Genomic DNA, 72,089 nt, shown 5'->3' with positions numbered 1-72,089 from the left:
AGGAAGGAGGGGCGGTGGCTGGCTGGCAAGGGGAGGACGAAGGAGAGAGAAAAATAGAAGGGAAGTGAGGGTGTCGGGAGCGCACAGGGAAGAAAAGAAGAAGGGAAAGTGGTTCGGTCCAATTAGATCGGTCTGACCCAGTCCGGTTTGATTGGGTCAGTTCGATTTAGGGTACCCGAAATTGAATTTTTACTCTGTCTTAGGACCGAAAACGAGGCCCAAAAATTCTGAAAAAATTTCAGAAAACTCAGAAAAATTCATAGAGTCTTTAAATATATTTTTATTTTTGTCACGTGATTTTTAAATAAATTTTTAAAAATCATCAAAGTTTTATATATTCAGAAAATCGAACTTGATTTCAAAATTTTGAAAAATTTCAAATAATTCCCCAAATTTTAAATAAAATAAAATATTAATATCCATCCATAAAATAATTAATTTAAAAATTAAGAGTGTTACATTCTTCCCTCCTTACAGAAAATTCGTCTTCAAATTTTTATACAAGGCAGAATAAAAGAATAGAATTACACATTGAACAAATAAGGGTACTTGCTATGCATGTCCTGCTCCGACTCCCAGGTGCATTCTTCTACTGATTGGCTCCTCCACGACACCTTAACCATAGGGATCTATTTCGACCTTAGTTGCCTCACTTGGTAGTCCACTATGGCCACTGGCTGCTCCTCAGATGTCAAGTCTTCTTTCAACTCTACTGTATATGATTGTAGCACATGAGAGGGATCTGGTATGTATTTCCTGAGCATGGAGATGTGAAATACAGGATGAACATGAGAAAGGCTGGATGGTAATTCCAACCGATAGGCAACTGCTCCAACTCTATCAGTAACCTCATAAGGTCCAATATACCGAAGTGTCAACTTACCCTTCTTTCCAAATCTCATGACTCTCTTCATTGGAGAAACCTTCAGGAATACGTAATTGCTTACTGCAAACTCTACATCCCTTCGTCTGGGATCTGCATAACTCTTTTGCCTACTGAAGGTTGTTTCAATCATTCCCTGATTAAAGGAACTATCTTTGAATTTACTGCACTAGGTCTACATCATGCACCTTCGCTTCTCCCATTTCCGTCCAACACAGAGGAGACCTACACTTTCTGCCATATAGTGCCTCATAGGGTGCCATCCCGATGCAGGAATGATAACTGTTATTGTAGGCAAACTCCACCAAGGGTAGCTGATCATCCCATTGACCTCCAAAATCCAAAATACACATACGAAGCATGTCTTCTAGTGTTTGAATTGTCCTTTCGGACTGCCCATCTGTCTAAGGGTGGAAGGCGGTACTAAAGTTTAATTGCGTGCCAAGTGCCTCTTGCAGCTTTCTCCAAAACCTAGAAGTGAACTGGGGTCCTCTGTCATATATTATGGAAGCAGAAACTCTATGCAATCTAACTATTTCTCAAACATAAAGCCGGGCATACTGTGCAACAGAATAGGTGATTTTCACAGGCAAGAAATGAGCTAATTTAGTCAGACGATCTATAATTACCCATATCGAATCATATCCTCGCGTGGTACGAGGCAACCCAATTACAAAATCCATAGTGATCATTTCCCACTTCTATTTTGGGATAGGGAGCTCTTACAGCTTCCCTAACGGCCTTTGGTGTTGAAACTTCAGCTTTTGAGAAGTTAAGCACTTGGATACAAAGTCTGCTATGTCTCCCTTCATGCCATTCCACCAGTAGTTATCTTTCACATCATGGTACATCTTGGTGGGGCCTAGGTGGACATTGTACAATATATAGTGTGCCTCTCGTATGATTTCATTCCTGAGATTGTCCACGTCAGGTACACATATCCTGGAACCTTGCATAAGAATGTCATCATTGACAAATCCAAACTCACCACCTTCACCCTTCTGTACTCTTTCTATAATCTTCATCAATTGCGAGTCTCTGTGCTAGAAAACTCTGATTTTGCCTCACAGGTCTAGTCTGACTGAAAAATGAGCTAATAATACCCCCTCATCTGAAAATATATAAGATCAGACCTTGATCCATCAACTCATGTACTTCCTGAATCAATGGTCTCTTCTTCGCTGATATGTGCGCCAAGCTGCCAAAAGATTTTCTGCTCAAAGCATCTCTGCATTACATTGCCCTTCCTGTGGTGGTACCGATGGTACAATCATAGTCCTTCAGAAGCTCCATCCACCTCCTCTGTCTCAAATTTAAATCCCTCTGTTGGAAGATGTGCTTCAAACTCTTATGGTCGGTGTATATCTCACACACTTCACCATACAGGTAGTGTTTCCAGATCATTTAATGCAAATACTACAGCCGCCATTTCCAAATCATGGGTGGGGTGGTTCTGCTTATGTCTCTTTAGCTGCCTTAAAGCATAAGCTACTATTTTTCCATGCTGCATCAAAACACACCCTAAGCCAACTCTGGAGGCATCACAGTACACGGCATATCCTTCACCACTCATCGGTAATGTCAACACAGGGGCTGTAATTAGACATTCCTTAGCTTTTGGAAGCTCTCCTCACAATCATCTATCCAAATGAACGAAACATTCTTTTGAGTTAACTTAGTTAGGGGAGCTGCTATCCTGGAGAAATTCTGCACAAAATGCCTATAGTAGCCAGCTAGGCCCAAAAAACTTCACACCTCAGTGACTGTTGTAGGCCTAAGCCAATCAGTTACTGCCTCAATTTTCTTGGGATCCACTTAAATGCCTTCACTTTCTAGTTAAAATTCACATTTTGAAAATTTGGCATATAGCTGGTGCTCCCTCAAAGTCTGCAACACCATCCTCAAATGCCACACATGTTCTTCCTCAGTCTAAGAGTATACCAAAATGTCATCTATGAATACGATGACAAAACAGTCTAGGAATGGCCTGAACACCCTGTTCATCAAGTCCATGAAGGCCGCTGGTACATTGGTGAGTCCAAAAGACATCACCAAGAACTCATAATGACCATATCTTGTCCTGAATGCTGTCTTGGGTACATCCTCATTCTTGATTCTTAATTGATGGCAGCTGGTTCGTAGGTCTATTTTGGAAAAGAATCTAGCCCCTTGGAGCTTGTCGCAATGTTTTTTGCGATTGCCAGGCAATTCACACCGAAGTGGAAAGGTGAGGAGTCGCCACTCTAATTTTTGCGAGAAAAATAGAGAAAACCTTTTATTATATTTTGGAAACTTTTGTTTCAAAGAAAATGATCCACTTCTATTCCAGAGATTCTAAGCTCGGGGTCCTTATACGTGTGGGGAAGGTGTTAGGCACCCCACATCGTCCCAAAAGGGTAGATAGATTTAAGAATGTGCTCAAATAAATTAATGTTAATAATTTGAAATGGAGCTTAATTTATAATATTGGTTCCTTGCATTTGATCGAAAATATAAATGTAGAAACGCTTAAATATCTCACTATTAGGGTAAGTCAAATACACAAGTAAGTGAAGCGACCCTAAAAGTGAATTTTGACTCCATTTGATTTTTGTTTTATTTTTATTTTTTGAAAACTTTTATTTTAAAAGAGGCTCCTAAATTCGACAATTAATTTGATTTTAATATGAAATTTTATTTGAAAATTAAATTTGGTTTGAAAAGTAAATTCTGCTTGAAAATTAAATTTGTTGAAATATAATTCCGCCTAAAATGAAATTATCTTAAAAAAATGACTTATAAATTAAAATTTTTTGGAAATTGGATTAACTTGAAAATTAAAATATGTTTGAAATTGAAAATGGATTTTAAAATAGATTTTTTGGTTTTAAGATTTTTTAATTTTTATTTTTATTTTTTTAAACCATATTATTAAAAAATAGAAGCCAATTATTTTTAAGAATTTTTATTTTAAAAAAGTTTCAGTTATTTTCATTAAATATAAATATTGTTAAAAGGAGTCAAACACATATGTGATACAAGTGATGCCTACTTAACATTTTACTAATTTCCTCCCTTTCCTTGATTAAAACTTTAATACCGGGAAATGTGTCATTTAGTTCCTAGGGATTTCGATAAACCGTGAAAACTTTCAACTCCCCATTGTAAATCCCATCATCGGTGTCCGAATGACTGAGGGTGTTATGTGTGTGGTGCGCCTAATTATATACAAATGCAAATTATGAGTTGAACATGTATATTACTTACAAGTTGACCGAGAGATTTAGCGAGATGCCCCCAAAAGCTGGATTTTCCAAAATTTATAGCTCTTGACAGGTAAAATAATTATCATACAAGAATAATATTCTGTTTGAATTTATTATTATCTTTAGAATAGTTTAAGAGAAATTAATCTAATTATTTTTTTTATGGGGTATAAGATGAAATTATCATTACGCCCAATAAACCATTAATTGTTATTTCTTTAGGTCAGATATGCAATTATCATCGAACCCATGATTTTTATTTTATTTTATTTTATTTTATTTTATGGAATTTAAGATGAAATTATCATTAAACTGTAACACCCTTGATTTTTTATATATTATTATTGGGCTTCGTGTAGGTATCCTCAATTCGCAGAAATTCGACAGTTGTCCGGATCTGTGAATTTCCGGCCAGACAGACCAACTATCGGAAAAGTCTCCGAATTGGATCGAGGTTTTGGCTACCCCACCATTGTCAGGCATCCCGAGGGCGTTCCCGAAGTCAGAATCGGCAAAGGTAAACCCGAACCTTGCTTTTTCGTAATTTTCTAGTGCTTAAATAGGATTAAAAATCCATAAAATATTCGTGGTAGCTTAGAAAATTACGATTCTTTTTGCAATAGCTTAGTAATATTTCTAAGGACCAAGGCGAGTTTTATAATTTTTAGAGCTTATTTGAGCGCTTTTTGCAAAAATGATCAATTATAAGGACTAAATTGAAATTTTACATATTGTGATGAATGATTGATTTGATGGGCCGGAGGGACTGTGTGATGTGATTGAGTTGTGGATATATGGATTGTGGATATAGAAGTGTGTTTTGAGCCCTTTGCGAGTTGGGTAGGTCCTAGGTATAGGGAGAGTCCGCGATTTTCGCACGACTTAGGACGTATTGGGTCTTTTCTTGATTTGTATTGGGTCATTTGTATTAAATAATTGTAAAATAATTGTCGTGTGAGCGACGCCTTCTTCTTCCTCGCCACCGCCACAAAGTGATTGCCACAACTGTGAGTAGAATATTAATTTTAATTGTAATTTCGATATTATTATATGTTCAGCATGCCCATGCATCACTTATATGCATATATTTATGTAGTTAAACTCTAGGCACGATTTTTGATGCATTGATAAATGTTAAAGTGCCATGTATGTTGTTGTGGTAATTTGGAGCAGTGTGCGTGCGTGTGATGTGGTGTGGACTATGGATAGGACGGGTAGACACGCTTGAGTTCTTCATGGGACCGGTCCTTCTGGGTAGACACGGCTTGAGTTCTTCGGGACCCCGATTTGGTATTTAAGTGGAAGTCCGAAATGAGTTCTTCACTGCACCAAAGTTGGATTTAAGAGAGTCAGATAGGATCACTCCATATAGTATGATTGATGTTACAGGGTGCGTGAGTGCTCCAAATTATCTTTTTGATGTTATGATGTGAAAATGATGTGGATGTTGCATTTCACTCTACAGGGTGCATTAGTTTTAGATAGTTATAGAGATTATGGTTAAAATTGATATTTTACTCTCTGAGTCGAACGCTCACTCCTGTTCAAAATTTTTTACAGGCCACAGGAGGATATTTTTTGAGGTTAACCTGCTTTCTCCCTCGCAGGTCAATTATTACTGTTTGTATAAACTTGTTAAATCTTAGAATTTTCGCATGTGTTAGAAATGTTTATTTGATTTGGGCCTGTAAACTAAATTATTATTTTGGGACCTGTAAACTTAATATGCTATGCATGTTTGATGGATTGGATGAGGGAGCTGAGCTCCCATTTATTATTATGTTGATGAGTATGTGGAGGGTGAGCTGAGCTCCCCAATTGACTATATATTGCGTTTACAGGTCGGGTGAGTCGAAAACTCCCCGTTGGTAAGTCCATTTTATGGCGGACTGTCCGTTTGTTTTCTTGATATTGGGCCCAAATGGGCCTTAGAGTTGGGTAAATGAATAGTTAAGGCTTACTACGGGCCTCGGGGGCTTTAGGCTGGCCCAGGTCCTAGTGCCGGTCCGGCCCATAGGTTGGGTCGTGACATAAACCTCCAATTATTTTAGTTTTATTTGATTCATAGAGCTTAAGATGGAATTATCATTAAACTCTAAAATCTTGATTATTATTTGACTTATAAGATTTAAGATAAAATTATCATTAAACCCTGAATGATTTTTATATGCTTTATTTCAAGTTAGTAAGATTTAAGATGAAATTATTATTAAATCCTAATAATACTTTATATTTTTAAATCCTAAGGTCTAGGATGCAATTATCATTAGACGTGAAGTAATTAATTTCAAATTTTGTATTTAAAAAGATCTAAGATGATATTATCATTAAACCTAAAATTATTTTAATTTTGTATTTTAGTGCATTTTATGAGTTTAAGGCTATACTTATATTTAGGTGATGAAACTATCAACCAACCCAATAAATTTTAATTAGTGATTGATTTTTTAAGTATGTTTAAAGTGAAATTATCATCAAATACTAAGTAGGGTCCATGATGAAATTACTAATAAACCCAAAGGTTTAATTAATTTATTTCCATTAGACTTTAATAGGGCTTAAGAAAACTTTTCATTAAAACCCAAGATTTAGATTAATTATTTTATTTTAATAGTTATAAGTTAACATTATCATTAAACCTAAAACATTAATTATAAAATTTTATTTTCAATAGGATTTAAAGTGAAATTATCATTAACCCCAAAGTTTTAATTTAGATTTTTATCTTTAGAATTTATGATAAAATTATTAATAAGTCTAATAAATTAATATGATTTTGTGAGATCTAAGATACAATTATCATTAGACTGAAGATCTTGTTCCTTTAATCCAATTTGCTCATTTTCAATTTACTTATTTATTTATTTATTTTTTGTTTTTAGGATTCATGATCAAATTATCAATAAATCCCAACCAATTTTTTAATTACAATGTCTAAGATGCAATTATCAATAGACTTAGAATAATTAATCTCAAATTCATGACAAACAGGGTCTATGATGAAATTATCATTAGACCTCCGATATTTAAATTTTACATTAATTTAATTTGTTTATTTACTTAGTTTTTCAAGATTTATGATGAAAATATTAGTAAATTCAAAATTTTAATTAATTTTAATTTTATTTATTTAATATTTATTTTCAGTATTTACAATGGAATTGTCACTATTTTTTTTTTAAATATCTATCCAAATCACAATCCGATGTAAAAAAACCCATTATTAAAAAAAAAACTGTCAAACTACTCCCTAGTGACATAATACCACTTGAAGGCCTTATATTTGGACTCAACAAAAAAAATAAAATGAAATAAAATAAAATAAATAAAAGATTAATTGTTGAGATCTAAAATGAACTAATAATTTTTCCACACCTACATTTCATTTCAATATGATAGATAATTTTTAAACCTATAAAAAACTAAACAATCAATTCATATATCAATAGATCATCTAGAAGAGTACGTTTTCAATTTACCCAGCATTATAATTGGTTACCAACAAATAACAATTAAGGTTTTCTTTTCTCAATCACTATCAAAGCAAAAAGAAATCAACTCAACAACTTAAAACAACCTGAATTTTAAAGCTACAAATTTCAAACATCATCTTATCAAAGCCATAAATTTATTTATTTTAACAAAACCCATTAAAATTGAATGAAACTTAATCTAAAAGAGTTGTTTGGGATCCAGAAAGATACCTTAATCCTTAGAGCAAAACTGAGAATTGAACAGAAGACAGCTAATGCGAGAATCAAATCTTGGAGGGGATAACGTTTTTCCTTTTGAGAGGAAAGAAGATGAGTCCCCTTCTAGGAAAGCTAATGACGTTGCTATCAAGAGTCCCCAGGAGAGGATTTGTTCTCCCCTTTTAAAGAGAGGCTTGTGTCTTTTCGAGAGAGTCAAAGGGAGTGGAAAGGTTCCTCTTTTCACGTGAAACTGGGTTGTTTTCAAGAGAGCAATCAAAGGGAAAGGGAAGAGTTTCCTTGTACAGGTAGATAAAAAGTTTAGGAAATTTAATAAAATTAATTCCTCATTAATTGATTTTATTTTCTTTTATTTCTTCCAAAAATATATATATGCATATATATAACTAAAATTTAATGGCAACAAATTAAAACCTAATAGAATATTTCTTTTTCTTCTTTACTTTCCTATTTTATTTTATTTTTTATTTAAAAAAAATTATTTCCGATCCGGACAAAATATAGTATTTACAGAGCTGATCAAACAGATCATCGATCCAAGGAAGTGGATACTTGTTCTTTACAGTCACCTTATTCAGCTGTCTATAATTAATACACAACCTCAAGGACCTATCTTTCTTTCTCACAAATAGAACAGCAGTGCCCCAAGGTGAAGTGCTCAGACGTATAAAACCCTTGTCCAAAAGCTTCTGTAGCTACTTCTTTAACTCTTTCAATTCTGCTGGTGCCATCCTATAAGGCGGCATTGATATGGGGTTTGTACCCGGCACAACATCAATGCAGAACTCTATTTGCCTTCCTGGTGGTAACCCTGGAAGCTCCTCAGGGAAGACATCCATAAATTCTCTGACAACAGGAACATTTTCAATGTTAACACCTTCTATAGATGTATCTCTCACCAATGCCAAATACCCTTGACACCCATGCCTCAACATTTTTCTAGCACTAATTACTGACACCAAGTTGTATGGAGTCATGCTCTTATCACCATCAAAGCTAAACTCTTCCACACTAGGTATATGAAAGTACACCCTTTTGTTTCTACAGTCTAAAGTGGCATAATGAGTTGCCAACCAATCCATTCCCAAAATTACATCGAAATTCATTACTAGTAGAGGAACCAAGTTTGCTGGGAGGATCCTTACATCCACTACCACTGGGCTACCAGGAAAAACTATATCTACATCTATGTTGTCACTAAGAGGAGTAGCTACAGACAAGGGGCATTCTAAAGTTATGGGGTTTCTACCCAATCTCATGGCAAAAATAAAGGAGATAAATGAGTGCGTAGCACCCGAATCTATCAAAACACGAGCCTCATAGGAACAGATAGAAGAATACCTGCCACAACTGCATTAGAAGCCTAAGCATCCTAGGGGGTCAAGGTGAAAACTCGAGCTTGACCCTTACCCTGCATTGCAGAACCCTGAAATTGACTTCTACCTCCTGACTTGCCTCCAAATCCATGTCCTCCTTGTCCTCGGCCCTGTTGGCCACTAAACTGACTGTCCACCATGCTGGAAGCACCAGGATACAATTGACGAGGAGCATTTGCAACAGAACCCTGTGACCCCATCTGTGGCTCACTGAACACTGGACATTCTCTAGCAAAGTGACCTGGCTGGCCACACCGAAAACATACTCCTAAACCCATCATACAAGGTCCTGAATGTCCTCTTCCACACTGCGTGCAAGGTGCCAAGGAGGATCCTAAACCAGACCCAGAATTGTTGTAACCTGAACTGTGACCACTGCTGAATTCATACCCTAGTCTGAATCCTCGAGATTTGTGTTTAAAACCACCCTTCTTGTTGTTTCTACCTCGTCCTCTGTAGTGACTTTGGCCTCCACTATCCGTGGTACCCATGTAGGGAACACCTAAAAAACCCTCTGCTCTATTCTTCTTTGCCCTTCCACTGTCATTTCCTGTATAACTAATTGCAGTCTGTCAGGCTCGATCAACTACCACATCAAAAGACTAATCAGACATCATGGCCAGGTTTGCATACCTCCTGTCCAGCCCCCTTAGGAACCTCTTTACCTTCATACTTTCTGTAGCCACTACTGTGGGGGCATATCTACTCAGTTCCAAAAATTATGTAGCATATTCATCTACGGATCTGCCATTCTACCTTAAGGCCTCAAAGGCCCACTGCTTTTGATCTCTGAAGCTTTCTGGCACAAATCTATTGATGAATAGTTCCACAAACTGGGTCCAAGATAATCTCTCAATGCGAGATAGTACGTAGTCTGTCATCCATTGCCTTGGCACTAGCCCTAATACATGCTGCACACACTCTATAAGTCTCCTATCAGTCAACTGCAATTCCATCCCTGCTTGTTTGCAAGAGTCTAAAAATCGATAAGCATCATCTGACACATCATAAGTACCAGGTACCAACTTCTTGTGTCGACACCATATTTTGGCCGATCCCCCGAAATTAATAAACTTTGAAGCCGATCCCCAACACAGTCCCCTTTACCAACCGACCACACTTCCGATCTCCCCACAAAAAGAATTTAATTAATACCAAGTCTCCAGGTCATTTAAAGCCTCACCGATCCCTCAAACCAATTCTCGAGTCCCCCGATCATTTAATTGTATTTTTGATCTTTCTTGTCAAATAAAATTGAACCAACATAAGGCCTTCGTAACACCAGTCTTGTTGCCGATCTCTCATTTAAAATTTGAGAATGATAAGGGTTTCGACTCGGTTTAAAGATGATCCCAATCTTAAGTGTTCAAAGCCAAATTTCTAATTTTAATTAAGTCCCGTTTCGTAACTGATCTCATGCATATTGTGTTTTCCGATCTCCTATACTTAGATTAATGATCACTTTCAGTTGTCATTCTAATATGTTCAAACAATTGAGTGCTTACGCAATTTAGAAATTTTCCGATCACAATCAATCATTGAACAAAAGGGGAACTTTCATTGCATTTCATTTCAAAATTTATACAAGTCATTCGGCTGGGGGGATCGCCCCCAGCCTGAACTATATGTTCATTTTCTCTCTCACCTTCAGCCTCCCCTTCGCTATCCTCACCTTCGTCCTCAGGAGCCAGGTTGGCCATCCAGGAGAAGTCCTCCTCAGGATAACGTTTCTTAAGCTTAGCCAGGAGATCTCTATGAGCATTTACATAAGCGCCAGCCACTCCAGTCACCATTTCTTCTTCTTTCGCCTTGAGCTCCTCAGCAAGATGAGCGAGTTGAGCAGCTTCATTAGCTCGGAGCGCCTGAACTTCCCCGAGAACATGATTTCGCTCGGCCAGAACATGAGCTTGCTCGGCCAGCTTGTCCTCATAGAACTTCATCCATCCCTCAATTTGACATATGTAGTCCTGAGCAGACGAAAGTTGGGATCGGAGAGAAGACACTTCATGACCCATCTTCTCGACCTCTATACCCAGGCGATGAGCCTTCTCCCGGACAATGTGCTGGTTCACCAAGCACTCCACGTTCAAGCTCATAGATTGGGTCAGGATGTCATCAAGGTTGTCTAAGGACAGCCTGTCCCGATCTTCCCGAAGACAGATGGAAGCCCCTAAGACCTTCGCCAAGCCCGGATTTTCCGAACACCGATTCTTCTCCGTGGAATGGATTAGAACTTGAGCGCCATGAAAGAGGCCTCACAGTAGTTTGGGAAGGGCCCCCTTCCGCACTTGGAGCGGCCGGCGGAGGTGGAGGTGGCTCTTCTTGGTGAGGAGGAGTTCGGACCACTTCTATGATCGGCGGTCCGGAAGGTTGAGATGAGCCTTCTTGTATGTCCCCGGGCTCATGACCAGGTGTCTGAAGCAGCTCGGAGCACTTCATCTCCCGTACCTTCAGAGAGATCTCTCTCTTCCGCTTCCGGCTCTCCTTAGAAGCTTCGCCGCTTGCCATACCTGCACAAAGAAGAGGTCAGTGAGATCGCTAAGGTCCAAAGATCTGAGTTATAGAAAATACCGATGCCGAAATCAGAGAGCTAAAGCCCGCGATCTTGACCGGTGACCAGCTGCATAGTCCAATGGTGTAGCTCGGCCGTCACGGCATCCAAACAAGAGAACTTCTCTCTGGACGCCTGTTCCTTCAACTCCATCACCATTGCACCCTCTTCCCTATTTAGGGCGATGTGCTTCGTAAGCAAAGGACTCGATGCAAACAACACGGGAAGGCCTCAAAGCTGTTCAAAATTTTGCTCCTCATGATAAAGAAGCAGTTCTTCCAATTCTTCAGGGAGGAAGGTAGATCGATAAAAAGCCCACAATGGGGTTTCGCCTGGAAAAACCAATACTCGTCGTCCTTGCGACGAGTTAACCGGTGCAGTTCAGCGAACACCTTAGCCGTGGGTCGGAGCCCCTTAGCTCGGCATAGGCCTCGGAAGGCTACTAAGATTCGCCACGAGTTCGGGTGAACTTGGGCGATGCACACTTGGTGATATTTTAAAATCTCTTTAAAGAAGTCGTCAAGAGGGAACCGCAGCCCAGCTTTTAACTGTTCTTCATACACCATGATCATGTCGTCCCTCTCAAAGAAGTGATCTGCTCGAAGGTCGCCATGACACCGGATAAGTTTGTACGAATCAGGCCGAATGTTGTACTCCTAGTTGAACGACTGCAGGTCGGTTTCTTGCAAGATTGATGGCAGCTCATCCATGGGAAGATTTACCCTCCCCGAAGAAGGCACATGCCTCGAGGGTGCTGGTTGTCCCCGAGCTGGAACGAAGACCCTAGGAAGTTCAGGCTGCGCGCTTGGTCCGACCACCTCTACATCATCGGATGACCACGAGAACTGAATGGAAGGGGGGCTTGCTGCTCTCTGACCCTCGGCACCGCTCATTTTCAAAACAGAAAATTTAAACTAAAAGAAAGATCAAAACCCTTATCGGAGCTTGATCGGTGTCGGAGGAACTTGAGAAAACGAGAGAATTTGGAGGTTGTTTACGAGAGACTGAAAATGACATGAAGGAGCAACTGGCTAACCCCACCCCTATTTATACTCGTCCGAGCATTTAATGCTCACGATGTTCCAGGTAGTGCATCGGATAGTGGGACTCGCCAGCTGTTCTGACACGTCTCACGAATATTCCGGAGATTCCATAATAAGATCGGTTAACTATAGAGCGGCAGATTAAGGTGTTTTGAATTACGGATCAGATAAGTGTCATTCAAACTAAGAGTCGGATCGAATAAATACTTCAGGGATCGGAAAATAATCAATACAATAACAATAAAACAACAGTTGTCAAAATAAATTTTATTTCCAAAAAGATCTGATTACATCGTTTGGGCTATCTCGGGAGATCGGATTACATTAAAAGTCTAATCACATCATTTGGGCGATCTCTAGAGATCGGACTACATTAAAGGTCTGATTACATCATAAGAGCGATCTTTAAAGATCGGTAGAAGGGAGACCGGCATGAAAGATCGGAAGAGAGCGTGTCAGGAAAGATCGGAAGAGAGCGTGTCAGGAGAGATCGGAAGAGAGGAACTCGGTATGAGAGATCGAAAAAGGATCACGTTGAAAAGACCGGAAAAGAGGGGAGGTCGGAAGACAAAGAGAATAAGACAGCTCCTGTCAATTATCGTCATAATCAGAGTCGAGGTAGTTAAAGCGTTGCAGGAGAAATCTCAATCGCACGCTCCAGAATCGCCCGCATTACTGACATGCGCCAGAGTACGTCAGGACAGCGCTGTACATCCTAATCTCCACCGTTGATCTTACTTGTAAGGACGAGCTCGGAGCCCTCGGATCGAAGAAGAAAATGACAAGATCAGCGCCTTTCACTCCCAGCCCTCGGATCACCCCGGACAAGAGAATTTGGGACCGTCAGATTAGAAGAAGAAAATGACAAATATTCTGAAGGGGATCTCGGTCGTCCGTTCTGATCCTCTTTAATTCCTGAGCCTCAGATCATGTCCTTTGAAATTCTGACCCTCAATCTCCCTCAAAATAGATTCTGACCCTTCAAAGGAAGCACCCGGTTCCTATAAATACCTGCATGAAAACTGTTCAAGGGACGGGCAAAAAAAGGAGAAATAGTTACTATAGTGGAGGAACTCTGAAATTTAATTCAGTTACTCATTTTTTAAGTTTTTGATAAGGAAAACTTTTGAAACGATTTCAAGTGTTTTCTTGCAAAAGGGATTTTTGAAATACTGGAACTCTCCATTTTCAGTTCTTTCATTATCCTGTGACGCCCTTACTTTCAGTTCTTTGTCATCTTTATTTCCATTCTTATTTTCCAAGCTCAACTCCATTCAACTTGCTTGTTTAAACCTGACTATCGTTTAGCTAAGCATCCTTCGTTTCTAGGCGAGCTTCAGCCTTTAAGCTAAACAGCTTGCGCCCCTATTACGTTTTGCGATTAGTTTAGTAGGTTCGGCTCCTCACAGGTGAGTGTTTATATCTCTGTTTCACTAAAAGCTCTTTTTATCTTACGCATTCCCTTTACTTTTATGTTTGTAATCCTCGCCAAGTTTATATGGTGTAATGAAGGTTATTCCCAAAGTTTACTTTCTTTGTCAACTGGTCCATTCTTTTTGTTAAGCTTTGCTACTTCTAAATGCAAAAGTCCTCATCTGAAGTAGCGTATAAGTAGTTCGGTAAAATGTAGGTAGCCGTGTCTTAAGTGCTTCTTTAAAATAGAAGGCCTGAATAATACGTCAAGAAAATAATAGAGTTGCATCACTAGGCTAACATAGAAGGTGATTCAGTATGACGTCATAAAGCAGAATGAAACTAAATCTCAGATAAATAAACAGAACGGATTATGTATAAAAAGGTACTGGTAAGGTAATTATATAGGAGATCGGTAAAATTTAGTCTGGCATCCTTTGTCTGGTCACAGGGTACCAACCAGTTAAAAGAAGCCTTATTCCGACCATTGGCATCTTTGAATGCCAAAACTCTTAGTCTCAGGTTCTTATGATGCATAGCTGTAATTAAACCTTGAGAGATCGGAAAAGTCCTTATCCGGTCCCCATTTAAATGTTTAATAGAGGTCGGAGGAGAGTTCTTACCCGATCCTCGCCCAAAACTTCCATAAATATTTAACAGAGGTCGGAGAAGAGTTCTTACCCGATCCTCGCCCAAAACTTCCATAAATATTTAACAGAGGTCGGAGAAGAGTTCTTACCCATCCTCACCCAGAATTTTAATAAATATTTAATAGAGGTCGGAGGAGAGTTCTTATCCGATTCTCAAGCTTAAAAATTTTAACAAATATTTATAAGGAGGTCGGAGGAGAGTTCTTATCCGATTCTCAAGCTTAAAAATTTTAACAAATATTTAAAGGAGATAGGAGGAGAGTTCTTATCCGATTCTCAAGCTTAAAAATTTTAATAAATATTTAAAAAAAGGAGATCGGACGAGAGTTCTTATCCGACCCTCAAACTTAAAAATTTTAATAAATATTTAAAGGAGATTGGAGGAGAGTTCTTATCCGATTCCCAAATTAAATTTTAACAAATATGTAAAATGATTCTCCCTGAAATAAAGTTAATACACAACCGCAATTCACTAAGGTCGTCTCATTTACTTATGTATCTGGGTAATCCGGAGTAGTGAAAAATCAAACATTCCTTTCGGTCAAAAGGATTAACATTTCCATTCAAGCCCTCCTAACTATGAAGAACGTGAAATTAAATCTGCTTACCCTCGTTGAGGGACGAGGTGGGGTGCCTAACACCTTCCCCACCCGTTCATGGACCCCGAACCTAGAATCTCTGTTTTTAAAGTGGTTTTAGTATAACTTACTTTCACAAATGGTTTTCTTTAATTTCCCTTAAAATTAAAGTGGCGACTCCTCACTTTTCCCACTTCAGTGAGTGTTCGTCCAGGCGACCGCAAAATACCTTGCGACATCTTGAAATTAATTATTTGTTTGTAAAGTTTCCCTCTTGGTGCAGTGGGCTATTGGTGTTGTGGAGGGTAGACCATATATTGTGCCATCATATCGATGGTTCTCTGTAATCTGGCTAGGGTAGCTGCCATTGGGTCCATGGGGCCCTGGGCCACAAAAGATTGTTCTTGAACTGGTGGCGGCTGCTCTTCTACTTGAGCAGCTCTAGGTCTCCTGCCCCGCCTCCTCGGGGCAGGCGCCTCATCCTGTGCCGACATCTCATTTGGCACATCCCGTTCTGGTGCAGTGGCAGCTCTTTTGCTTCTATGCATTTTCCTGAAATTCAGCAGCATTAGCCCACAAAAATTCAAAATGGCATGTTACACAACTCTATAGACTCATATTTACACACAATTATATAAAGTAGAAACTAGAAGCAAAGATGACAATGCAAGGATGAATGTGGACCTTATTCTCCCCATGTGACTCCCATTAGACTCTTCCCAAAACTTTAGACATATACTCCCTATGAATTTGGAGGCTAAACTCTGATACCACATTTGTCACGACCCATCCTATGGGCCGGACCGACACTAGAACCTGGGCCAGCTTAAAGCCCCCGAGGCCCGTAGTAAGCCTAACTATTCCTCAACCCAATCCTAAGGCCCATTTGGGCCCAATTTCAAGAATTCAATCGGACAGAGTCCAGCCATAAAATAGACCATTCAAATGGGAGTTTTTGACTCGCTTGACTTATAAACACAATATATAATAATTTGGGGAGCTCAGCTCACCCTCTACATACTCGTAATATCCTAAAATCCAATGGGAGCTCAACTCCCTCATCCAATCCAGTCATGCATGCATTTAATATTCTTACAAATTCAACATAATATTATATTATAGACCCAAATTAATTAAAATACTCATAACACATGCGGAGTCTAAAATTTAACTCAATTATACAAAATACATCAGATATTACTAATCGACCTGCGAAGGAGAAAAGCAGGTTAGTCACAATAAGAAATCCTCCTATAGCCTGGAAAAAAAATAGATGAACAGGAGTGAGCGTTCGACTCAGAGAGTAAAATACTAATTTTAACCACAATTTCTATAGCTATCTAAAGTTAATGCATCCTAAGGAATGGAATGCAACATCATCATAAATTTCATACAAATCACATCATAATAGTGAAAAGGCAATTTGGAGCACTCACACACCCAATACTATTCAAATAGTACATATATGGAAGCTGATCCCCTATACAGCTCTCTTAATCCAACCTCTATCAGCGAGTGTCTCTCAAGCCAGACTTTCGCTTAATAAACCAAATGCGGGGGCCAGCGAGTGTCTCTAAAGCCGTACCTACCCTGACTTATCCATAAAGGACTGGGTCCCAGCGAATGTCTCTCAAGCCGTGTCTACTCGTCCTGTTCATATCCAATACCATACACCACACGCACACCAACGCACGTACACAACTCTAAATTACCACAAACAACATCCATGGCACTTCATCAATTAAGAATATAATATAAGACATGCCTAATGTTTAACTACACATATACATATTTATAAGTGATACATGGGCATGCTCGAATATATAATAATATTGAAATTATAATTAAAATTAATATTTTACTCACAGACTTAAACCGAGATCATTGCGATGGCTAAGGGGAGGAGGAAGGCTGTACCGGCTCACCTGACAAATTTTATTGTAATTATTTAATATATTTGACTCAATACAAGCTTGGAAAAGATCAAAGACACCTTAAGCCGTGCCGAAAATCTGATAGAGTCTCCCCTATACCTAAGACATACTCAACTTGCAAAAGGGTTCAAAATATACTTCTATATTCACAAGTCATACATCCACAACTTAATCACATCACATGGCCTCTCCTGGGCCCACCCAAACAGTCAACAACCATAATTTGAAAAATTTCAATTTAGTCTCTATAATTACCCCTTTTGTAAAAATTACCCATTTGAGGTTCAAAAATTCTAAAACTTTGTCCCGTAGTCCTTAGCAATATTATAGAGCTAACGCAAAAGGAATTATATTTTTCTAACCTACCACGAATATTTTATAGATTTTTAATCGAATTTAGATACTAGATAATTAAGAAAAATGAGGGTTCGGGTTTACTTATGCCAATTTCAACCCTGGAGATGCGTCCGAGACGTCTGAAAATGATGAGGTAGCCTATAATCTCAACTCAGTTCTGAAGCTTTCTCAATAGTCTATCTGTCCGGCCCGAAATTGCAGACCCGAGCAACCGTCGAATTTCCGCGAATTGAATGTACCTACGCGAAGCCCATAACGCGGGGGTTAGTATATAATTTTTACGAAATTTTCTAAATTCATTTAATGCTCGAAAAAATACTGCAAAGTCTCGCGAGACCCACTGAAAAAAGGTGTCGGAAAAATTTAAAATGGGTATTACCGCGAAGCTCTCGACGAGTGGAGCACTCGGGTACTCTCAGATTTTTGGTAGGGTTTATGATTTTCAAGAAATCTAGCCCGAAAATAAAAATGGGCTAAAATTTCTCGGATAAAAATTGGACAAACCGCTCGATGAATTTTTATATTCCTAGTGTCCATGGAAAGCTCTCAAGGTGTAGATATGTTTTGGGACAAGATCCGATTCGATTGGTGGCCGGATCTGCCGAATTTTAGCCGGGAAGGTGAAAAGTCGCGCGGCTCGTATTGAGCTTTTGGGCCATTTTCCGGCTGCCTAGAGTGTCAGCCGTTAGCGGGGAGGGGTGCTGGAAGTATGCCAGCGAGCTGGGGAGGGAGGGGCGGTGGCTGGCCGGCGAGGGGAGGAGGAAGGAGAGAGAAAAAGGGAAGGGAAGTGAGAGTGTCGGGGGCACCTGGGGAAGAAAAGAAGAAGAGAAAGAGGGCCGGTCCGATTCGATCGGTCCGACCCAGTCCGGTTTGATTCAGGGTACCTGAAATTAAATTTTTACTTTGCCTTGGGACTGAAAATGTGGCCCAAAAATTCTGAAAAATTTTCAGAAAACTCAGAAAAATTCATAGAGTCTAAATATATTTTTAGTTTTGCCACATCGTCTTTAAATAAATTTTTAAAAACCATCAAAGTTTTATATTTTCAAAAAATCGAACCCAATTTTAAAAATTCGAAAAATTTCAAATAATTCCCTTAAATTTAAATAAAATAAAATATTAATATCTACCCATAAAATAATTAATTTAAAAATTAAGAATGTTACAAATACTATTCAATTTATATAAATTTCATATATAAAGGTCAAAATTGCAGCGTAATGATAAACCATAACGAAATAATTTCACTTGTATAAATCTGCACAGATTAAATAAATGAGAAAATTATTATTTCATCTCACTATTTTAATAAAATTAATTATTCAATCCTTCTATTTTGAAAAATATATTAATTAATTCATATATTTTTTATTTGTTTGCTCTTTAATCCTTCTAGCAATTTTAGGCGATAGTTTGAATTTCATATTATATAATTTCTCTAGTTTTTAACACTTCAACTATTTAGTCTTGTAATAATTTCTCTCCTTTGAAAAAAATTGACTCAAAGAAAACTTAATCTAAACTAAATAAAGGGACTAAAGTTAGTTTCATTAAAATAGGGAACTAAATAGTAATTTTTCCTGAATAAATTTACAATGATGTATACAGTCTATGAGCAGGCATCAGGACAAGAGAGTCTACAAAACTTTTTTCATTGATCTAGTATGATGATCAAACAATATCTAATTCACACCAGTCGATCTTAGTTTCCTCATGTTTGTTCTTTTCTTTTTTGCTGGGGCAGAATCAGTGGATAACTTGCTCTGTTTAAACTTCTCAACCATAGTGTAGACCTGCATTGAGAAGACAAGCAAGAAAAAAAATTAATTTATAATAGTGTTTTTCTCAAACATATTTATTCACTTTTTCAAGAATAAACCCTATTCATTGCATACTTGGGACTACAATACTTTCAGTTGGGTTCCAATTTTGCAATGGACAGGCAACAGGTTTGTAATTTGCAACTATTGATACATTTTCAGCATGAGCTTGTTTGTTGTGAATCTTAATCACAAAACTGCATAATTTGCAGTTTGCATGGATTTATTGCTCTTTGTTGCTGTTATGCTGTGAATGACAGCAAGTACCTTAGCCCTTTAAATACCAATTTATTGGCTCATAATGTCAATTTAAATACATTGTAAAGCCTAAAAATTCAGTAAGCATGAGAAATTCCAAAACTAGCAAAATTCCCCTACAAAATTTTATGAAAAAGAAGAAAACAAGGCACTTCTTTTCCAATCAGACAATTAGCCTACTTCACATTGGAAGTGAGATTAATCAGTATCACCAAAGTTCTATTTCAAACAATCTTCAATTGGTCATTAATTCATATCATGGGATCTAAACTGTCACAACACATTACCTTCCTTACTCCAGATGTCAATCCTAAGTTCGAAAGGTCCTTCTTCTCCACATATTTCCAGCTTGGACCTTCATTTTTGTGCTTACTAAAAAACTCACTCATCCCACCTTCATGAAAAGAGAAAACAAATAAATAATAGTTATATAAATCACGTCACTATATACTCATCAACAAACCAATGCTAATATTGTACTACTACTATTATTATTATTATTCATAAAAAATTATTAATAAAAAATTCTGACCATTTCATAATGCGATAACAATGTTGAATTATCAGAGTCTTGCTTTTCTAGTACAAACTTATGGTGCAGAAAATGAGAAAGGGAGAGTATGTTAAGCTCCTTACCTTTAAGATGTATTACCAGCAATTCCACATAAACCTTGAGACGGATGTGAGAGAAAATATGAACAAATTCTCCAATGTGTTCCCTCAGAACCATGCTACATGTCTTTTGCGGGTCAAGTCTGAAGACTTTTTTCAGGAAGTGATCAATTTCTTTTTTCCTTGTGGTTAAATCAGCTTCTTGGCTCATATTGACAGTGGGGAATTCCCAAAGACCAGCAAGCAGACCATTGTCTGGCCTCTTTACAAGAAGAAATCCACTATCAGATTGGTCACCCTCAATTGGACCTTTGGTTCCTAATATCTCCACAACACAAACAGCAGAAATTTCACGTCTTTGTTTCACCTTTACAACCTTCGTTGGATAATCTGTAACCAATACTGACTTATCCTGCTTGGAAATTGAAAGTGCACGACATTGACTGGAAATAGGACATAAAGTGCAGCTTGGGTTTGATGGAGTGCAAACAGTTGCACCAAGTTCCATCAGTGACTGATTGAAATCCCCAGGACAGCAAGGATCAACTAGTTGAGTTGCTAGTTTCCTGATCCACAAGATTTCAGATGAATAAATATAGCAACTAAAGATATAACCATGATTCTTCATCATTAATTTCATAAATCAGCATATTTACCTAATCATGAATACCACCACCAATGTGGTTAACAATAACATGTAATCCATATAAATTCTCAGTTGAGGATTGCCCTTAAAATTTATTACCATTAAGAAATTCATGTAGAATTTTTGAACATTGATGTAGAATTGGTCTCATACAGAGTTGACTAGCAAAGAAAAAAAAAAGATCCATGTAGCCTACCCCGACTAGTTTGGGAATTGGGATTAAGGCTTAGTTATTTTTGTTGTTAAGAAATTCATACTGGAGGAGGAGAAAGCCACAAGACAGCTATACAGATCACTAAATCTGCAACAGAAAAACTTTGCATTTGTAGTATTTAATTAGGTAGACACCTTATGCGAAATTGACATTTAAATTTGGTGAATATGAGATTTGAAAAGAAAAGAGTTGGCAAAATAGAACATAGGTATTAAAAGCGCATTAAGGCGCAAAGGGTCTGGAGTGGAGCCTAGGCGCAAGGACAGGTGCGCACTTAATTGACATGAGGTGCAAAAGAAATAAAGTTAGATGACTAAACCTATATAAGCCAACTCATATTTATAATACAAATTTTTTAGGATTCTAGTTTGAAATCCAAATCAGAATAAAACTATGAGATGTTAAAAATCTTAAATCATATTGCTAAATTCCTACTAAATAGCAATAATTCATTAAAAAATAATAAGAAAATACTCATCATCAAGAGTAACTTAACCGGTTCCAAGCCCGGATAAAGGAAGAGGGTTGCGGTAGGTGACAACCAGCGTAAAAATTTCGTCACACTCTATGATATGGATTCAAATGATATAAACATTGGGGCATCCTCTACTAACGTGTAGTGATAAATATGCAAGGGTGTAGTGTGGTGTTAAGTGAGCAAGGGTTCCCACATCATGGACGGATGTGGGTAAAGAAGTTAGCCCATAGTGGAACAAAACACAAGATAGACATAGAAAACAATAGAAGATATTATAGAAGGAGACCAATTAGGAAGGAGCAGGATAGGAGGAGGATCAGGGTTGGTACTTGGAATGTTGGATCACTTACAGGAAAATTAATGGAGCTTGTGGATACCTTGGAAAGGAGAAGGGTGAATATTGCTTGCATTCAGGAGACTAAATGGGTAGGAGAGAAAAGTAAAAAAGTGGGTAATTGAGAAAAACAAGAACGGAGTGAGTATAATTATAGAACATTGAAAGGTAGCTGTGAAAAGAGTAGGAGATAGAATTATACTAGTAAAGCTAGTACTAGAAGGAGAAACAATAAATATAGTTAATGCTTATGCCCCACAAATAGGACTAAACAGCTAGAGTAAACAAAGGTTTTGGGAAGATATGGATGATTTAATGCAAAGCATACCGAATGAAGAGAATGTTTTCATTAGTGGAGATTTAAATGGACATGTAGGAAGTGATAGACAAGGTTATGAGAATGTTCATGGAGGTTTTGGTTTTGGCAGTCGAAATGAGGAGGGAAAAAGCATCCTGGATTTTGCTATGGCATACAACCTAATACTAGCAAATACCTACTTTATAAAAAGAGAGTCACATTTAGTGGCTTTCAAAAGTGGGCAACATAGAAGCCAAATCGACTTCCTCTTAACCAGGAAGACAAATAGAGCTCTATGCAAGGATTGCAAGGTCATTCCAGGAGAGGCTTTAACAAGTCAACATCGGTTGGTAGTCTTGGATGTCAAGTTTAGGAACAATTCAAGTAAGGACAGAAGAAATAGTGTAGTTCGAACAAAATGGTGGGAGTTCAAAGGAGTAAAGCAAGTGAAGTTCAAAAATGAGCTATGGAAGGATATGGAGGCCAATGATATGTGGATACAAATAGGATCAAAGATTAGAGAAGTAGCTAGAAAAGTACTTGGAGAGTCTAAAGGACATGGACCACCCTCAAAAGAGAGATGGTGGTGGAATGAGGAAGTAAAAAAAGTAGTGAAGAGAAAAAGTGAATGGTATAAGAAATTACCTAAATGTGATAATAATGAGGCATATGAAAGATAGCAAAGAAAGAGGCAAAAAGTTTGAAAAGTTATATGAGAAACTTGGAGAGTCTAAAGGACATGGACCACCCTCAAAAGAGAGATGATGGTGGAATGAGGAAGTACAAAAAGTAGTGAAGAGAAAAAGTGAATGGTATAAGAAATTACCTAAATGTGATAATAATGAGGCATATGAACAGTACAAGATAGCAAAGAAAGAGGCAAAAAGTTTGAAAAGTTATATGAGAAACTTGGAACTAAAGAAGGGGAGAAAGATATTTATAGATTAGCAAGGAGAAGGGAAAGGAAATGTCAAGATCTCAATCAAGTTAGGTGCATTAAGGATAAAGAAGGAAAAGTGTTGGTGAAAGATGAGGACATTAAAGAAAGATGGAGAAATTATTTTAATGATCTCTTTAATAATAGTCCAAATGGTAATAGCGTGAATATAGATTATAGAACAATAGAAAAGAATGTGAATTATACTAGAAGGATTCGATCTTTAGAAGTAAAGGAAGCACTTAAGAGAATGAAAGTAGGTAAAACCTGTGGACCTGATGAAATACCAATTGAAGTGTGGAAGTATTTGGAAGATATGGGAGTGGCATGGTTAACTAAATTATTTAATAAGATTCTAAATTCAAAGAAAATGCCTGATGAATGGAGGAAGAGTATTTTAGTACCTATTTTTAAAAATAAGGGAGACATACAGAGTTGCTCAAACTATAGGGGAATTAAACTCATGAGCCATACTATGAAGTTGTGGGAGAGAGTTGTGGAGCATCGACTACGTCATGATACTTCTATCTCTCTCAATCAATTTGGTTTCATGCCCGGTCATTCAACTATGGAAGCGATCTTTCTCATTAGGAGCTTGATGGAGAAATATAGAGACGTGAAGAAAGATCTACACATGGTTTTTATTGATTTGGAGAAGGCTTATGATAGTGTTCCAAGAGAGGTCTTATGGAATGTGTTAGAACAAAAGAGGGTATCTATTAGGTACATACAAGTATTGAAAGATATGTATGAAGGAGCAAGTACTATTGTGCGCAAAAGGAGGGGACAAAAGAGATTTTCCGATCTCAATTGGATTACACCAAGGATCACATAAGCCCTTGCCTTTTACATTAGTTTTAGATGAAACATATACAAGAGAGTGTTCCTTGGTGCATGATGTTTGCGGATGATATTGTTCTGATAGATGAGACACGAGAAGGAGTCAATAGAAAGCTAGAACTTTGGAGAAGTACTCTAGAGTCAAAGGGCTTTAAGTTAAGTAGAATACATGCATTGCAAGTTCGTGAATGCCGTGATAGGGAAGGAGTTAGTTTGAATGGAGCCAAAGTAATCACTTTAAATATCTAGGCTCAGTCCTTCAAGTAGATGGAGGATGTAAGGAGTATGTTAGTCATAGGATTAAAGCCGGATGGTTGAAGTGGAGACGTGCCACGGGAGTTAGTTTGAATGGAGTGTTACTGTTCCAAAGTAATCACTTTAAATATCTAGGCTCAGTCCTTCAAGTAGATGGAGGATGTAAGGAGGATGTTAGTCATAGGATTAAAGCCGGATGGTTGAAGTGGAGACGTGCCACGGGAGTTTTATGTGATCGTAAGATTCCCAATAAATTGAAAGGAAAATTTTAATTATGTTATATGGTAGTGAGTGTTGGGCACTGAAAGAGTCGTATGCATCTAAGATAAGAGTTGCAGAGATGAGAATGTTAAGGTGGATGAGTGGCCATACTAGACTAGATAAGGTCCGTAATGAGAGTATTAGAGAAAAGGTAGGAGTGGTGCCAATTGAAGATAAGTTAAGAGAAGGAAGATTGAAGTGGTTTGGTCATGTGAAGCGTAGACATACGGAGGCTCCAGTTAGACAAGTAGAGCACATTAGGTTAGAGGATAGAAAGAAAAAAAGGGGTAGACCTAAATTGACTTGGAGGAGAGTAGTACAACATGACCTAGAAGCATTACACATTTCTGAGGATTTGACCCAAAATCGTTTAGAGTGGAAAAAGCAAATCCATATAGCCGACCCCAAATTTTTGGGATAAAGGCTTAGTTTGAGTTAAGTTGAGTTGTCAATCTAACCTCTTTTATCAAATAGTAACTTAGACTTCTTCATTGCAACAGAAGAAATATGTTGTATGTTGTCAATCTAAACCATTTTCTTTCCTTCATTGCATATTGCTTATAGTCAAATAAACAATATAGCATCAATTCATACAAGCTAGATTAATGGGCAATATTTTCTTCTATAAAAATTAAGCAAAAAGCAATGAGAACATTTTAAATGAAAAAGAGCTCCTAGACAAGAGTTGGGAATAAAGAGGCATATAGAAAATGAAGAAAAGAAGAAACTGGGAGAAAAAGGAAGGGAAAACAGTTGGACAAGTGATAAGGTTTAATTAAATTTGGAAAAAAATGTAACCAAAAAAAAAAGAAGCAAATTCAATTCATGACAACTAGATCATTGGAATCTTACAAATAGAAATGTCAACTCTTGAGAAATAGATCAAAGGAAATCTAAAATAGGAAAGTCAACTCATAACAACAAGATTTTAGGAATTAATCAATCTGATTCCAAAAACAAGGGAATTTTAGTCTTATGTTGATAAACACAAGTTTAGCCTCTTTGTTTGTAATGAGTATAATCTAGTATAAATTCATTAAACATATATAACTTTCTGTGTGTGTATATATAGATATATACAACTACAAGTGAATCTCTAAGTGATAATTGAGAGAATTCTTTTGAAATTCTTGTGGCACACCTAGGTGTACGCCTTGCTTGAGAGGCACACCTTGACAAAATGGCGCACGCATCTTGAAAGTCCCATGCCTTTCAAGAAATGAGGCCCACCCTGAGCCTTATGCCAGAGGTGTGCCTCTTTAACAGATGACAAGTAAAATACTTTATTCTTGTGAAGGTGTACTGAATTAATTCAGACAGAGGGGAAGGTAACAATATACACAATTATATTATCTATAAGAAAACATGCTTCTTCCGAAGTAATCAGGTTGCACTGGAGATGATTAATATATACACATTCTTTCAGAACTTCAGAAAGTAGTCCTAATATATCATGTTTGATAAACAAACATAATAGATTATGTAAATTAAAATTAACAATATAAATAAAAATCTGAAATACTATCCCTCACAAACCAAAAAGAGGTTAAGATTCTAAACTGAGGAAAAGAAATTCTAGAAAACACCAAAGCTCACCAAAAGTTCTTGATAGTCATTGAGTCTTTTGGATTTGCAGAAATTGCCTTCAACCGAGCTAGCACCCTTATAACATTCCCATCAACCACAGGCACCACCTGACATTGGAGACCTTGAAAATTTTCCCCTTATATAATTCAAAAGGACAAAATGCAGAAACTACTCACTTCTTTGAATGCTATAGAGGCAATTGCACCAGCTGTATAATCTCCTATTCCTGGAACCTTCCGTAAGGAAGACACTGTATTAGGAAATCCATCTCCCTTAGTAACAATCATTCTAGCTCCCTAAAAGTAAGAACAAAATGAGATAGAAATTAATCATCCTTTTAAGCAACACTGTATTAGGAAACTTTTACTTTTATTATGATGGGATTTTTTCCCCCATACAAGAGAAGGGGGCATCATTTCTAAAGACTCTGATGTCTGCCCAAACAATTATCCTCTACTTCCCCCCTCCTCCCTCATCCCCCCTCCCCAGAACCCCAAAACAAAAAACTTGACATTTTAAAATTAAAAGTTCCACATTCTCTATAAGGAAACTGGAAACCGTGCATGGACTTTCCTATTTAGCATCTTTTTCCCTTCATGTTCCTTCCAATTTCCCAACTGATTCAAAAAACTCACGTTCAGGTTATTGTTCTTTCTTATTTGTTCAGAGCAGCCAGAAGGAAACAAAGAGTACGAGGACTTGTGCTGCCAAAAAATGTCCCTCGTTTGCAATGTCTAGAACATAATAGAGAGGGAAAGAAACAATTTTGAAGGGGAAGTGAACATGAAAACAACAAAGGTAGATCAAGATATCAAATAAAATTGAATTGTTCTATGAATCCATTGGGTAAGAAGTGACAGGGATCATATTGTTATCCAGCTTAGAGCTACAAAAAGTACTAGAGGCATGACCCCCATTATTCATATTGTACAAGCAGTTTTGCAATTTTATAATACCAGCGCACACCAAGAACTTATTATCATTAGTAAACATAACACCATCAAGATGGTAGATATGTAACTCCCCAATGCAGCTTGAAATAACATGATAAAAACTATAAAATTTTGAACAAAGACAATGTTTATATATATATATATATATATATATATGCACTCAAGGAATTGACTTGCTTATATAAAATCCGCAACACCGTGAATGATGAGGCTTCACAATAACTGAAACAAAGTGGTATATCCGAACTATTGATTTTCCATAATTAAACAATCGGATTCAAACCATTATATGGTTAGAAAACCAGGATATTGCCATAAAAATATAAAAAAGAAATGAAAAAGACTGAAGCTTGAACCATTTGAAAATAAAAACTCAAGGATATGCAATCACTGGTTGCGGTTCACGTTTAAATCAATAAGAAATAAAAGCACACACTAACAGCTTGTTTGGGAGGAAGTTTTTTGAGGTAAAGTGTCATGCTTGTTTGGGAGGGAGGTTTTGTAAAAGAAGTAATGTTACTTTCTTTCTTTCGGTTAGGTCCCTTGTAAAACCTTCCCTCACTCCATCCAAACACACAAACACACTAAGCACAAGCAATCAACCAGAACTCACCTCTAACAGAAAACGTGCCCGCCTATAATAGCCTAAACCTGCCCACATCTCATTCACCTCCTGCACAACAAACAAAGAAAATCATTATACAGCCGGCCAAATCAATCAATGAAAGACTTAAATTTTATACAGCCGGCCAAATCAATCAATGAAAGACTTAAATTTTAATTTAATTAAATTTACCTCAAGAGAAGAGAGGGCCAGATGCTGAAGAGTGGGCCATTTAAGCATCCAACGGTTGTAGTAATCAATCACAGTCTGAACTCTAGTCTGTTGTAGCATCACTTCAGATACCCAAACCCCATATGCCCTTTTCTCTTTCTCTTCTTCTTCTTCAACTTGAAGTGGGTTTGTTTGTTTCCTCCTCCAAGGGAGGTCTCTCTGGTGATGGTCGTACCAGTCCAATAATGATTCCCTGATTTTCTGGGTTTCTTTGTCGCTGAAAATGTCTTCAATATCGGGAATTGCTTCCTCATCTTTGCTGATCAATTTGCTCTTCTTCCACGGTTGAGCATTTCTCTTCCTCTTGGGTTCTTTCAAGTCCTCCATTGCTGCAATTGGAACCAAGTGGGAGCCTTGGCTCCGTAGTAAAAGTGCTGCTTCTACTTGGGGTTGGACTTTGGAGTTACAGAAACCTTTGAGAATTCGATTCCACCAAGGACGCGCACATCCGGTTTCGGGCCTGCAAGGCTATACTTGGGAATTGACATGCATCACATAACAAAATGTTCCTGCATTTGTCATAATTTACATTTAATCCTCCTCTTTTTTTTAAGAAACTATTATATAAATTTTTTTAGCCAAAATAAAGATGGATTTGCCCTCTAAACACTCATAATATTACAATAAGTTTAATTAATTTAAATATTTTAAATTGTCACTTATCATAAATATAATAATTTTAAAAATTTATGTGACGACATTAAAGAAAATTTAACTGCTTTATATATATATAAATAAATAAATAATGTGATATCACAAATTAGTAATTAATTTTTTTTTAAATTAATAGTCATTAATGATTTTATTATTATTGTTATTATTATGAATGGTGACACATGACGAATAATATTTTTATATAAATAAATTTATAAAAAAATAATATAAATAATTTTTAAATATTAATTTAATGACAAAATGTCTTAATTTTAAAAATTAAATTTTAAAAAAATAATAATTTAAATAATAAATGTTAATGTAAAAATGTAAATAATAATTATAATTAGGAGATAAATAAAAAAAATTAAATAATAATTAATATAAAATATAATTATTTATAAAATGTGGCACGTAAAAAATTTTTCAAAAATAATGGCACGTGAAATTTTTTTGAAAATATATTTTTTACTTTATACATATACTAATGTGTGTGTATATTTATATATAGCAAAAGAATTAAAAAAATTTTAACATTGTTGTTAAAACTCTAAAATATTAGCAATAAACTTTTACTAAATAAGTTGACAGATATTCTCAAGTAAGTTGGCTATAATTTTTTTTTAATGGCCATAAATTATTCTTTATTAATAATAATAATAATTATTATTATTATTATTATTAAATCATTTTAAAATAATAAAAATAAAATAATATTCAACTAAATTAAAATTTATTAAATATAAAAAGAAAAGAGAAATTTTTAAATATTGATTTTCTTTTAAAGTAAACACACGCCTTGATTTTGCACATTTTCAAATTAAAAATTAGAAAGTAGGATAATATTTGATTATTATATTTAGTAATTATCTATTACAGCTATTTAGTAATTTAATGTTAACTTTTTCCTTTAAAAAAAATAAAAATTAATTGATATATATTATCTTTAATAATTAAATATGTTTAAAAGAAAATTCAATTATTAATTTCTCATAAAAATTTAAATATTATTGTAACACCCCAAAATTTTAAATTTATGAGTATTTTTGGTATTTTAATTTTATTTAAATTTTAGGAATTTTTTTGAGATTTTTCGGATTTTAAAAATCGGGTTCGATTTTCCGAAAATATAAACTTTAATGATTTTTAAAAATTTATTTAAAGACCACGTGGCAAAACTAAAAATATATTTGGAGTCTACGTATTTTTCTGAGTTTTCTGAAATTTTTTTTTGGAATTTTTGGACCTCGTTTTCGGTCCCGAGGCAGAGTAAAAATTCAAAATTTTGTATTCTGAATCGAACCGGCCGAATCGAACCGGACCGGATCGGACCGGTCGAATCGGACCGGCCTTTTCCTTTTTCTTCTTCCCTTCCCCGCGCGCGTCGTCCCTCTCCCTTTTCTCTCGTTTCTCTCTCCTCCCCACCCCGGGCCACGACCACCAACCCAGCCCCCGCCAGCCGCCTTAGCCGTGGCCGCCACCCAAACGGCCGGAAAAACGCGTAACGCCTGCTCAAGGCCGCTTTAGCTTCCCGCCAAATCCGACCGATCCGGCCACCAATTGGACCGGGTCTTGTGTCAAAATCATCTACTCGCGAGAGCTTTCCATAGACACCAAGAACGCCAAATCCATCGAGCGGTTTGTCCGATTTTTGCTCGGGAAAATTTTAGCCCATTTCGACTTTTGGGCTAGATTTCTCAAAACCGTGAATCCACGAAAACCGAGGCCACCAAGACTCTCCATTCGTCGAGCTTCGCAACGATATAAATTTCGAATTTTTCGACACCGCTTTTCGGTGGGTCCACGAAACTTCGCAGTGTTTTTCCGAGCATTAAATGAGCTTAGAAAATTCTGAAAATTTACGTACTAACCCCGTGTTATGGGCTTCGTGTAGGTATCCTCAATTCACGGAAATTGTGATTGGCCAAGATGCATGAATTTCCGCCGACACTGCACGGAAAAGTCTCGAATTGGACCGAGGTTTTGGCTACCCCATTGTCGACGTCGAGTGCGTCCGAAGTCGGAATCGGCAAGGTAACCCGAACCTTGCTTTTCGTAATTTTCTAGTGCTTAAATAGGATTAAAAATCCATAAAATATTCGTGGTAACTTAGAAAATTACGATTCTTTTTGCAATAGCTTAATAATATTGCTAAGGACCGCGGGGCAAAGTTTTAGAATTTTTAGAGCTTATTTGGGCAGTTTTTGCAAAAATGGTCAATTATAGGGACTAAATTGAAATTTTACATGTTGTGATGGATGATTGAATTGGTGGGCCCAGGAGGGGCTGTGTGATGTGATTGAGTTGTAGACATATGGATTGTGAATATAGAAGTGTGTTTTGAGCCCTTTTGCGGGTTGGGTAGGTCCTCGGTAGAGGGGAGATTCTGCCGGAATTTCGGCACGACTTAGGACGTATTGGTCTTTTTCTTTGTTTGTATTGAGTCAAATTTATTAAATGATTGTAATAAAATTATCAGGTGAGCCGGGACAGCCTTCTTCCTCCGCCCAGCCGCCTCAGTGACCATCGTCAAGTCTGTGAGTAGAATATTAATTTTAATTGTAATTTCGATATTATTATATGTTCAGCATGCCCATGCATCACTTATATGCATATATTTATGTAGTTAAACTCTAGGCATGATTTATGTTGCATTCATAATCGTTGATGTGCCATGGTTGTTGTTGTGGTAATTTGGAGGCGGTGTCGTGCGTTGGCGTGCGTGTGATGAGGTGTGGACTATGGATAGGGCCAGGCGATCCACGGCTTGAGTAATTGTTGGGACCCGATCCTTGAGGGTAGTCACGGCTTGAGTAATTGGGACCCTCGATTTGGTTATTAAGTGGAAGTCGAGCTTGAGTAATTGGCACGGGTTGGATTTAAGAGAGTCGTATAGGGATCGACTCCCATATGTTATGATTGATACTACAGGGTGTGTGAGTGCTCCAAATTACCTTTTGATGTTATGATGTGAAAATGTTGTTGATGTTGCATTTCATTCTACAGGGTGCATTAGTTCTAGATAGTTATAGAGATTATGGTTAAAATTGATATTTTACTCTCTCGAGTCGAGCACTCCTCTGTTCAATATTTTTCAAAGCTACAGGAGGATTTTATTTTGGTTAACCTGCTTTTCTCCCTCGCAGGTCAATTATTACTGTTTGTATAAACTTGTTAAATCTTAGAATTTTCGCATGTGTTAGAAATGTTATTTGATTTGGGTCTGTAAACTAAATTATTATTTTGGGACCTGTAAACTTAATATGCTATGCATGTTTGATGGATTGGATGAGGGAGCTGAGCTCCCATTTATTATTATGTTGATGAGTATGTGGAGGGTGAGCTGAGCTCCCCAATTGACTATATATTGTGTTTACAGGTCGGGTGAGTCGAAAACTCCCCGTTGGTAAGTCCATTTTATGGCCGGACTCTGTCCGTTTGTTTTCTTGATATTGGGCCCAAATGGGCCTTAGAGTTGGGTTAATGAACAGTTAGGCTTACTACGGGCCTCGGGGGCTTTAGGCTGGCCCAGGTCCTAGTGCCGGTCCGGCCCATAGGTTGGGTCGTGACAAATGTGGTATCAGAGCTTAGGCTCCAGATTCTTAGGGAATGTTGTCTAAAGTGTTGGGAAAAGTCTAATAGGAGTCACATGCGGAAAAATAGGGTCCATATTCGTCTTGCATTGTCTTTGCTTCTAGTTTCTGCTTCATATATTGTGTGTAAATATGAGTCTATAGAGCTGTGCAATGTGCGCTTTGAATTTTGTGGGCTAATCTTTGCTGAATTTCAGAAAATGCGTAGAAGCGGAGAGCTGCCACGCACGAGAACGGATGTGCTGACGAGGTGTCGGCACGACAGATGAGGCGCCTGCCAGGAGGCGGGTAGGAGGCCTAGAGTGCTCAAGTAGAAGAGCGACTACCCACGGTCGAGAACAGTCTTTCATGGCACAGGTCCCATGGACCCCATGGCGCTACTCTGGTCTGCAGAGAACCATCGACATGATGGCGCGATATATGGTCCACCCTCCACAGCAGCGATCCACCGCACCAAGAGGAACCTTACAAGCAGATCATAAATTTTAAGAAGTTGGTGCACAGTACTTATGATGTGTCGACGATGCATATCGGTTTAGATTCCCGCATGTGCAGAATGCAATTACTGATTGATCGATAAAAGATTGATAGAGTGTGTGCAGCATGTCATGGGGCCTATGCCTAGACAATGGATGAATGACTACGTGTTACCCCGGATGGAGGGATTGACATGGGCTCAGTTTGTGGAACTTTTTATCAATCGGTTTGTGCCAGAAAGCTTCAGAGATCAGAAGCAGTGGGCCTTTGAGGCCTTAAGACAGAATGGCAGGTCTGTAGATGAATATGCTACATAATTTCTGGAATTGAGCAGATATGCCCTTACAGCAATATCTACAGAGACTATGAAGGTGAAAAGATTCCTAAAGGGGCTTGACAAGAGGTATGCAAACCTGGCCATGATGTCTGATCAGTCTTTTGACGTGGTAGTTGATCGAGCCAGACAGATAGAGATTAGCTATGCTGTGGATGACAGCGGAAGAGCAAAGAAAAATAGAGCAGAGGGTTCCTCAGGTGTCCCTTCCATGGGTACTCCGGACAGTGGTGGCCAGGGTAGTTACAGAGGAAAGGGTAGGAGCAAGAGAAGTGGTTTTAGACACAAACCACAAGGATTCAGACCAGGGTACAGATCCAGCAGTGGTCAGTTCGAGTACATGATTCTGGGTGCAGTTCAGATCCTCTTTGTACCGTGTGCAGTGTGGAAGAGGACATTTAGGACCTTGTTTGATGGGGTCAGGAGTATGCTTCAGGTGTGGCCAACCATGTCACTTTGCTAGGGAATGCCCCATGTTCAGCGAGCCACAGATGATGGGGTCACGAGTTACATTGCAAATATTCCTCGCCGATTGTATCCGGTACTTCCAACATGGCGGCGATCGATTCGATGGCCGAGGACAAGGGGACGTGGATTTGGAGGCGGTCGAGAGGTAGAAGTCAGTATCAAGGTTCTGCCACTCAGGGTAGGGGTCAAGCTCGGGTTTTCACCCTGACCCACTAGGATGCTCAGGCTTCCAATGCAGTTGTGGCAGGTATTCTGGGTTTAGCTGGCTACTATAGGCGTTTTGTGCAAGATTTCTCCAGGATAGCGGCTCCCCTAACTAAGTTAACCAGGAAGAATGTTCCATTCATTTGGACAGATGACTGTGAGAAGAGTTTCCAGAAGCTTAAGGTGTGTCTAACTACTGCCCCTGTGTTGACACTACCTGTGAGTGGTGAAGGATACACCGTGTATTGTAACGCCTCCAGAGTTGGCCTAGGGTGTGTCTTGATGCAGAATGGAAAGGTAGTAGCTTATGCTTCAAGGCAGCTAAAGAGGCATGAGCAGAACTACCCCACTCATGATTTGGAAATGGCAGCTATAATCTTTGCACTAAAGATCTGGAGACACTATCTGTATGGTGAAGTGTGCGAGATATACACCGACCACAAGAGCTTGAAGTACATCTTCCAACAGAGGGATTTAAACTTGAGACAGAGAAGATGGATAGAGCTTCTGAAAGACTATGATTGCACCATCCAGTACCACCCTGGAAAGGCCAATGTTGTGGCAGATGCCTTGAGCAGAAAATCTTCTGGCAGTTTAGCGCACATTTCAGTAGAGAAGAGACCATTGATTCAGGAGGTACATTAGTTGATGGATCAAGGTTTAATCCTAGATCTTTTAGATGAGGGGGTATTGTTGGCTCACTTTTCAGTGAGGCCAGACTTGAGGGATAGAGTTAGAGTTTCCTAGCACAGAGACCAACAACTGATGAAGATTATAGAAAGAGTACAGCAAGGTGAAGGTGGTGAGTTTGGATTTGCCAATGATGGCGCCCTAGTGCAAGGTTCTAGGATATGTGTGCCCGATGTGGACAACCTCAGGAATGAAATCATGCGAGAGGCACACTACACATCGCATGTCCACCTGAGTTCCACCAAGATGTACCATGATGTGAAGGATAGCTATTGGTGGAATGGCATGAAGAGAGACATAGCAGACTTTGTGTCCAAGTGCTTGACTTGTCAGAAGGTGAAGTTTGAACACCAGAGACCGTCAGGGAAGCTGCAAGAGCTCCCTATCCCAGAATGGAAGTGAGAAATGATCACTATAGATTTTGTGACTGGGTTGCCTCGTACCACGCGAGGATATGATTCGATATGGGTAATTGTAGACCGCTTGACCAAATTAACTCACTTCTTACTCAGAAGACTACATACTGTGGGCACAAGATGCCCTCTACATTCGAGAAATAGTCGGATTGCATGGAGTTCCGGCTTCCATAATATCGGCGAAGAGCCCGATTCACTTCTCGACTTTGGAGAAAGTTACAGGAGGCACTTGGCACACAGTTGAACTTCAGTACGGCTTTCCACCCTCAGACGGATGGACAGTCTGAAAGGACAATCTAAACACTGGAAGACATGCTTCGCATGAGTGTCTTGGATTTTGGAGGTCAATGGGATGAGTAGCTAACTTTGGTGGAGTTTGCCTACAACAACAGTTATCACTCCAGCATAGGGATGGCACCCTATGAGGCATTATATGGAAGAAAGTGTAGGTCTCCTCTGTGTTGGACAGAAATGGGGGAAGCGAAGGTGCATGATGTAGACCTGGTGCAGTACACTTCAGAGATGGTTCCCTTAATCAGGGAACGACTGAAAACAGCTTTCAGTAGGCAGAAGAGTTATGCAGACCCCAGACGAAGGGATGTGGAGTTTGCAGTGGGCGACTATGTATTTCTGAAGGTTTCTCCAATGAAGGGAGTCATGAGATTTGGAAAGAAGGGCAAGTTGGCACCTCGGTATATTGGACCTTTTGAGGTTACTGATAGAGTTGGGGCAGTTGCCTACCGGTTGGAGCTACCACCCAACCTTTCTCACGTTCATCCCGTGTTTCACATCTCCATGCTCAGGAAATACATTCCCGATCCTTCTCATGTACTCGCAATGGATGTGATAGAGCTAAAAGAGAACTTGACATTTGAGGAGCAGCCTGTAGCCATAGTGGACTACCAAGTGAGACAGCTGAGATCAAAGCAGATCCCTATGGTTAAGGTTTTGTGGAGGAGTCAGTCAGTGGAAGAGTGCACCTGGGAGTCAGAGCGGGACATGCGTAGCAAGTACCCTTACTTGTTCAATGTATAATCATGTGCTTTATTCTGCCTTGTGTAAAATTCGAGGACGAATTTTCTGTAAGGGGGGAAGAATGTAACACCCCAAAATTTTAAATTTTATGAGCATTTTTGGTATTTTAATTTTATTTAAATTTTAGGAATTTTTTTGAGATTTTTCGGATTTTAAAAATCGGGTTCGATTTTCCGAAAATATAAACTTTAATGATTTTTAAAAATTTATTTAAAGACCACGTGGAAAAACTAAAAATATATTTGGAGTCTACGTATTTTTCTGAGTTTTCTGGAATTTTTTTCTGAATTTTTGGACCTCGTTTTCAGTCCCGAGGCAGAGTAAAAATTCAAAATTTTGTATTCTGAATCGAATCGGCCGAATCGAACCGGACCGGATCGGACCGATCGAATTGGACCGGCCTTTTCCTTTTTCTTCTTCCCTTCCCCGCGCACGTCGTCCCTCTCCCTTTTCTCTCTCGTTTCTCTCTCCTCCCCACCCCACCGCGCCACCATTGACCCAGCCAGCGCCGCCGTGACCAGTGCCGCCAAATAGCCGGAAAAACGCGCCACAACGCCCTCGCCGCCTTCCCGGCCAAATCCGGCCGATCTGGCCACCAATTGGACCGGGTCTTGTGTCAAAAATCATCTACTCGGCGAGAGCTTTCCATAGACACCAAGAACGCCGAAATCCATCGAGCGGTTTGTCCAATTTTTGCTCGGGAAGATTTTAGCCCATTTCGATTTTTGGGCTAGATTTCTCGAAAACCGTGAATCCCACGAGAAAACCGAGGCCACCAGTACGCTCCATTCGTCGAGAGCTTCGCAACGATATAAATTTCGAATTTTTCCGACACCGTTTTTCGGTGGGTCCCACGAAACTTCGCAGTGTTTTTCCGAGCATTAAATGAGCTTAGAAAATTCTGAAAAATTTACGTACTAACCCCCGTGTTATGGGCTTCGTGTAGGTATCTTCAATTCGCGGAAATTCGATGCTGGCCGGTCAGTGAATTTCCCGGCGATGCACTGCTTCTAGAAAAGTCTCCGAATTGGACCGAGGTTTTGGCTACCCCCCCATTGTCAGACGTCCCGAGTGCGTCCCCGAAGTCGGAATCGGCAAAGGTAAACCCGAACCTTGCTTTTTCGTAATTTTCTAGTGCTTAAATAGGATTAAAAATCCATAAAATATTCGTGGTAACTTAGAAAATTACGATTCTTTTTGCAATAGCTTAATAATATTTCTAAGGACCGCGGGGCAAAGTTTTAGAATTTTTAGAGCTTATTTGGGCAATTTTTGCAAAAATGGTCAATTATAGGGACTAAATTGAAATTTTACATGTTGTGATGGATGATTGAATTGGTGGGCCCAGGAGGGGCTGTGTGATGTGATTGAGTTGTGGACATATGGATTGTGAATATAGAAGTGTGTTTTGAGCCCTTTTGCAGGTTGGGTAGGTCTTAGGTATAGGGGAGACTCTGCCGGATTTTCGGCACGATTTAGGACGTATTGGTCTTTTTCTTTGTTTGTATTGAGTCAAATTTATTAAATGATTGTAATAAAATTATCAGGTGAGCCGGGACAGCCTTCTTCCTCCGCCCAGCCGCCTCAGTGACCATCGTCAAGTCTGTGAGTAGAATATTAATTTTAATTGTAATTTCGATATTATTATATGTTCAGCATGCCCATGCATCACTTATATGCATATATTTATGTAGTTAAACTCTAGGCACGATTTATGTTGCATTCATAACTGTTGATGTGCCATGGTTGTTGTTGTGGTAATTTGGAGCAGTGTGCGTGCGTTGGCGTGCGTGTGATGAGGTGTGGACTATGGATAGGGCCAGGCGATCCACGGCTTGAGTAATTCGCTAGGACCCGATCCTTCGAGGGGTAGTCACGGCTTGAGTAATTGGGACCCTCGATTTGGTTATTAAGTGGAAGTCCGAGCTTGAGTAATTCACGCACCAGGTTGGATTTAAGAGAGTCAGTATAGGATCAACTCCCATATGTTATGATTGATACTACAGGTGTGTGAGTGCTCCAAATTACCTTTTGATGTTATGATGTGAAAATGTTGTTGATGTTGCATTTCACTCTACGAGTGCATTAGTTCTAGATAGTTATAGAGATTATGGTTAAAATTGATATTTTACTCTCTGAGTCGAACGCTCACTCTGTTCAATATTTTTCAAAGCTACAGAGGATTTTATTTTGGTTAACTGCTTTTCTCCCTCGCAGTCAATTATTCTTGCTTGTATAAACTTGTTAAATCTTAGAATTTCCGCATGTGTTAGAAATGTTATTTGATTTGGGTCTGTAAACTAAATTATTATTTTGGGACCTGTAAACTTAATATGCTATGCATGTTTGATGGATTGGATGAGGGAGCTGAGCTCCCATTTATTATTATGTTGATGAGTATGTGGAGGGTGAGCTGAGCTCCCCAATTGACTATATATTGTGTTTACAGTCGGGTGAGTGAAAACTCCCGTTGGTAAGTCCATTTTATGGCCGGACTCTGTTCGTTTGTTTTCTTGATATTGGGCCCAAATGGGCCTTAGAGTTGGGTTAATGAACAGTTAGGCTTACTACGGGCCTCGGGGGCTTTAGGCTGGCCCAGGTCCTAGTGTCGGTCCGGCCCATAGGTTGGGTCGTGACAATTATAATGTTTGATTCTAATTTGGAGCAAAATTAAATTTTCAGTTGTTACAAATTTTGAAATTAAAATCTTGTATTGGTAAATTATTAGCAATTAAATATTAAATTTAATTATAATAAATATATTTATAAATATTTCACTAAACGATTTTGATTTTGTTTTAAAGTAAATATAGATTTTGATTTTATTGCTAACATTTTTAAATTAAAAATTAGAAAACATGAATACAATTATATTTAGTAATTAATACTTTTTATTATTTAAATTTAAAAGATCAAATTAATTAAGAATTATATTTATAAAATTAAAGTATATAGTAATTGTATATTATAATTGTTTAATAAATATAGAAAAAATTACCATCAATAAAAATATTTAAAAAGAAACTAAAACATTAAATAAAAAATATAATTAAATACTTAACATAAAAGACAATAATTATTATAATTATAAAATAGAATAATTTTTATATTGTAAATGCCATACGATAAAACTAAGAGAAAATATATCCATATGATAAATTCTCTTTTTAGAATGTTAATACCAAAAGAAAACATTTCTATACATTACTAACTGTTTAGGAAATATATAAAAAATTACTATAAATAAAAGTATTTGAAAAAAATTAAAAAGAGAATTAAATAGAAAATAAAATTAAATACTTAACATAAAAGATAATAATTATTATAATTATAAAATAAAATAATTTTTACATAATAAGTATTACAATAAAAAAATTAAGAAAAAATATGACAATATAGTAAGTTTTTCTTTTTTAGAATGTCACGTGGCAATATCTTACTTTTTATATGATTTATTTTATAATTATTTAATTTAAAACAAAATAAATATTACTTTATTATAAAAAAATAATATGATTTAACAAGATTTCATTTAATTTTTAGAAAATGATTTTTTTAATAAAATAATTAATTATAAAAAAAATTTATTAACTTAAAAAAATTTCTTCACATAAAAAACATATATAATATTTTCTAATAATATTAAAAAATTATAAATAAAATTAAATAAGATATATTTATTTAATATTTTAGATTTAATATATATTATTTTAATTAAAATTTAAAATATTATGAAAAATATGATAATTTGATATATTAAAAAAATTTTATTTTTTTCATTAAGTTAATAAAATTTTTTATAATTAATTATTTTATTAAAAAAATATTATTTTACAAAAATTTAATAAGATTAATTTTAAAATAATATTTACTTTATATATATATATATATATATATATATATATATATATATATATATATATATATATATAAAATAAAAGCTGAAAAGTGAAGGTTCCCTTTTCTGAACCACAGCCACAAGATGCGGGCCATAGATGGGCCCCATTTGATTAAGCAGAAAACTAGCCATTCACAGAGATCTCCCTCATTCACTCGCTGACACACACAGACAATCTCATACTTCATGTTCCTATCAAAATGGAGCACAATCTAACACTCCAACTAATCCTACGTGGCACTCATCCATTCCTCCATTAAACCCCACACAACCCAGATCCCATATCAACGATCCTGATAATCGAAACAAACGCTGAAAGCCTCTTAATCAATTAATTATATTTAAGTGCCAAGCCAAACCAACAATAACAAATATTTTAGAGGTAATGGTGACGAGGAGTATGATTGTGACCCCATTTTTTTTATCATTTCCTTTTCAAGCATTTGTATTGATATATATAGGTCTCTGTGAAGGAGATTGCAGACACGAAGAAGAGAAGAGAAGAGGAGAAGAGAAGAGAAAATGGAAGTAGGGTTCTTGGGTCTGGGGATAATGGGAAAGGCCATGGCCACCAATTTGATTAAGAGTGGCTTCAAGGTCACTGTTTGGAACAGGACACTCTCCAAGGTAATCTTCACTTCTACTTTTTCTTTTGGGAAAAATACTTGATGCCCAATTGATTTTTTTTTTTTTTCAGTGTAATGAACTGGTGGAGTTAGGCGCATCAATTGGAGAAACTCCTGCAGCTGTGGTCAAGAAGTGTGAGCTTACCATTGCTATATTATCTGATCCTGCTGCCACTCTTTCGGTCTGTATTTTTCCTGTTTCTGGTTTCCAATACTTCCCTTTTGTCTACAATGAAAATATATATACATATATTTCTTTAAAATATTTTTATTACTGAAATCGATGATCTGTTCAGGTGGTTTTTGACAAAGATGGGGTTCTTGAAGAAATTTGCAATGGAAAAGGTTATATTGACATGTCAACTGTTGATCCTGAAACTTCCACCAACATCAGCAAGGTTTGTATTAGATGCTAAATGCTAATTCTACTATTCTTTCCTTTGAATGATTCTACCTAGTATTGATTTCAGAATTGGTAGAGAGAAGGAAATTTTTACATTATAATATGCTTGCTTAAGTTATTTAGACTAGTCATGTGCTTCATCTAGTTTTGAATCATAAGCTCTTTTTAGTTTTATCTTATTGCTGCTAAAAGCTGTGGCAGATTTCCTAGACGCCTGTAAATTGCTTTTATCATACGTAGAGAGGGTGGTTTCTTTCCTGTTTAGCAAACTATTTAGAGCCACATTTATTTTGTTAATTACTATCATCTGCTGATTACATCTGCAGGCAATTACGGCAAAGGGTGGTTTTTTCCTTGAAGCTCCTGTTTCAGGTAGTAAGCAACCTGCAGAAGCTGGTCAATTAGTAATCCTTGCTGCTGGAGATAAGGTAAATTGACAAATTCATTTATGATTTAGATATAGCTCGGTATCTGGTGAACTTGCGTGATAGCTTTTATGCTATGATTTTGTTGGATTATGCCTTTGAGATAGTGAACAGACTAAAATTTTCCACTCTCTTGTATGCATAGGTACTATTTGCTAGTTGTTTGCATAGGCAGACGATTGAATCATGTTCCATATATAGCACCATATAATAGAGGAAGGTTATAAATATAATGCAATGATGCCAGACATATGCCCAATGCTATGGAGAGAGATATGGATAAAAACCCACTGCAGCAAGTTGAATATAATTTGAAATCTCAGATGACCCCGTCATCTTGTTCTCTGTTTGCCTATTCCTATTACTTTTTCTTCATTGTATTTTTATTTATGTGATCTTTTATTCTCTCCAGATCAGAAAGTGGTCATTGGAATTTTTTTTTTCTTGAGAATTTGTTGGGTGACTATTTGGGCTCACATGGAAATGTGCCAGTGACTTGCTTGCTTTTCCAAATAAAGAAAGAGAAAATCTGTGAAGAAAAGAAGGGTAGAAAAGAAATAAAGAACCAGCGGTGTTCTTATCTTGGAGCCTTTCTGATTAGTGCTAAGTTTAGGGTACAAAACAATTTTATTATGTCTAGGCTACTATGATAGTGACAAGCTGCAGGCTTCTTCTACATGGATATGTATTATTTTTTATAAGCTACATATGTTTTTTTCTTGTCCCTCCATTATTAACTGCCTCATATGGAGCCTTCTTTTTTATTTTTATTTTTATTTTTATTGTAGGCACTATATGATTTGGCAATTCCAGCTTTTGATGTTATGGGGAAAAAGTCTTTCTTCTTGGGGGAGATTGGAAATGGAGCAAAAATGAAACTTGTGGTCAACATGATAATGGGCAGGTAACTGGTGCCTTTTCCATTGAAGATTAAATTTAATTAGTGATAGTTGTTCCCATGCCAAGAAGAAATATAATACAAGGTAAAATGTCAGTCAGTACCCTGTAACAATTAAGAATAGCTTCTTCTTTTTTTACAACTACAATGTGCTTGCATCAATCTAGCTATTATGTGGCTAAAATTTTGCCAAAGGGATCATAATAATATTCTTCTTACATGTTAGTATTTAGAGGAAAATGAATAAATGGAAGGATGGTGAATTTCATTATTCAGAATATTATCTATTTTCTATATTGCAGCTTATCCTGTGTCTATTCTTGTCTCAGTTAATAGATTAACTATGGTAAACTGGATGGTCTTTTGCATTGCACATTATCAACATAATGCTGAGGAACGGTTGAAAAGGGAATCCACTAAAAAATCATACATTTCAATTCAAATTTCATTTTACATATTCTAAGGCTAATATGTAGTTGTAATCCTTTAATTCTCATAGAAATTTAATTTATTTCTTTTAGCGGGATTCCTTACTAACAAAATGAAAACATTTTGTCATTAGTTATTTTAACTAGAGAGTTGTTAGATGTTTACAGCAGAGATCCATTAAATCTGTATATGTTGCTTTAGGCAAAGCCACAGAATCATGCTTGATTTTATATATCGTCAAGTATAGGTGAGCTAAATAAAGGCCGCTAGATGTAGAAAGAATCCACCATAGAATTGTCTGCATATTTTGAGCTGACTTAAACAACCCTACTTATGTTTTGAAGATACAGAAGATGTTCATATACTCAATGTTGGATAGGGTTTGGTTTCTCATCTTTTGCAGTATGATGAATGCATTTTCTGAGGGACTGGTGCTGGCAGAAAGGAGTGGACTGAACCCTGTCAATCTTCTTGATGTGTTGGTGAGAAAGCAAGCTGCAACTTGTGTGTTAACCTATTTTGGAATTTGGAATTCTGGTTTAGTGTTGATTACCTATTTTCTGGCAGGATCTAGGCGGAATTGCCAATCCCATGTTTAGGGGGAAAGGACCAGCTATGCTCAAGAGCAATTACTCCCCTGCATTTCCTCTGAAACATCAGCAGAAGGACATGAGGTTGGCTCTTGCCCTTGGGGATGAAAATGCTGTATCAATGCCAGTAGCAGCTGCAGCAAATGAGGTTGTGCTCTTCTTTCATCTTATTTACCTCTCCCCAGACTGAAAATTGGGCTGGTGATATGTTAGATAGGGATTTTGAGATAGCATGATGCCATGAATTTATTAGATAATACATCAAATTTATTTGAAATAAGTAATCATGTAAATGCCTTTATAGTTCTATATTTGTTTCATGTTGCTTTGTTATATATGTTCCCCGTTCTCTATCTATATGTTCATGGATAAATCCTATCAAGAATTGTGGTTTGGATAATTCCACACACCTTCTTAACAGTGCAATTAGCTTTAATTTTTTATTTTCCAACCCCTCCTATTTAGATTTCCTGAAGCCATATAAGTTTCCTACAGAATTGCTGATAAATGTGTCGAACTTTTATTTAGTCCTACATGAATCCATATTGAATGACATCCTTGTGTTTATATTCAAACATAAAACTTGTCATAGCAAGAGTAGAACCATAAAGTAGCAAAACAATGCTGGATGTGGATGTCTTATCTTACAGGAAGTTGTTTGATTATTGAACCGGAAACTCATCAATTAATGTTTCCTTGCAGGCTTTCAAGAAGGCCAGAAGCATGGGATTAGGGGACCTAGACTTTTCGGCTGTTTATGACATAGTGAAGGTGCAAAAGGATTAATCTATTGTATTTTCATTTATATGGCTTTCAGCAGAGTGTTGGGCGTCAGCTTTGTTAGTTACTCCACAAGTTGTGGCTTTGTGGTATTTATGCAACTTGAAATAATGTGTTAAGAGGTTCTGAACTTATTTTCATCATAGGCCACAGGAAATTCCTTTTTTTCTGGTGTCATGGTGAACTCCTGCTTACCATTGCCGCAGAATGGAATTAAGGGTTGCATTGCTAATTTGCTCTGCCTTCTGTCCATTACAAAATACACAAACACACACACACACACACACACACACACACACACACACACGTATATAGTAGAAGAGAGATGCGAGGAGTAGACAACTCCTGAAGAAAAAGTAAGCTTCAGCATTGTGCTCTTTACATTGACAACATTTTATTTTCCCTCAAAATAATTGGACTGTCAAGCATACATTTACAAAATTTGATTCAACCAAATACCTGAAGTAGCAAAAATATCCTTTTTCTACAAGAAAACAAGGGAATCGATGTTATTTTTGCTACTAAGGGTCATGGTAAAAATATGTTTCAAAAACTAAAATTTCCTGATTATGGATATCTATTTTAATGCTGTACATAATCTAATTGACTGCCATAGCACAGCAATAGTAAAAAATTGGAAATATCAAAGCTCTGCTCTACAAAAACTTGTATATATTGCTCGACCGCCCGAGTTCAGACCAGAAATGCAACACGGTGATTCTTTTCAGAAGCAAAGGTGGTTCAGCTTGCAATGCAAACTTCTTCCTCTTATTTTTATGAATCCTGTCTGAAGCCTCTGAAGATGCATCCATAATCAGGCTGTCCTGCTATTTATGTATCTTTCTATTAGCAAAGGCAACTCGCAACCCTTTTCTTCCTTTAACAACTAAAAATTTCTTGCTCAAACAGAGGGGTTCAGTAGACATAAACCATCCCTCGACCTGCTCAATAAACCATCCCTGAACCAGCTTCAATGTCAAGCCCAAGACTGCAGCAAGTTCTTCAATAGCTATATGCGTAGGATACTTGTGCTCTGCTTGAAACACCACCACCACCACCTTAGAAAATGAATAACGGAAAATATGTAATTATAATTTTGATTTATCAAGCACTGGTCTTCAAAGAAATTTCAAGCGAAATGAGGCCCTATTTACCTGTGAGAAGCAGTTTTCTGTTTTTTATTTTTTAAGAAAACTCTAATTTTTATTTTTTTAAAAAATAAGAAAAAAAATGTAAAACACGTTCATCCAACAATAACAGAAAATAATTTTCTAATTTAAAAAATAAAAAAAGTTATTCATATCTTTCCTAAATTTAAAAAAAAAATCATAATACAATATAATTAAAAACTTATTTTTACTTTTAAAATTTATTTTACTAAATCTAATTTATTTATTTTAAAATAATATGATTAATTTTTTATTATTATAAATAAATATTTTCTTAAATAATTATTTAATTTTAACTAAAAAAATTTATAATATAATTTTGATTATAAAAAAAAATGCTTTCATTTAAAAAATAGAACAAATAACTTAAAATTATTTTTCAAATCTCAAGTAAAATTTAAAAAAGTGCAAACTTAATTTTCTATGTGAAACTCTGTTTTGCATCTTCCTTTGAAGATTTTTTTCCAGAACAGTGCTCAAGTTCCACAACCACAAGTGAACAGGTAATTATTATTTCCATATTGGTCTTTTACAAATTATAGATCTTTTTATGTAAATCCAATTTCACAATTTATGAAAGAGTTTATATTAAATTAAATTTTGATTTAAAGGTAATAAAAGAAATTCCTTGATGCGAAAATTAAATTGCTTCTGGGAAAAGTATGGAGCGCATTCACAAAGAAACTAAACCCACAACCATGAACTTCCACTGTATAAAATTAAGTTGGAATTCACCAAAAAAAAAATCACACCCGCACATAAAAAGACAAACAAAAGTTTTAAGTACCAGCATGGAATTTCTCAAGGGCTTGAAGCTGAAGTGGCGATGTTCTCCTCATTTCCATCTGTCCCCTCCTCTGCTTCAATCAACTTATCAGCCGTGCTTGAATTAATCATACTGGATTCTTCGTAGACTGACTATAACTAATGAAAGGACCAAAAAAAAAAAAAAATTCACATATCCTCCAAAAGAACGGAATCCCGAGACGAGAATTCATACATATATTATAAAGAAATGAAATGAAGTGACAATCCTACTCTGAGACACCAAAATCACACAAATGAACCAATCATTCATGTCAAAGAGCACCTTAGTATCAGTGGGACTGTAAGTAAGAAGAAAATATAGCGAAACTGAGAGTGGAGAGTGTAAGGGAGATGAGAGTAAAGCATTTAGTGATTAGTTGCAGTAGTAATGCAAATGGAGATAGAAGGGACTGAAAACGAGGTTGAAGAAGAAGAACGAGGAGATAGAGGAGGAGGAGGGACCAGTAGAGAGAGTTTACCAAAGTTGTAGGGTTTTGGGTTTTATTTTTTACCAGATTTTAACACATGGATCTATTGAGGGCTTTTGCTTTTATTTTTTCTTCGAAATTTCTATTGTGGCTCCTCTTTCTCTCTAGTTTCAGTCAACTGCCATCAGGGATACGGTGTCGTTCTTAAGGACCAACACTGAGTTTTTCTGAGAACCCAGCTGCGCCCAAACCAACCCAACCCAACCAAAGCCTCACCAGAGCGAGAAATAGGTCTGGAGTCAGGGCTTGTCTCTCTGTGCTAATGTCCTATATATTTGTTGTTCTTTTGCTTATTGTGAAGAGAGCTTCCAAACAAGGATGTTGGATAACGATTGCCCGCTCTTAACCCCACCTCCAAAACGATCATCTCTGAAAACCCAATCGCATTTCAATACCTTCCCTACCCTCTTTGGAAACACAAGGTTCGTCTGAATTTATCATTTTCTTTTTCTTGTTTCCAAATTTTTTTATCTTGCATTCAATTGGGGGGGACATGTTTGTTCAATTGCCTTTGGAATGGTGAAGTGTAGTTGAGGGAGAGCTGTTACAGAAGGGTGCGCAAGGACAGCAATCGCTTGCTTTGGAAATGAGGTTGCCCCGCTGCTAAATCCCTCGGTAACAAGGTTTTCTTTCTTAATTACATATTTTATTGTACCTTCTTTGGAATAATATTCTGTATTCACTTGTTTTCTTGTTTATCTTTATTGGGTCTTCCAAGGTTTATCTATTCTTTGGACTGATTGGGTCTTAGGTATTGGATTTTCATGTATGGAATGCTTTGTGATTTTGGCATTAAAACGTTGAGATATTTGACCCTTAGTTAGCTGCTATGAATGTGTATTATAATTAGGTTAGAATATGTACTTTCCTATTTTAATTTTCTTTCTATTTTGCAACCTTCCTATTTGTATAAATTCTGGTCAAGTTTGAGGGAATAATAAAGCTTTAAGCTTTTAGCTCCTTCATCATCTCTCTTTCTTCTTCCTTTCTACTCTATTTCATGGTATCACAGCTAAAAAAAGGCATTATTTCCTTTTATTTCTCTGTTCCTATTAAAAAAAAGCACTGCCATCTTTAGTTTACTCGTTCTTAGAAGGAGGTAGATGACACCACCAGTCTAGGAAGGTTCTGTAGCTGTCACCCCTCAGAATTCTAGCACCAGATTCTTCTCCATATCCCCACTAGCCGACACAGTGTGTCCAGCATCGTTACATGTGACAACCCCGTCAGACTTTCTGGGTTCCGTTAGACGTTTCAATTGTCAAATAGCCAGCTGCACCCACCTCTTCTGATTTCCAGCCCTTCACCAGCCAAGATGGCAATTTGATGAAGTTTGTAAGAGAGATTCATACCATGTTTTTGGGCTGAAGGCTTGATGCTACTTTTGTTAAGGAGGATTCCACAGAGCCGACTTATGAACCCGCCAGGAGTTCCAGAAAGAATCCTTCAACATCTACTGCTCTTGTCCCCTAAGTATCTCTGCCACTTTTGCAGATTTTCTTTACTATAGAAAATTGTTAACTCGGTCTCTGTCCTTTTTCATGTTCCAATGATGCCCCTCTTTCCACATTTTGCTTTCATAGTACCAAAGCTTTTTAGGTTCGATTGTCTACTAACCAGATTGGATCTCTCGTTCCTATCTACCTCATTGATCATCTCTTCATTTTCAAACCCTGTACCCAATCCAGTCAAGGCTCAGATTGCTCAAGAGGACATCCGACAGCTTTTTGCTTTGTCCTTAGACCGGCTAACTTTCAATAACATTACTCATGCTAATAGCTCAATTGCCCTTCTGTTTTGAACCCGTTTATCTGACAATGATCGGGCTCATTTAAGAACTCTCCAGACATACTTAACACATCTCTTCACGAGCTATCAAAGAGTCACTTCTGAGGACACTTCCTTAGAACTGCAACTGAAATAGTTCCAGGACTACAAGATAAAAAGTGAGTAGGTAGAAGCTACCATCATTGCTCATAGTGACACAGTTGCCCTGCTCAAAGCCAATCTCCAAACCAAAGAGCAGAAGATGGCAGAGCTCATTGCAGAATTGAAGAGAGAATTTGTCAAAGCAAGTGACAACATGGCTAGATTGGTTAACATCTCTAGGCTTCGGACAGAGAAAGAGGCTTGCCTTTAGGGCTTAGCGTAATCCTTGAGCACCAACTGTCAGCAATCCAGGGAGTGGCTTGCTTGGAGGTAGCATCTAGCCAAACAGAAAAGAGACCATAATGAGCTTTGGGATCGCCGCTGGACTCCTTCGAGTCTCAACTTTCTGTGATTGAGTTGTACCCCAGTAGTTTGAGGTTATTTTTTATGCACTCATAGTTATTCCTCCATCTCCATTGCACATTTGTACAACCGTGTGATCGACTTTTGTATTGATTTGATTTTGATGATGTATAGGCTGAGCCCTGATTTTTAGCCGTGAACTGATGAGTAGGGTTGAGTCCTCTACTTGTGATTGTTATTTGATGACCAGGGTTGAGCCTTTTGATATGCCATTGCCACCCACTGTACTGTATATGAACTATTTTGAGCAGATAAAGCCCTTCTGCTTGCTTTGTTTAACTTATCTGACCATGATAGGAACAGTAGAACAACTTCTCTGAAAACCGTTTGTCCATTATACTATTGCTTTAATTTTGATGATACCACAGCTCAGTGGCCTTAAGGCCAGTCCCATGTGGGTCAACTCAATGGCCTTGCACCACTTCTTCTTGAACTTTAGATTGTGCCACTTTTAAGATACTAGGATAGGACCTTTTAAGATGGTGTACATTGATGCACTTTTTATGGAGAACTCCATCTAGATTAAATAATTGGTATGCATTATGTCTCAAGATTGCATGCACCTTGGATGGCCCTTCCAATTGGGTGATCATTTTTCCAATTCTGTGTCTTTTGTCCTTGGACGCAAGATGACCTTCCCCACCAACTCGCTTTCCACAAAACTTTTCTTCTTCACCCTTTTGTTGTATGCTCGCGCCACCTTCTTCTTCTGAGTCGCCATTCTTTTAAAGGTATCCATCCTTTCGTCGTCCAAATCCTCAAGCTCCATTGCCATAGCCTCAATATATTCATTTGGAGTCAAACCATGCTGTCGGGCCCTGCAGATGCAATAGTAAGTGGTGTTGGGAATGATGAACTGGTACCCTATGCTACCTGCAAGTGAGAAGAGTTGTGTCAAAAAAAAAAAGATATGTGATATCTGGGGCTATCAGCTAGAGCTGATAGAGCAAAAACAGACAATGGAATCATTGAAAGCAAAGAATGTCAAAGCATAACGCATCAACTACACTACAAGTATGGAGGCAAATGGAGGTACTTGGAGTGATAGCTATGGTGGTGGGAGACGTCAACACTCCCATTGCTATGCTGGAGGGACCTGAACAATTCAAGGAAAGTTAGGTCTCATCTGGCCAGCAAGTAGGTTGGTTCAGGTGTAAAAGAATAGTGATACTTACTGGAATTGGTGGATGAAGGTAGCATATCCATGATAGTAGCATTGGGCAACAAGAAGTCTCGTGGGAGTCCTGTTGAGGTGCTAACTCAACTCTAGCTATTTCACAACAAGTTCAAGGGATTGTGAGACTTGAAAGATACTATCTTTGCCTTAAAGTTTCATTATTGAAGAGATTAGTTAGGTTGGAGTAATTAATAGCTACAAAAGAGATCCTGGTGAAGTTCATCTAGTCCTAGGTATGAAGTTCGAATGGTTGAAAATGGTTAAGCTGGCTAAGTCTGAGGTGCAATGTAGCATGGTGGTGGTTGTTCTAGTGTTTGGTATGTTCTTCTATGAAAATTGGCGTGCTAGAACCTTGGAAGGTATTCTTGGGTCTCTAGAAATTCGGAAGTGTGCTATGAGAGCAATGTGCAGTAAAGAATTCATGAAGTACAGAGGGTTGTAGCAAGATGCGGTGATCTAACTCAAGAAACAAGTTTTTGCATTGGAGGTCGGGCTGGTTTCTGGTACATTTTTATATGAAAGTTGCTTTGCTAGAACAACTGGAGATATGTTTTAATTACTAGCAGGATCAAGAAGTGAAAAAGTCTAGAGTGCGGTGGTTTTTCTAGTGATGCAACAAGATTTCTTAAGTTGCAGTGACAGTCTTCTATGATAAAGCTAGTGCAATGTACTGAATCTTACTACCATGAGGTCAATTATTAATTTTGGAGGTTGTTGTGTGAGTATGATGGATTGATATAAGATGCAATAGGGTGTAACTAAGAACTAGTACGATATAGTAAGAAACTGGGTGTTGCAATGGTGAATTTATTGATTTAGTTGGATGCACAAGGGCCAAAATGTAATTTTTTTACATATTGCCTCTACTGAGCAACCACTAATAAGTCATCTTAGCAGCATAAGTTAAGAGGGCAATAGTTCTGCTTGGTTTTCTCAATATGCAGTGAGTTTTAGCTTGGTGCAGTGTTAGGAAAGAGGGTGCAATAAGGTGCAATTATTTTTACAGAAATTTTAAAAACATTTCCCCATGGAAATAGCTCTGCCAAAATTTTTTTAACATCACTAAAGGCATAATCAAGCTCATAAGTCACAAAATTCCATGGTGCAGTACAAGTTTTCCAAGATGCAATTAACAATTTCTCTGCATTCAAGGTTCTAGAAAATTAACATGAGCTTAATTTCACAAGATTCTATAAGGTGTAACTCAATACAACATAGTGAAGTTAAGAATCACAAGATTCTAATAAGTCCATTATTCCTATTTTAAAGGATGTATCTGCCCGACTCTTACACATTTCTCCAAGTATGAGTGATCCACTAGAATTTGAATCCTCAGTCTTGGTGTGAAAAACAAAAATCAACAGGGACAAGGTGGTTATCAAAAAGGCAAAGAGAAGAAATCTCATTATACCTACTGTAATAAAGGTGCCACACATGGGATACTTGCTAGGTACTTCATGGCCAACCACCATGAACCAATCAATGCAACAATAGTAGCAGACCAACCACTAACATAGCCCAAATCGGATGCCAAACTCAATTACCTTAACAAGAGCAAATTACAATGAATATATGCAGTATTAAGCAGCAAAGCAAAAGCAATCATCCTCATTTAGCATTTCCCTCCTTGTAATTCCTTTGCTTATCTAGCCAAGTCCTCACCCACCAGTCAATGGATTTTAGATTTTGGTGCCTTTGACCATATATCTGGTAATCATAACCTTTCTCCAGTCTTACATCTCCTTCCATACCATTTAAGGTTACATTAGCTAATGGTTCACGAACAATGGATAAAAGGATGGAGAAGTAAATCTTCTTCCTTCTATTCCTTTAACCTTAATTTTGTTTGCCCTTGAATGTCCATATCATTTGATTTTTTTTAGCAAATTGACTAAACACCTTAATTGCTTAATAACCTTTACCACTGACTTTGTTCATTTGAAGGACTAGGGTACAAGGAAGCTGATTGGAGTAGCACATGAGTTACAAGGATTGTACCATCTCTGCCATTTACATTAACCAGTTGCCTTCTCTTTTGTTGATCTTCATAACCGTGTGGGTCATCCAAGTCTCACCAAGCTTTAGAAATTAGTTCCTAGTCTTTCTACATTATCTTCCTTAGAACATGAGTCGTGTCAACTTGAGAAACAAATGCATCTCTCTTTCCCAAGCGAGTCAATAATCAGGCTCCATCTATGTTTCATACTGTTCATTCTGCATGAGGCCTAAGCCGTGTCGTTTTCAAAGTTGGGATTTCATTACTTTGTTACATTTATTGATGACTATTCTCATTGACTTGGTTATTTTTAATGAAACATTATTCTGAATTATTCTTTATATTTCAAAATTTCTATACTAAGATTTGTAATTAATTTGGTGTTTCCATTAAAGTATACAATAATGTAAAAGAATATTTATCTTCTCCATTTACTAATTTCATGTCTTCTCAAGGAATCACCTATCAGATCTCTTGTGCACATGCTCCTTAACAAAATAGAGTGGCCGAATATAAAATTCGGCATCTTATTGAAACTGCCCACACCTTGCTTATACATCATAAAGTTTCCCTCCGTTTTTGGGGAGGTATTGTTCTAACCGCTTGTGATCTAATTAACCAAATGCCTTCATCTATTTTATAGCATCAAAGTTCTTATTCAATTCTATTTCCATACCACATTCCTCTCAATTACCCCTGCGTGTAGTGATGGCACTAGAAATTTTATTTAATGGGGCTTTTATTTAATTAGTCAATTTTGATTATGTGTGTGTGTGTGTGTGTTCAAAATATAGAATTGACCCAATTTTATATTTTTTTACTAGTTTCAGTGAAGGCAATTTATTAAAAACTATTAAAGATATCTTATATACCATATATATTTTTAAAAATTGTTTTATGAAGTTGAATGCATTCATTTGACTGCACTCAAGACCTTTGGCTCTGCCCTTGTTTGCGTGTGTTGGTTGTACATGTTTTCTTAATAATCACACTCCTAGAAAAGATAAACTTCAGCCTAAATTAGTTAGAGATGCCTCTTTAGGATACTTCTGTCCTGTCTTCAAAAAATTTACAAATGCTATGACCCAGCAACAAACAACTACTTGGTCTCAACAGACGTAACCTTTCTTGAAACATTTTCATATTTTTCAAGTATGACGCACAACTATCTCATTCCTAAAGCTCTGCCAATTCCTGTTCTTCCTCCACCACTGTTCACCCCCTCTCCGAGTATACTCACGTCATCCTCACCCTCTAGATAACGCCATTAATGTTTCTTTACGTGAAACAGGTACTATATTAGCTCCTAGTAACTTTCCTCCTATTCCACCGCTGATCATGCCTTCAATAGAACCAACAGTCCTCCCATCGTTTTTCAAAAAAGTTACTTGCTCCTTTTGCAACCCACATCCCATTTATAATTTTTTTTAAGTTAATATCGTTTATCACCATCCTATTCTGCCTTTGTGTCTTCTTTGTCTATTGTTCCTATACCAAAAATTGTTAGGAAAGGATTATCACATCCAGGATAGCGTGATGCAATGGTTGAGAAGATAACTGCTCTCTATAATAATGGAACTTGGGAGTTAGTTCTATTACCACAGGGCAAATCTGCTATTGGATATCACTGGGTTTATACCTTGAAAATAGGTCATGATGGAAATATTAATTAGTTGAAAGCTCATCTTGTAGCTAAAGGCTACACTCAAATATATGGGTTTGATCACAATGATACCTTCTCACCGGTGGCTATAATTGTATCAGTATGCCTTCTTATCTCCTTAGCAGCAATCCATCATTGGATGCTTCATCAATTGGATATTAGGAATGCCTTTTTACATGGAGAGCTAACCAAGGAAGTTTATATGGAACAACAATCAGGGATTATTGCTCAGAAGGAGTTTGACTTACTGTGTCATCTATGACATGCACTAAATAGTTTGAAACAATCTCTAAGAGCATGGTTTGGATGTTTTAGGGCTTTGGTCCAACAATTTGAAGTTTCTTAGAGGGAAGCTGATTATTCAGTGTTCTTTTGCCATGGTGATTATGGTAAATGCATTTATTCGACAGTCTATTTTGATGATATTTTCATAATAGTTAGTTACCATGATAAGATCTCTTGGCTCAAACAACATTTGTTTAGTCACTTTCAAACTACAAATATGATTGAGGTACACAGTCTAAGACTACCATTGTTATTTCACAAACGAAGTATGTTTTAGATATATTAGAAGAAATGGGGCATGTCAAACTGCAAACATGTAGATACTCCTATGGATCCAAATGTCAAACTTGCTCCTGGACAAGGGGAGCCATTGGAAGACCCTGGCAGATATTGAAGACAGGTGGGTAAGCTAAATTATCTCACAATAACACAACCAGATATTTCATTTGTTGTAAGTTTGGTGAGCGAGTTTCTGCCCTTGCCTATTGTTTTTGTACAAATTGTTTCTTTTGTTTTCTTGCGTGTAAATCATTCATCATTACTTATTGAGAATCTGACCATGCAAGCAACTCAATGAAGGCAGAATACGATGTATGCCGAGTATATGACATCCGTACAACTAAAATTTTTGCTAATGCAAAGACCCAACAATTATGACTAAGTTCTCAATTGTAGCCAAAGATAAGTTGGTATTTTACTTATAGAATTTTAAATTGTCTGGTTATGGATGATTTCACCTCATTTGACTTCTTTAAAGATTCTACTTAAAATTTGCAGCCTTGATAAAATTTTCTTCTTCTAGGTACCATTGGCAACCACATTCCTTTTCCATGTTTTTTACCAGTTTGTTTTAGAATTAAAATTTAAGTTATAAAATATGGTTGTGGATTCTTTATTTTTGGGTCTGTGTGTGGAAAGGAGGGAGATTGTGGGGTGGGTCTGTGTGTGGAAAGGAGGGAGATTGTGGGGGAGGAGGGGGTGAGGAAGATTACAATCAAATGCCTGAAAGCTTTGACCTACCCCTAATTTAACTTTCTAGTTGGTGTAAATAATTGCAACAAGGCTGTTGAAGTCATGGATCTTTTTTCCCTCATATAATTTTTTTCAGAAAATTGGGATATGTATGATTCTTGACGTTTTCTCTTAGTTCTGTGTTCAGCAAAGTTGTGTTCAGCAAACTCAATTTGGTGATCCAGTTTTGCTGACCACCATAACAAATTTGGCAAAAAGTTTCCTGATTATTTGTGGAGATGTAAAAACAACATATTCAACTGCTTTCCTTTTTTTTTATTTATTAAAAAAAAAAAACTAGTAATGCAATACTATCTTGCTAGTTTTTGATGGGCATGTTTCTGGTTCTTGTTCTATCCTGCTTCATTTTGTCATTTTTTTTTAAGCTTAAATATCTTCTAATGCATAAATTCTTACTTTCTTATTCATCCTTAAATATCACCATCAATAATTCATATGTAGTTTGGTTTGCATTTGCAGGTTAATTTAGACATACTGCAGACTCAATTGTCAGAAGAGCATACAAGAACATCTTGATCGTGACTGTAGATTGAGATCCAAGTTTTGCATGGAAACTAGATTTGGTTTAACTGCATTACACATCCCTTGTATGGCTTGCAAAATTTTTGAGATTGTAATGTAGCATCTTTTTTCTTATAGTACTTTAAGAAGGAAATATACTTGATAGATCACCGTTAAATTAATTTTTTTTTTTTTTTAAAGAAACGATTGGGGCGTTTGAATTTTAATTTTCAGTATTTTCAGCTGTGTTTTGTAGGTTTAATTCGTTAATTTATAAGCCCAATATTAGTCCTTTTCTTTTCCCTTGACAACGTTTATTGCACTTGATATAACCGCTATAACAGAAGATAACAATTGGTTTGGTTATTGTCGTTTCTACATCTAGTTCAGTTTGGTTTGATTATAGATTTTTTTGGAAATTAAGGTCATCCAGTTATGTTCAAAAATCATTCGCAAAACGACCAAATGTTCAATTACTTGTGAAGGCAGCCTTAAGAGTCACAGGCACTTTCGCACATTCTGGTGTTTCTTCTTAGAGAAGCCCATAAATTTTCATGAGTGCACAAGTGACCTGAGGAACAAATAGTAGTGGGGTTAATAATTCAAGTGTCTATAAAATTAAGCCTAATAAAAACAAATTATATGTACTGAATTCTGCTGGCAACAACTAACAAGACATCAACTGACAAAAAATATATTTATCCATTAAACGTACAGCTCAGAGTCAACAGCCCAACAATCATACAAAGCGAAGTAAGGTCATTTTGACATCAATAAACATATTTGTATCCACTCAAAATATCATGCTCTACCACCAAAAGAAAACCCACAAGGGAAAAAAATATATATAACTATAGAAAAGAATTAACAAAAAAAATGGAAAAAAACCTTCCCACCCCCCATCTAATGCCATTGGGGTATGCAGAACGATACTCTACATGGAGAAGTAATTCCAGCCTTCAGGCGCCCTGTGCTGGAGGAAAGTACCTTTACAGCCACCTGAATTATGCGAGACTACTTCAACCTTCCGGTATCTCAATAGCTACAATGATAAGTCCCCTGTTGGCGTTTTTATCAGTGATATGATGCAACACCAATTACAGCAGATACAAGAATACATCTACTGGAACAATTGCGCATTTCCACCCCCACTAAATAGTATGATTGCCTAATCAAGTAGTTTGGAGCAAAATATCACCACAGGAATTAAAATAGCTCCTCAGAATTGAACTTGTTCCATGCTTCCTATTTCAACATGAGAAAACCTAAAATGAGAGCCAACCAACAAGACAAAACCAGCTATACAAGTATCATGACAATACAAAATATGATTCCAAGGCTAAAACTCCTTTGTGGCTTCAAAATTTGAAACATTACCTTCAGCAAGTCAAACACCTTCTCTGCGATATATTTTTGTTCAAGATTGGCACCTTTTTGTTGTACTTTATCAGGATGGATGCATAAAGTTGCCTTCCTATAAGCTTTCTTAACAGCAGCTGCAGTAATCAAATCAGTCAACGAAACAGGCTGCCAACCGCATTCAGGCCACAGCACCTGCTCATCATGTAATAAATATTAGAAGTTTGTTGAAAATATTGATAAAATGTTTAATAATTACATAAAGGTAAGAAGTCAAAACTCAACGAAGAAATTTTGGCAAAGGTAAAGATTAAAAATAATATGAAAACAATAAATAAAATAATATAATAAAATTGAATTTTGGTTATATTTAATGTTTCCATATTCTTATCAATTAACCCTTTATTTCAGTGATTATCCTCAGGAAGTTCAAAGGTTTACAAACTGTAGAAAACACACAATAGTGCATGCAAATATAAATAAGAGTCTCGCATACACACACATTCTCAAATAGATAAGAGGAAGAGAAATCTAACAAGCCAAACAGATGCCGGAGCTTGGTGAGCTTAAATCCAATGAATAAAGAATATGCAGATGAGTTCAATATTCTAATTCATAAAATAATTCTTTTAGCATTGGACTTTATTAAGATTGCTTATTAGTTAGAAGGCAACCATTTCAAGTATATATAGCCAGATGAATAGAAGTTTCAGACTGATGACACCATCTACATTATGAGAATCTTGTAGCTATATTTTGCAATCACACTAAAGAGTTATTTAAATCAAAGATGCAGCCAGCATATAAGTCCCAGGAATTGCACTAGCATTTCTAGAGAGGAGTTCTGAAGATAAAAGGGGAAGGAGAAACAAAATTAAGTTCTGGTTCTTTAACGAGAAGGTTTTAAATTGGTAAGCCACTTGGAAATTTAATTTCCCCAAAACACTGCTGTAAAAAATTAATAGTAAATGCAAAAAAAAAAAAAAAGAAGGTTGCAGTGATAACAAATCCAGGACCCCAATAATAAAATTAATGACTTTATTATAATTCGTCCATCCCAAAAAGAACATCTCAATTCTGGATCTAATCAACTTTAGCCAAGTACCGCATAATATTTTGGTTGCACAACCACACTCTTATAATAAAATTCAACACAACAAATTCAGCTTAATTCCTCTCTGATGTCATATCAGAAAGTCAATATCTGCCTATCTCAAAACTGAGCAATGGAACTATGGATTTAAATCCTAAATGATAAAATACAGATAGAATACTGCAAAGTGCGAGACACCATGCAAGGATCCATTTCAATAAAAGATACAGCTACAACTGATCATTAACAATAATTCTCTGTAAATTAATACCATGCAGCAGATGATAAAAAAATGTATAAATAATACGAACGCACATATTGCATTGTCGATAGCAGAGCACGTAGATTCCCCTCTTTCCCTGCAGCCCAACGCTTGATCTCAACATCAAGTGTTTCAGAAATCCTCTGATATCACCATGGATCAATATCAGCATGATTATGTTAAATAAAATTGAAAAATCAGACTAAGGACCATTTCCATGTCAAAAACCACAAGAAAAGGAAAGCTCCAACAATATACAACCAAATTAGTTTCTATACACTTGAATATTTGATTGGATTCAAGAAGACAAATACACAACATCAAAAAAAAAAAAAGAAGAAAAAAGTCGGTTCGATAAATTCTAGAGTTAAATCAGGTAATAAATGAAGCGCATAGAGACAGAGCATAATGCTCAGAGAGGGTTCTTTTTGGAGAACACAGCAAAATGATGTATGGATGCTATTCCTTTGACTGCTTTATGGATAATTTGAAAGCCAGAACCTGGAGACTTCTATGCTTCTGAAAATATAGAAGCACCATGGTAAAACCGTGCAGAAATTGACTGCATACACTTCACTTTTGGATGATTGGAAATTTCTTGCAAGATTACTTTGATATTGTCACTTTTGTTGATAGCCTATTCTTGAGATTTTGTATATACTATAGTGCAATACCAATGCATGTCATTTTCAATATAAATTTATTGTTGAAGGAAAAGGCTCCTACCTCAAACCAATAATGCCCATGTCAGTTTATTCATATTTTCAGCCTATGAAAATCTAACCTAAAAGATAGATAGGACAGACCAACACTCAGTCCATTCTTAAACTATAACAGCAATGACCACCACCCCCCCCCCAACCTAAAAAAAAAAACCCAAAAAAACAAATAATAAATAAATAAAATTAAATACAAGGTTCCCTAAGGAATTAAAACAGCAAGAATTGCAGCAATCCTAACAAAGTTTCACTGCTCCACTTACATGTCTCTCTGCTTGTTCTCTCTGAACTTGAAGATCCCGTTGATTCTTCTCAGCCAGTGCTTTTGCCTGAACATACGGGCTTTACAGTTAAAAGATGCCGAATGACTGTGTGAATAGTTTAAATCAAGCACAAAACATAACTCACAAATCAATATCCAAAAACATACCGCACGCTCTTGAGTCCTTTGGTGACGTTCCAACCTAGCCCTTCGCCTCTCTTCAGTTTCCCCTTCAACCTCTGGGAACTCTCCAGATGTTCCAGTAGCTTTTCCAAGCAAAAGTAGTTAAGCCAATATACAACTGAATAAGGATTGTTTGATCCCCAGTTATCATTCTGATTAAGAAAATGTAAATACCTCCAAAAATTGAAGATAGATCATCAACAATGTTTGCAGTTGAAGATGCTTTCTTCATGCTAGATGTAGCTACAACAGATGTCCTTCTGGCAGCTTCAGACCCTCCCTTATTCTGGGTATCAAAGAAAGGATCCTGCAATATAGGTGGGGCAATTAACTCACTTATACTACAAGAAGGTAGTGGACATGACACAAATATTAATAACCATTGATGCTAACCGAAGAGGTAGCCCTAGGCCTTGGCGCACTGCTCGCTCGAGAACTGAAGAATGATTCAAGATCATTTTCATTCCTCTGTTGGTTTGCTCTAGCGGCAGCAGCTGCCCTTTCTCGAGCATCTGCAGCAGCCCTTTCTCGAGCCTCTGCTGCAGCCCTTTCAACAGCAGCTCGTTCAGCCCTCTGTCTAGCATCAGCTTCAGCCCTTGCAACTGCAGCTCTCTCTCTTGTTTCTGCACTTGCCCTTTCCCGTGCTTCTGCAGCAGCCTTTTCAGCTCTTTCTCTTGCCTCTGCTGCTGCCCTTTCACGGGCTTCAGCTTGTGCTCTCTGAACTGCAGCTCTTTCTGCTCTCTCTCGAGCTTCAGCAGCTGCCTTTTCCACAGCAACCCTTTCAGCTTTTAGGCGTGCTTCAGCAGCTGCTCTTTCACGTGCCTCTCTAGTAGCCCTTTCTACTGCTTGTCTGGCCTTTTCCCTTTCTCTCTCAATCTCCCTTGCTCGCTCTCTCTCTCTCTCAAGCCTCCTCTGCTCTCTTTCTTTCTCCTCTCGTTCCCTCTCTTTCTCAAGTCTCCTCTGTTCTTTCCCTTCCTCCTCCCTTTCCCTTTGTTGCCTCTCACGATCCAATCTCTCCTGCCTTTCTTTTAATTCTTTCTGCTGAGCTTCTTGCATATCTTTATCTAGTTGACCAGTTTCTCTACTTCTAGCAGCCTTTAGATACTCCCTTTCTCTCATTTGCCTGAATTTAGCCTCTGCTTTATCCATGGCCTCCTTCATGGCAGCAGCAGATGCTGCAGCAGAAGATGCATTTGCATCCACATCTTCTCCATAAAGAACATCAGCATGTTCACTAACATTGCTCTGGGTTCTACCCATTGCAAAATCTTCAAGTTCGTCCATTTGAGATGCCACTGAGCTCCTTGTTGCACGAGCTGACCTGGGGCTTTGAGAATATGAAGTGGAATATTCATTAACCTTCTTCCTTGAGTTTGTTGATGAAAAAGAACCTGTCTCTGACTTTGAAATCCGAGGTGGTAGAGGCCTTGGGGGTCTTGAAGGGGGTGGAGCACTTGTGGGTTGAGTAAAAAGTGGAACTTCCGACACAGTAAGCCACACATCATCAGGTGATTCTGAAATATCTTCAGATCTTGGAGGTGAATTTGCCTCATTAGTACTGGCATTCACATATGAAGGAGATGAGACATTTTGACCAACAGAAGGCATATCAAACAATGTTTCATGTGATTCCTGGAAATCATCATTAGGCATATTCCTCTGTGACTGGCCTTCAGCTTCATCCACAGGATATTTGTCAACTGGCTCTTTACTAGAAGTTGAAAAAGTGCCACCCATGCTTGGTCCAGTTCTTAGAGGGCTCCTGTCTTTTCCTCTCCTATTGACTCCATGTGAAACTGGAGGTACAGATTTTCCAAGATTATCAAAGGAGTCCATATCATCAAATACTCCTGTATTGACCGATGAATTATCAACCTTTGTGTTTCCAGAGCTACTGAATTTACTAATTTCTTCCAATGGGTCTACATACAACCCTGAGGATGAAGATGCAGGGGTTGAAGCTGATTCTAAGACAACAAAAGGGTCTTCTATTATACTGGAGGTTATCCTGGCCGAATTTGCTGATGGTTTCTGGGACCGACTGGACTCTGAAGTTGACCTGAGGAAAGCAATAAAAATCAACGGGTGTATTTCAGGAACAAAAGGCACAAGCAAACAAGTCTGATCAATAAACAAATCCAATGGAAACTAAACTGCTAAAAATGTGCATAAATTTTTCTTTATTAAACATAACTAACATGAGTTTTTTTCCTGGAACAGGCTAAGCTGTAGCTAGAATTTGTAACTTTGAAAAGAACTTGCATTCTTTTTTTTTTTTTTTTTAAAAAAAGGAGGAAAGAAACAAAGGAACACAAAAGGTAAACAAAATTATGGTTTCTTAATATTTATTATACATATAGAATATCAAAAAAAGGAGAGAAAATTACAGCACATTAGCAACTAGCTGAAAACAAGCAGCAAAACTTTGGGCATATAGAACAATACAAGACATTGAAGAATATTTTATTAGATTAAAAATAAACATCAACAGTGACAAATGACTGCCCTTTTAAGTCAGGACTATCCACCATCATAGCATTACTCTAAAAGAGAAATGGAATGCAACAAACATTAAAATGGAATGCAACAAACACTAAAATCAAAGTTCTAGCCGATAGCGTTTAGCTTTCAGCCTACTAGTTAACATTGTCACATATTAACATCACATGTGAACTCTACATACAACCAATTGTAGTTCAATTCTGCAGATGCTACTACAACCATAGACAGACTGTCATTCTCATCTTTTCTCCTTTTTATCAGCGCTGGACTAAAATGTTTTATAGCCAAATTTTTATAATTATTCCAGCTAACATTTAGCTCTCAAAGAGAAACTTTGAGAATGAAACAATAGAAAGACGGATTCAGGATAGCAAACAACTTCCCTTCTAAATGCTGTAAACATTATATCAATTCACTATTTTAAACTGATCAACCCCATTACTTCACATTCACAATTTATCATACCATTCACACAAAGAACTGAACTTTTATAATTCTAAGTATTATTTTAGAACTAATATAGTCAAGATTCTAACCATGTCTTTATTATAAACCCATGGTTGCTACCAAAAGAACATCTTACCTAAAATATGGCATCATAAATTTGTGCAACACATTGTCCTAGTATATATAGTTACATCAACATTCCAGTGTTAAGTATAAAATTTGTAAAAACTTCAATCAAAGCTTGCTATAACAAAAGAATGTTATGCAAAACTAAAATGCAAGTAAAACTACAAAACCCAAGTTTGACTGATGCAATTACATACAAATGATTCTGGTCGATAAAGATGTATTGCTTGTTACAAAAACTTGAATGCACATTTGTAGAAAAAAAATCAAAATAATGGCATACATTACGCAAATACCAAAAAAATAATTATTTAATTGATCTTAGCATAACTAATGTATTTAAGTATTAAATAAAACGTCAATCCATGACACAATAGAAAAAAGATATACCATAATCGCAAATACAAGAATTAAGTACTTGAGCAAAACCACTTGATTTGATAAACAACATCTGCAACAAAAATTACTAGTATAATAAAATCAAATACCTGGGAATACTAGGGGAGCTACTGCGACCAAAACCAGGAAGCAAATCATCAAAAGCAGCTGAATCCTTATCCGCTTTGGCAGTCTCTCTCCTGGATTCAGTCTCCTTTTTACCTAAATTCTCCAACAGATCATCGAATGGCGAGCTGTTGTTTTGCGCCCTACGTTTTGGGGAAGAAGCAGTACCGATCGAAGTAAACGCATCATCAAACTTAGCCGATTGCGGACCCACAGACGAACTCTTGAGACCAGGCAATCCATCAAAAATATCATCATCATAAACTGGCTTATCAAAAACCGGAAGAGACGAAGATTTCGCATTCTGGTCCTTGAAAATGGAGTCATAATCAAATGCAGAAGAGGAGGAGTTAATTCCTCCACCAGCACCACCGCCACGCGATTCCGCATACTTTGGCGGGCCACCAAAGACGTCGTTGAACAAAAGACCATCACTGACATCGCGATCGTGATCATGATCATCGAAAATAGGAGCAGATTTGTTGGAAGCGGAGGATGATCGGGAGTGAGCAGAAGCACTGGATCCGAGACCGAAATTGACAGAGGAGAAAGTGTTAGTGTTAGTGTTGGTATTACGGGACGGAGCCATGGGGGCGGATTTACCCTGGGGTTTGAAGCCGAAGTCCCGGGCCAAGAGACCAGGAAAATCATCCATAGATTTGAATTCAGCGGCGGTGGATCTGGTCGGCCGGCGAGTGGGTGGTTGTTTGGGAAATGAAATTTTTTCAGATCTAACAACACAAATTGCTCAAAGATAAAGGAAATCACGGGAGTGGTAGAGACCGAGAGAGGACTGAGCCTGAGGAGGGTAAAAAGATAAACAAAATTAGAGGGTGACTAGTCAATTATAGCAAAATTAAGGGAAATCCAAAAATATTTACTAATGAAAATGGAGGAAATTGAATTTTTTTTTTGTGTTTTTTCCCTTTTTTATAAAAGTGAAGGAGAAGAGAGGACCAAATCTTAATTAATTAGGTTTCTTCTTCTTCTTTGTTCTAGGTCCTCTCTCTCATATTGCCTTTTAAAGTGCCCTTGTTTTGTTTTGTTTTTGGGTAAATTACAATGGCAAAAACTATAATTTATTTCTTATATCTTTAAAATAAGTAATTTTATTTTTAAAATTTAATAAAATTTATAATTTAATTTTTTTCATTTAATTTTTTAATTAATTAACCATTAATTATAATTAAAATAATTAAAATATCCTTAAATTTATATATCTTTTAGCTGAATGATATTCTTAAAAATATCCTTAAAAATAGTATTTAAGGTTTTATGTTATAAGTAAAATGGTTTCTTTATTCAAACCATTGACTTAAACTATTTTTTATAATACAAAACCTGGACTAAATTATTTAAATTAGAAAATATAAAAAATCAAGGGTATTTTTATATTTTTTTAATAATTACTGTTAAATTATATTGAAAATTAGATAAAATAATTAAATTATAAGTTTATTAAATTTTAAAGATTAAATTATTTAATTTTAAAATATAAAAACTAAGTTATATATTTTTTTGTCAAAATTTAAGGACTGTTTTGTAGTTTACCCTTTTGTTTTAGATAGAGTTTGATTTCTTTTTTTTTTTTTTTACCGTTAAAGCCCCGCCAGATTATTATGATTTTGTTTGGACACTTGTATTTTGAAATTATTAACAATTGTACCCTCCATAATTCGATAAATAATGGAATGCAATTTGGTTAGTTTATATATTAGATAACAGGTAGTTAACTGTTATTGTAGCTTGTAGGTAATAGTTAACCATTAGTTAATATATTTTAAGATTTTTCTTATATACAGTAAAATTATATATTTTATATGTTAAATAATTATTAAATTTCTAATTTATTTTTAAATTTATTTTTATTAATTTACTTTCTAATGTGTTGCAATAGTAGAAAATAATAATGATATTTAGCTTTGTAATACACCAAAATTTTTTGCTTACAAATATTAATAGCAAAGTTATTTTAACCATTATTTAAAATATTTTAATTATTATTATTTATTTATTACATGTTTATAAACAATTTCATTGTGCAAAAATTACTTTTAATTTTTTTAATTAATAGGTTTAATAAGAATGTTTCAATTTAAATCAATGATCGATGTACAAAAAAATAATGATCTCTCTCTTATAGAAAAATAAGTCCGTCTTGTAATATGGAGAATGAATTTCATATGAACGTGAGAGATAATACATGTATATTAGATATATCTAATAATCTCTCTCAAATTAAAACAAGATAAGGGAAAACTTATTTTGAAACTATTAATTTTATCAAATAGATTGATCAAATCATTGGAGGTTAAGATTAAAGTTATTAGCTGATCTCCAAATATTAAATCAAACACTCTAAATTTAGGAATGATAACGAGTAAGGTACTAATGAATATTATCCTTCCATAATTCGAATCCGATTAATATTTTAAAATTTGAATCTATTTCAAACTCGATTAAATTTATTTTTAATTATTTAAGTCCGTCTAAAATCTTATTATTATTATAAAAAAAATATAGGAATATGTATAATTTTATATATTTTGATTAATAATTTATAAAAAAAAATTTCTAATAATTTATATTTTAAAATTTTAATAATTTTATAAAATATTTAAATTACATTTTATTTGAAATAAAATATATAAAAAATTTATAAATATTATAATAAAAACATATATTTTATATTTAATTAAATATTTATGTAAACGAATTTAGATAATAAACACGTGTAAAATCCAAACCCGATTGAATTCGTCATGGGTATTATTCTTAAAACTCAAACTCATTCTAAACTCGATTGTATACTAATCAAATCTATTCTATTATAGTTCAATTAGGTTGGATACTCATAAAAATCTGGCCTGTTAGCATCCCTATCTAAATCTATCATATTTACAAACAATTAAGAGATTTCGTGATGTCTAATTAGAGTTCCAATAAGAACAATTTAAAAAGGTTAAATGATTAAAAATATTCAAATTACAAGGTTTTTCAATTTTAGTAAAACCTTTTAATTGTACTAATTTAATTACAATTTTTCATATTAATTTTAATTTTAGCAGTTAGATAATTAGATGATTTAATTGATAAAAATTAATTCAAATATTTTCCAATATTATTAATATTAGTCAATCAATTTATTTTTTTTATCATTTTAACAAATAATCTCAAATAAAAATATTATTTTATAAAATCAAATATTTATTATTTTCAAAATTATAATTATATTTATTTTGGTTACATTATTTATTAATATTTTATGTCTAAATATTTGGAATTTTTTCATTTATATTAGGCCTTAAATTCGAGATAAAATGATGATAATATGTGAATTAAAAATATAATAGAAAGAGAGAGAGAAAAATTAAAATTAATATAAAAATATTTAATTATTATATTTTTTTATCAATTGGAGGTTTATTAAAATTAAATAAAATATTAAAATTATTAAATAAATTAATAAAATTAAATAGATTAGTTAAAACTAACAATATATAAATAAAAAAAATATTTGAATAATTTGTCAGAGCTTAATTATGTAAATTAAATTTATTACTGAAATTAAAAATAATACTAAAACTTTATGATTAAATTGATAAGGCTTTGATTAAAATTGATAATTATCATGAAGATTTTAATTTTTTTTTGTCATTTAGCTATTAAAAAAATATATAAAACCTCTATAAATAGAGCCATAAGATATACAAATATGAGAATCCCAATTTATATTAAGTATAATTTTTTAAACTTTAAATTTTTTAATACTTTTTTTATAATAGAAAGGGTTATGCGATTAATGAAATAGTAACAAACACTGTATTCATAATTAATAATATTAACATCATGATTTAACTTTATAAAATAAAATAAATTTCTCAAAATAAATTGTTTCGACATCTCTATATTTTGTTAGTAGAGATCTCCGTTACTATTATTAGGGGTGAGCATTCGGTTCAAATCGAATCGAACTAAATTAAATTATTAAATCGAAGTACTATATTTTAGAATCGAACCGAATCGCTTTATTTCGGTTTGGTTCAGTTCAAATCGATCGATTCCGAATTTTACTTATTTTTTAATATAGACTTGATTTTCAAGTTATTTGATTTGATTTTAACCTTAGTTTGAACCTAATAACCATTAATCAATGAAATTAAGTAATTTATATATATATAATTACATATAATTCATAAATTTCTCATAAAAATAAATTAATACAAAAATAAAAAAAATATTATTTGGTTCGGTTCAGTTCAAACCGATTTTTTTCTTTAAAATCGAACCGAATTGAAATAACAGAAATATTTAAAATACAAAACTGAACTAAACCGAATTATATCAAAAACCAAATCCAATTACTGAATTGAGGTGATTCAATTCGAATTTTCAGTTTAAACCGAATAGTGCTAACCCCTAACTATCATCATAGTCTTTGAAGAGATCACATTTATCTCACAAAATAGATCAATACTGATTCGAAACCAAAAACCACCTTTCGGTGGAAAAAGATAAAAGGATTACACATAAATGAAGAGAAGACAACTCTATAGGTAATAGTCCTTAGATATTGCTTTTATACCCTCAAGGTCTGAGTGGCGATTACTTATTATCTTAGGATCAGTGTCTTACTATAGCAACCCTATCAGAATCCTGTCTAAAAAGGAGTTCATCCAGCTTTCTACTGTTTAATATGCTCAATCAATTATTTAATTGATCTTAAGAAATGTATAGATCAATTAAAAATAGTATATAGAACCTTTATAAATGGAGCCATAAGATATGAAAAATCCAATTTTATATTTTAAATTTTAAATTTTTTAATATTATTTTATAATAAAAAGGATTATTCAATGAATGAATTTGTCACTAATTTATATTAATTCGTGAACAATAATATTAAGAATTTGCTAGCATTGATTTTTCAAATAGAATCATACGAAAAATACAAATATTTTTAATAGTGGGATATTTCACTTTTGACATTAAAATAAATAAATATAGAGAGAGAAAGTTTTATTTTTATGAGGCAGAGATTGAAATTTATATTCTTTTATTATTTTTAGTATTATTATTAATATAGTTTCTGAATTTTATATTCTTTTATTATTTTTAGTATTATTATTTATATTCTTTTATTATTTTTAGTATTATTATTAATATAGTTTCTATGATTTAAAATAAGTTTATTTTTAATGAAATTTTAACATAATAATAAAATTTTAAGTATTATTAAATTCTTTAATACTTCTTTTAAAATTATGCTAATAAATAAAATAAAATAATTATATTTTAAATTTATAAATTTAAAAATATTTATTTATTATCAAAGACAAATTAAAGTACACGTGTAATGCACGTGATATAAAAGACTAGCAAAAGTTAAAATGCCTTTTAAATATAATGCGTACGATAAATCAATGATAATAAATTATGAGACAAAATAAAATTTTAAAGTATAAAAAAATTTAAAATAAATTATTTATATAAAATATAATAATAATTATCTTAATTTAAAAAATCTAATCGCGTTGATAAAATATCTGATTTGATAACTTAATGAAAAGTATGATTTATTTGGTAGTAATATATTACTCTTTAACTCCATAATCTTTCGTGAGCTTAACGTAAAAATCATCAAATTTTAATATATTTATAAAGAAAAAAATATATACTTTCTATTATTATATTTATATCCAAATAAGAAAGTAAAATTCTTAATAAATTCATGGTAAAAAGAGAAAAAAAACTCGTAATTAAGAAAATAACAAATTTTCACAATTTTTATAAAAAATGAGACACTAAATCTACTCAAACAGATGATAAAATTTAAATCTATTAATAAAAATAAACTAAAAATAAATATAAATATATTTTAAATAATATAAATTTAGAGACTATTAAAAAAAATGAGTAATTACCGGTAAAAATACTTAACGGTGGCCACCTCAGAAAGCTCACAATAAAAGAAGAAGAAGAGAGAGAGAAGGAAGAGAATTTAGAGAATAATTCAACTATCCTTCCTATATAATTTAGGATATTACGAAAAAAATCGTTAAATACACCAAACATTATTAAATAGACTTTAAGAAAAATGTAAAAATAATTATTATATTTAATAAAGATAAAATTAGTAAAAATTAATTAATATTTTTTAATTTTTTTATCCCAAATAATTTAAACAAAATAATTTAAATAAATAAATGTGTACGGAAATAGTAATCGATATTTTTAGAAATAGTGACTTTCTTTATAATTGTCTGGTTGGTGTGTTGTGCTCGAGCTCCCGTGCTCTAAATTTCAAAACTCTCTTGTTCAAAAACAATATTACATTAGTGACTAAAATTTTAATTTTTAATTATTATTTAAATATTTTATCTTTTATTTATATTATTTTATAATGATTTTAACACTGATAATATCCATCAATGAGTTTTAGTTTAGGATGTATTTGTAAAAAGTTAAAAGATTAAAGATTAAATATTATTTTTATAAGTTTTAATTTTTAAAATTGGTAATTATTAACTTAGTATTTAAGATTAACATTCAACGTCTCAAAAGGGTAAAAATATTTACGAGGTAAAAAATTAATTTAATTTTTTTAAGTATTTAAGTAATATTAATGATGGGTAAAAAATTATAAGATAATAATTATCTCATGTTAACCTCATACTAAATACTAAAATTAAAATTATTTTTAAAATTTTAAAATCTCGAATTCGAATCTCAACTCAAATCGATTGCAAAAAAAAGAGAGAGAGAGATTTACAGTTTAGTTCATAAGTTTTATCCTATATTATACTTTAGTCATTGAATTTTAGAAAATTAATTATTTATTCTGAATTTTATACTATATTATATTTAGTCCCTAAATTTTGATAAATGTAATATTAAAATGTCATATTAAAAGATTGTAATTTGGTTAAATTTGGTAATGATAAATCTACATCCATATATATATATATATATATATATATATATATATATATATATATATATATATATATATATATAAAACAGGAAGGTATTCTTAGGAGACTGATAAGTGATATTCTATTTTATGGTATTCTCACATGACATTCTTTATTATATTGCCACGTGACTCTCTTTATTAAATTTTCTCTATTTTTAATCAATTAATTATTTAATTACTTTAAATTATAATTAAGTTATTGATTCTCTAATTGTATATAAACCCTCGCCATTATTGTAAGGTAAGTTATAATATATTATCGTATATGTATTAATTGCAAGTATATATATATATATATATATATATATATATATATTTGGCTTAGTAACTAGGGTTTTCGGATAGACTATGAGCTTAATCATATTTAATAATTTAGTCATGAGATTGATTTAATTGGTTCAACTACTTAATACCCACTCAATAAAAGAAAAAAATATTGATTAAAGATAAACAATTTTGGTAGAGTTGCCAAATATAATAGTGCCTATAATTATGCACTATAAATAAAATTATAATCTTATAATTATAATAACTAATAATATCTACATAGTTGACTTACTATAACTAACCATTGTCTATATATTATATAAATAGATCAGATCATCTATAGGTATATGTTCTTTCTCCCTAATCTATCTAATACGTTATTCTCTTATACGAGCTCTAACTTAAGCGTCAGAAGGTCCTCGTCGAGTATATATCTAGTGAATCTCTAATCCATTTATTTTCTATTTTACAAATCCATACCCACAAAAAATTTTCATAGACAGCAACAGTGGCGCCATCTGTGAGGAACGATACAAGAAGTTGTGTCTCTCCCTTATGTTCTTTATATTTTGAACTCAAAATAAGAGAATGAACCAAGTGAGAGGATGACTTGTGGTTTATAACAACCCAGCCAAAAATTTTTTAATCACGTTCAAGAATTTTCTAAATTTATTTAGTCACAATCTAAAAAATTTATTTACAGTCACATGAGTTTTGCTTTAAATTTGCCAAAGGGCTCCACATCCTATTGGACGATCAATCAATGACATTCTTCTTTAGTAAGTATAAATACTTTAATATTGCGTCACTTTTTGTTCTTTGCTATTACCTCCTATATATAATCCATGTGCTTCAGGCGATATTTTTATATTTTATTTTATAAAGATTTGATATTAAAAATAACAAACAATCACATTTTTAATTACTATGAAGTATTTTTAATAGTTTAAAAATTGATAAAAGACTATTGTGAGATTGCAAAACTTTTAAATTATTTGAGCTTATAAAATTTCTTATTTAATAATTTTTGTTTATTTTATAAAATTGTCAATATTTCTATGGTTAGGAAACAGTCTCAATTTATATTAATAGCTATAAAAGAGACATATTTCAGTTTTGTCTTTTCGGTCATTACTGGGTTTTGTTAAAAATTATCTATAATACTTCCAACCAATATTATATGAATTTTAGTCAATTTTCTTGACACAAAATTTTATTATTATCAAAATTAAATTCATTGCTTTACTTTAAAAGAATAGAAATTATGATTATATTTTAGTTTAACAGGACTTGAAAAAATTATATGATTCTAAAAATTATTTTTTAAAATCATTTGGGGGCAATAGCTTAAGCTCTATTAGATTAAATTATAGTCCAAGTTTGTCTTCAAAATAAATAGTAATTGGAGACACCTGAAATTATTTTAAAATTTATTGCTCTAATTTTCATGATCTACCATTACTTTTGATTTCTATTTAGCTCCTACTTATCCATGTATATATGAATATATGTTTATGAATAACATATTACTCTCAAATATTCCTTAAACTTAAATGCCTTTATTTTTTTTTATCAAAATCAGTTCATAAATCCCTTGAAAATGTACATTATAAATTCCATTTATAATATTTATGCATTATATGGATTATTTTCATAAAAATATTTGTAGAAGGATTATTTTTGCAAATAATTTCAAAAAAGCCAATGGCCCCAAGGTGATAATTCGTCATTATTAAGTTTATCAAGGCAACAATCAACTAAGCTAAAAATAAAAGGAAGGTGTTTAACCAATCTATGATGATAGTCTGTTAGGTTAAATAAAAAAAATATAATTTTTATAATATAAAATTATATTTATATTTAATATTTGAAAATAGAAATAGTGTAATATTTTCTAAAAAAATATTTTCCATGAAATATTTTTCGTTGTTTGATTTTAATATTAAATTAATAGTATGTGTTTATTTTATATATGTATAAATATTTTCATA

At 35.2% G+C, this 72,089-nt stretch overlaps 4 protein-coding genes and 2 long non-coding RNA genes across 9 annotated transcripts; 2 read left to right on the top strand and 4 right to left on the bottom strand.

The window, feature by feature from the left end:
- Positions 1-19,258: 19,258 nt before the first annotated feature.
- LOC110650431 (adenine DNA glycosylase) lies at positions 19,259-28,572 on the bottom strand. 2 transcript variants are annotated; one of them, XM_058129159.1, is made up of 7 exons: positions 28,030-28,572; positions 27,847-27,906; positions 26,457-26,513; positions 26,290-26,387; positions 20,455-20,996; positions 20,106-20,212; positions 19,259-19,533 (listed from the first exon to the last, which is right to left on the bottom strand). In XM_058129159.1, the coding sequence occupies exons 1-7, from the start codon at positions 28,393-28,395 to the stop codon at positions 19,423-19,425; spliced, it is 1,341 nt and encodes a 446-aa protein (XP_057985142.1). In that variant the 5' UTR covers positions 28,396-28,572; the 3' UTR covers positions 19,259-19,422. The 2 variants fall into 2 exon arrangements, with proteins under 2 accessions (XP_057985142.1, XP_021661078.2); XM_021805386.2 differs by having other exon boundaries at positions 26,457-26,576; positions 28,030-28,571.
- An 11,710-nt stretch (positions 28,573-40,282) lies between these two features.
- On the top strand, positions 40,283-44,220 carry LOC110650428 (glyoxylate/succinic semialdehyde reductase 1). The gene is made up of 8 exons (XM_021805381.2): positions 40,283-40,464; positions 40,535-40,645; positions 40,760-40,861; positions 41,193-41,294; positions 42,080-42,195; positions 43,022-43,100; positions 43,186-43,356; positions 43,911-44,220. Exons 1-8 carry the CDS (start codon positions 40,360-40,362, stop codon positions 43,992-43,994), a joined length of 870 nt encoding a protein of 289 aa, XP_021661073.2. The 5' UTR covers positions 40,283-40,359; the 3' UTR covers positions 43,995-44,220.
- A 120-nt stretch (positions 44,221-44,340) lies between these two features.
- Positions 44,341-46,067, bottom strand: LOC110650429 (uncharacterized). Its single transcript, XR_009140708.1, has 2 exons — positions 45,945-46,067; positions 44,341-45,021 (listed from the first exon to the last, which is right to left on the bottom strand). It is a non-coding gene; the product is annotated as an uncharacterized LOC110650429 (long non-coding RNA).
- On the top strand, positions 45,834-55,653 carry LOC110650427 (uncharacterized). Of its 3 annotated transcripts, XR_009140707.1 has the most exons (3): positions 45,837-46,874; positions 46,983-47,075; positions 55,357-55,653. It is a non-coding gene; the product is annotated as an uncharacterized LOC110650427 (long non-coding RNA). The 3 variants fall into 3 exon arrangements; XR_002493943.2 differs by having other exon boundaries at positions 45,834-47,067; XR_002493944.2 differs by having other exon boundaries at positions 45,834-47,075.
- On the bottom strand, positions 47,378-50,014 carry LOC131169797 (uncharacterized). The gene is made up of 3 exons (XM_058129158.1): positions 49,920-50,014; positions 49,781-49,840; positions 47,378-49,617 (listed from the first exon to the last, which is right to left on the bottom strand). The coding sequence occupies exons 1-3, from the start codon at positions 49,948-49,950 to the stop codon at positions 49,334-49,336; spliced, it is 375 nt and encodes a 124-aa protein (XP_057985141.1). The 5' UTR covers positions 49,951-50,014; the 3' UTR covers positions 47,378-49,333.
- Positions 55,654-56,081: 428 nt separating the features above from the next.
- On the bottom strand, positions 56,082-63,842 carry LOC110650426 (auxilin-related protein 2). The gene is made up of 8 exons (XM_021805380.2): positions 62,840-63,842; positions 59,670-61,335; positions 59,451-59,583; positions 59,262-59,359; positions 59,095-59,160; positions 58,166-58,255; positions 56,776-56,952; positions 56,082-56,643 (listed from the first exon to the last, which is right to left on the bottom strand). Exons 1-8 carry the CDS (start codon positions 63,508-63,510, stop codon positions 56,605-56,607), a joined length of 2,940 nt encoding a protein of 979 aa, XP_021661072.2. The 5' UTR covers positions 63,511-63,842; the 3' UTR covers positions 56,082-56,604.
- Between the last annotated feature and the right edge of the window lie 8,247 nt (positions 63,843-72,089).

Source organism: Hevea brasiliensis, chromosome 10, assembly GCF_030052815.1.
Source record: "Hevea brasiliensis isolate MT/VB/25A 57/8 chromosome 10, ASM3005281v1, whole genome shotgun sequence".
Lineage (NCBI taxonomy): Eukaryota > Viridiplantae > Streptophyta > Magnoliopsida > Malpighiales > Euphorbiaceae > Hevea > Hevea brasiliensis.
This window is presented reverse-complemented; position numbering and strand designations above follow the sequence as displayed.

Coding starts and splice junctions, on each gene's coding strand:
- LOC110650431 (XM_021805386.2), bottom strand. CDS start 28,395: ATGGAGGACTTGAAAGAACCCAAGAGGAAGAGAAATGCTCAACCGTGG. Junction 20,213..20,454: donor GCTGGTAATACATCTTAAAG/GTAAGGAGCTTA, acceptor CTTTTCATGAAG/GTGGGATGAGTGAGTTTTTT. Junction 19,534..20,105: donor TGACATCTGGAGTAAGGAAG/GTAATGTGTTGT, acceptor TTCTCAATGCAG/GTCTACACTATGGTTGAGAA.
- LOC110650428 (XM_021805381.2), top strand. CDS start 40,360: ATGGAAGTAGGGTTCTTGGGTCTGGGGATAATGGGAAAGGCCATGGCC. Junction 40,646..40,759: donor ATCCTGCTGCCACTCTTTCG/GTCTGTATTTTT, acceptor TGATCTGTTCAG/GTGGTTTTTGACAAAGATGG. Junction 43,101..43,185: donor TCAATCTTCTTGATGTGTTG/GTGAGAAAGCAA, acceptor ATTTTCTGGCAG/GATCTAGGCGGAATTGCCAA.
- LOC131169797 (XM_058129158.1), bottom strand. CDS start 49,950: ATGGATATGCTACCTTCATCCACCAATTCCA. Junction 49,841..49,919: donor ACCTTCATCCACCAATTCCA/GTAAGTATCACT, acceptor TGAATTGTTCAG/GTCCCTCCAGCATAGCAATG. Junction 49,618..49,780: donor CACCATAGCTATCACTCCAA/GTACCTCCATTT, acceptor TCTCACTTGCAG/GTAGCATAGGGTACCAGTTC.
- LOC110650426 (XM_021805380.2), bottom strand. CDS start 63,510: ATGGATGATTTTCCTGGTCTCTTGGCCCGGGACTTCGGCTTCAAACCC. Junction 56,953..58,165: donor TGCTATCGACAATGCAATAT/GTGCGTTCGTAT, acceptor CATGATGAGCAG/GTGCTGTGGCCTGAATGCGG. Junction 56,644..56,775: donor AGGTGTTTGACTTGCTGAAG/GTAATGTTTCAA, acceptor ATGTTGAAATAG/GAAGCATGGAACAAGTTCAA.